General features: G+C 37.2%; 1 protein-coding gene across 4 annotated transcripts; it reads right to left on the bottom strand.

Moving 5' to 3' along the window:
- Positions 1-43070: 43070 nt before the first annotated feature.
- On the bottom strand, positions 43071-58080 carry LOC149828986 (linoleate 13S-lipoxygenase 2-1, chloroplastic-like). Of its 4 annotated transcripts, none has more exons than XM_090017836.1 (10): positions 57857-58080; positions 57382-57765; positions 54626-54894; positions 51584-51821; positions 49039-49359; positions 48847-48932; positions 47256-47366; positions 46397-46701; positions 44939-45205; positions 43071-43955 (listed from the first exon to the last, which is right to left on the bottom strand). In XM_090017836.1, exons 2-10 carry the CDS (start codon positions 57761-57763, stop codon positions 43196-43198), a joined length of 2739 nt encoding a protein of 912 aa, XP_089873962.1. In that variant the 5' UTR covers positions 57764-57765; positions 57857-58080; the 3' UTR covers positions 43071-43195. The 4 variants fall into 4 exon arrangements, with proteins under 4 accessions (XP_089873962.1, XP_089873964.1, XP_089873963.1 ...); XM_090017838.1 differs by having other exon boundaries at positions 57382-57771; positions 57915-58053; XM_090017837.1 differs by having other exon boundaries at positions 57382-57771; positions 57857-57952.
- Between the last annotated feature and the right edge of the window lie 14009 nt (positions 58081-72089).

Genomic DNA, 72089 nt, shown 5'->3' with positions numbered 1-72089 from the left:
TTCATATTCTATAGATCAAACCCAAAATAAGTATATGTATATATTATTTGCTATTTTTGACCGACTGAACCAAGTTGGTGTATTGGTTAGAGGTAGTTCCCTTCTTATGAGAGGTTGGAGATTCAAATCCTAACCCGACCCTCTCATACACGCATTTTTTTTCTTTTACCACTCACACATTCCTAGAGCCACTGACCCTAACCCGAACCTACCCAGGTCTGGGTTTAATCCAAATTGAACCTAAATGGTTCAGTTTCTGTTCTTTTCCCAGGTTTAGGCAAATTTGATCCAGATTCGTGAATGTTGGAGTTATGAAGGGTTGAAAGAAGAGGTACAATAATGTATGAATGTTGAATGATTGGATGAATGATTGAATAAATAAATGTATAAGTAAGTTTTGCATGATTAGGTTCATGAATGAATGGATGGATATATAAGCATTTTTTATATTCAATGAATGTATAAGTAGGATTATGAATGCATGTATGAATGTATAAGCAGTTCTTGTATTTAATGAATGTATACTCATTCATGAATGAAAGAATGAATGAATGTATGAGTAAGTTCATTATTGAATGTATGTATGAGCAAGTTCATGAATGAATGAATGAATGTATAAACACTTCTTTTATTTAATGAATATATAAGTAGGTTCATAAATGAATTGAATGAATGTATGAGTAGGTTCATTATTGAATGTATATACGAGCATGTTCATGAATGAATGAATGCATAGGCAATTCTTGTATTCAATGAATATATAAGCATGTTCATGAATGAATGTATGAGTATGTTCATTATTGAATATATATACGAGCATGTTCATGAATGAATGAATGCATAGGAAATTCTTGTATTCAATGAATATATAAGCATGCTCATGAATGAACGTATGAGTATGTTTATTATTGAATGTATATGCATGTTCATGAGTGAATGAATGAATGAATGAATGAAGGAATGAATGAATGAATGAATGAGTAGATTCATTATTGAATGCATGTATGAGCAGGTTCATGAATGAATATATAAGTAGTTCTTATACTCAATGAATATATAAGTAGGTTCATGAATAAATGTATGAGCAAGTTCATTATTTAATGTATGTATGAATGTATAAGCAATTTTTGTATTTAATGAATGTATAAGTTCATTTATTATGTATGAACAAATTGATAATGAGAAAATAAAATATGTATATATTAGAATTACTGGTGTATTTTTCTCACCAAAAAACATTCTTTACTGGAGCATTTTTTGTGCCACTAAACATAACTTTTTTGGTGCACTTTACTGACGTGAAATATGCATCAGAAAACAACACTTTTGTGGCAATAAATGAATAAAAAAAGTTATATTTACCAACGCAAAAAATGCACCACTAAAGTGGTTTTTACTGGCATGAAATATGTGTTAAGAAACAATACTTGGCATGAAATAAGCTCACACCCAATAAAGACAAGTTTATTGGTGCTACAAAGAGCATGCCAATAAAGGCTTTAATGACAAGACCTACTATGATGCACTTACTGACGTATTGATAGTGTTAGTAAGGCTTTTTACTGTTGCTAGTCTTGTCTTTGTTGATGTGAAAATCACGTTAGTAAAGGTAAAATTTCTTATAGTGCTATCTCAATCGAATCGAGATTAAAAACTACAAAAAAAAGTAACAACGAAGCCTGAAGACGCAACCACCCTTCTTCCCTCAATTCTCTCTTTTTCTCACCCTTTTTTTCTCTCTTTTTTCAATGCATCAAGAGAGACCCACATTTTCTTTTTCTTTTCCTTATTTTTTTCCCTTCACAATAGGAAAAGTAGGGAGACATGAGGTGGGAGGGGACTTGCTCTCCACATCTTTCCCATTGGGTCAAGGCCCTTTTGTGGCTAGCTTGCCTAACAATCTCCTTCTTTGGCCACACGAGGGGGACTCTGCCATGTTAGTGGATCATGCTCAAAACTAAATAGCTTAAGTAGTAGTCATCCTCACCATGCTCATGCACCTGTTGTGTTTCTCCTTTAGTAGGAATTTAGTTATCATATTTGAAGAATTCTTCTTAGTATGAATCTTTTCCAACTACAACAACTTATTTTCTAGAACATCTCGTATCCAATGATATCAAACATCAATATGTTTTGTTACAAAATGATAAGTTGAATTCTTTGCCAAGTGTATAACACTCTGGCTATCACTATGCATCACATAGGTTTTCTGATTGAGAATTTTGTCCTGTAGAAACTTCTTCATCCATAACATTTCTTTGTATGCTTCTGTCACCATAATGTGCGTAGCCTCTATTGTGGACAATGCAACACACTTTTGCAATATAGATTGCCATGACACAACTCTCCCTACAAAAGTAAAAGCATAACCAGAAACAAACTTCATGCAATCCACACATCCTGCCGTATTTGCGCCTATATATTCAACTATCTTTGGCTTCGAGTCTCCAAAACACAAGCAATAATTTGAAGTACCCTTGAGATACCTAAGGATCTAGTTCACTACAACCCAATGCTCTCTACCTTGATTAGACAAATACCTGCAAACCACACCGATTGCATGAGCCAAATCCAGCCATGTGCATACCATAGCATACATTAGCCTTCCTATTGATGAGGCATAGGTACTTGTTCCATGCTCTTTTGCTTATCTATAGTAGATGGACATTGCTCACTGTTTAGTTTGAAGTGACCTATAAGTGAGGTTCCAAGTCGCTTGGCATCTTTCATGTTGAATTTATCAAGCATATTTTCAACATATTTGTCTTGTGACAACCACAACTTCTGGGCCTTTCTGTCACGAGTGATTCTCATGCCCAATATTTGTTGTGCTACCCCCAAGTCCTTAATATCAAAGAACTTATGTCTTCTTTTAGACTGTCAATCATGTGAATATTCTGCCCAATAATCGACATATTATCTATATATAACAGAATAATAATAAAACTACCTTCAATTTTTTTTTTTTAATATAGACACAAAGATCTGTTGCTGATCTTTGGTATCCATGACCCATCATAAATGAATCAAACTTCTTGTACCACTATTGTAGGGCAAATTTCAATCTATACAAACTCTTCTTGAGTATGCAAACCAACCGCTTCTTCCATGTAGTTTTAAAACCTTTTGGTTGAGCCATGTAGATTTCTTCCTCCAAATCACCTTGAAGTAACACTGTCTTGACATCTAGCTGCTCCAACTCTAAATCAAGACTTGCAACCTATGTCACATAGGTGCGGGTGCAACACTTTAAAAAAACTTGGGTGTGGGGAGGATATATATATATATATATATATACATATATATTAACAGTTTTAAGTTAACACTACATGTATTTGTGTGCATTTATGTATATATATATATAATATAGATAAAAATGGACTTGATTAGAGTTAATTGAATCTACTTTTGGATAGAAATGGACCTCAATGTGGTGGACTTCACCTAATACAAAGGAAGTTGTGTCCAAGTATCGCACCCGCCTGAGTGCTGGTGCGATGCAGGTGCGGTGCCCTGTTAGAAGAGTCCGTGTGACATAGCTTGCAACCAAATCCAATATTACCTGAATTGATGACATTTTAACAACATGAGAAAAAATTCCATCAACATCAACACCTTTCTTGTGTGTGTAGCCTTTCACCACTAATTTGGCTTTGCACCTCACTCACCCTTGGCCTTCACTATTTAACTTTTAAATCCACCTGTTTGCCAATACCTTTTTACCTTTTGGTGACTCTACCAAGTCATAAGTATGATTCTTATGTAAAAAATACATCTCTTTCTAAATACCTTGCATGCACTTATTCTTATAAGTATTAACCTACACTTCTACAAAACTTTTTTATTTACCACTATCAATAAGCATAATATACTCATGAGAATGACATCTAGTAGAAAGAATATGACCTCTTTTACCTCTCCCATACTAATCCTCAGGTGGCTCCACACAAGGAGTATGCTCCCCCTCAAACTCATATCCATGATCAACCTAATCATCCATGAGAATGTCATCAGGTTGTTCCTCTTGTTCAATCCCTTCTTCCTAAGCATGTTCTTTAACTTCTTGTGCACTTTGTTGCATTGAGTGTTGCTTTGCTGAAGTCATAGAGATATCACTTGCAATTTTTGTAGGTTTTCAAGACTTCTCAAAGTCTTCAATTATCTCATCCTCTCTAAATACCACATCATGACTCTTGTGCTCAGTGTCTATCTTGGGATCCCAAAGCTTATAGCCAAACTCCTCGTTTACACAACCAATAAACACATGTGGCACTACTTTATCATCTAGTTCAGATCTCAACTTTTTAAGTACATGCATGAATGCCTTGCAACAAAAAACATGAAGATGATCATAGAACACATCCTTTCCTAACCAAACCTTCTGAGGAATATTTCCCTCTAAAAGCTCATAAGTAGACGAGTTAATCAAGTTCAATGTTGTTTGCATGTCTTCACCCCAAAAAGACTTTGACAACTTGGAACAAGCGAGCATATTCTCTCCACAATTGTCTTGTTCATCCTCTCTGCAACTCCATTATGTTGTGGAGTTTACGAAACAATCTTCTCATGTCAAATCCCTTGTTTCATGCAATACTTTTTCAATAACCAAGCCTAGTATTCACCACCATTGTCTGTATGCAACTATTTCAAACACTTTCCTATTTTACACACAATTGCATCATGAAAAGCTTTGAAAATACAGCTAAATTCACTCTTACTTTTTATTACATATCCCAACACTATCCTCGATGCATAATCTATGAAAGTAACAAAATAAGAAGCATCACCATTGGATTTCACATTAATAAGATCACATACATCAAAATAAACCTTTTCAATACTATTAGTGGCTCTTTAGAGCAATTCTTATGAAAAGAAGCCCTATGTTGTTTACCAACTAGACAATGATTACACGGGTTCAAATGCATACCTTTCACCTTGGAATAAAGATTTTTATTCACCAACAAATCCATTTCCTTCTCGCTCATGTGTCCCAACCGCCTATGCCACAATTCTAACAAAGTATCATCAACTATATGGTTCACCTCAGCCATGGTGATCTGTGTCTTAAATTCAGTGTGCTATATTTATTGCCTCTAGCAATCACAAGTGCTCCTTTTGCCAATTTTCAACCAGCCTGGCCAAAAGTAACACCATAACCATCTTCATCTAATCTCCTAGTTGAAATTAGATTCATCCTCTAATATGGTACATGTGTCACATCTTTGAAAATAAGCTGACACCCTATGCATTTCCATACTCACATCTCCTACCCTCACAATCTTTCTTGTTGCCCATATGCACAACACTATAATAACATGCCCTTGTAGGACATGAACAAGTCCCTACAAGGTATAATATGATAAGATGTACATGAGTCCAAGATCCATAGTGTGTCACCCTTTTCCACTGCGACACAATCTTCACCATTAGACAAAAGAACCACCACTTCTTCATTTGGCATAGGTACTGCAATTTTTGTCTTTTTTCTTCCATTCTTATTGTTCTTTAATTCTTTTTGCAATCAACTTTCTTGTGATCATGTAATACCATAATGGTAGCATTTACCAATAATCCAGGATTAGGATTTTGACCTTGATTTGAACTCTCCAAAGCCCTTTTCTCTATTCTTGGATCTTCCACGATCTTCAGCTGCTAAGATATGTGAGCTAGTGACACCCAATGACTTTCTCCTTGTTTCATCATTCAAGAGATTGTTGATCACATGCTTCATCGTAAGCACACTATCAGGAGCATAATTACTCAAGAAGATTACAAGCGTCTCCCAACTATCTGACAAAGAGCTGAGTAACAAGAAAGTCTGTAATTCATCATCAAGCACCATCTTTATTGATGACAATTGGTTCACGATGATTTGCAGTTGATTCAAATGCTCAACAACTGAACTCTCTTTTTTAAGTTTAAGATTCACTAATTGTCGAATCAAGAAGGCCTTATTCCCCGTCGTCTTTCTCTTATAGAGATTATATAACTTCTGCCACAATGATTTTATAGTTGTTTCTATCAACACATGATGAAATACACTATCATTTAACCACTACTTCTGATCTAACAGATTCCATTGGTCATATGTTTTATCTTTATGCTTCTCAATCCCCTTAATGGATGCATAAAGGTCTTAGGATAAAGAACATCTTCCATCTTTGCCTTCATGAACACCCAGCTATCTCCATTAAAATAGATCATCCGCCTTATTGTCAGATCTATTTTGCCTCACATGAAACAAAAACTGCAAACTCTTAGCTCTGATACTACTGTGTTGTAGGACACATTACTCGTTCACATGAATAAATCAAAATATGAATCTGACAACCACATAAAACAACAAACGATATAGAAGCAAACAAATACAAGAAAAACAAGAATTGCAAAAAAAAATGACACCAAAATTTACGTGAAAAATCCTCAAGATGAGAGAAAAACCACAGGGCAATTCGATCCACTATGCAATCAATAAATCAACAAGTATATTGACTTTTTCTTATAGAGTAATATGAGAAACGTGCCTATCTCAGTCAAGAATCAAAATCAAGATTAAAATTCACAAAGAAAAATATCAAGAAAGCTCTAAGACACAATCACCCTTCTCCCTTCTTTTCTCTCTCTCTACGTTCTCTCTTTTCTCTCTTTCTTTCTTTCACCCTTTTTTTCTTTTTGCCAATGCACGTAACATCAAGAGAGACCCACATTCTCTCTTTCTTTTCCTTCCTATTTTTTCTTAATAGGGAGAGTAGGGAGAAGGGAGGTGGGAGGGGACTTCCTCCCCCACCTCTTTTCTATTGGGTCAAGTCCCCTTATGGGGCCAGCTTACCCAACAAGATGGTTCCTTGGACGGTTCTGTCCAAGAAATCATGGACCTAGCTAATCCACAACTTTATTTTTTTTTCTAAATATGGGAAAGAGATGAAGAATCTTTTTTTTTTAATTTATTATAAGGAGTAACTACCTTGGGATTAGAGACTTAGTCATGTTGGGATTAGAGATGAGAGATGGAGAATTTCTCTGACGGGTTTTTCCGACCACCCCCGGAGGGGGAAGAGAAGCACAATGCTTCTCATAGCCTAGCGATCAATGTCCTCCCCAAGTCCATTGTTCATGGGTCAGCGTTGTGAAGGGCACCCCTCTTCATGAATCTTCACTGAAAGTTGTGGTAGTTTAAGTGGGTGATTCTATTTGATTGTAAATCTCCACAACCCGGCATGAGGAGATGTTACCCCCCTTCAATCGGGCGTTGTTAGCAAGGTACCCTCGACAACACCTTGAACACCAATATTCCTTTCAAACTCCTCGATCTTGATGGAAGTTTGTGAATCCAGTAAAGTTCATTTCCATCCAGAAGGGTCTTTTTCTTATCAGACTTCACAATGCTGAGGATATGTCAAGGGTTCTTTACGGAGGACCTTGAAAAGTTGTAGGAAAGACCCTGGTCTCCCATAAATAGGAGCAAGAGATGGAATTGAAATTGAAGGCTTCAAACTGAGTTCCACAACGGATATGATTGTCGGGGTATCCATGGAGTGTTGGACCCAAGAATGTTTTTGAATGAACTGTGTGGTTTCTTTAAGGACATCTTCTGGAAGTAGACATGTTTACACATACTATAAAGAGAGGAGCGCATGCATGGATATGTGTTGTTGTTCCACTTAATATTGTTCCAAAATTGAACATCCAAATAGTGATTTTGAATCGACAGAGCTTCATTCGGGAGATTGGGTATGAACAAAAGATTCACTATTACTCAAATTGTGTTTCGATGATCGATGTGTTGGAATTATAAGCTAGACTTTTCGTATTCCTCTCTCATTTTGGGAACTCGTTTTACATTAAGGCTTGTTGGAATTATAAGCTAGACTCTTCATATTCCTCCCTCATTTTGGGAACTCATTTTACATTAAGACTATCTATAGTTTTTCTATGCAAACTCTTTGGGTTCCTCTCCCATTTATTTCTTCTCCTTGAAAATGTAATAGCTTTTTAGTTTTTTTATGGTAGGAATTTACTATGTAATTAAATTCTGGTTGGGCTTGAATGCTATATATAGCAGCCATGTATCATCATTTTGATAAGTCATTGGAATGTTTTGAAGCCTTCTCCTTTTTTAGCACCATTTCTGCGTGTTTTTCATTCTAGAGAACAATCTTCTTTTCTAGTTTGCTGTTTTATTTCCAACATAATGGTATCAAAGCTAGGATGACTTCCAACAATATGGTGCAACCACAAGTTTCTTGCTTTGCTGAAAAAAAATATAACAAGTGGAGTATTCAAATGAAGGCGTTCTTTGGCTCTCAAAATCTATGGGACATTATTGAAAGTGGCTTCAATGTGATGGACAATGTAGAGGGCATCACTCCACGACAACAAACTGAGTTGAAGGAAAATCAGAAGAAGAACAATAAGACATTGTTCTATATTTATCAAGTTGTTGATGAAGGTATTTTTGAAAGGATATCTTCGACGGAATCGGCAAAGAAAGCATGAGATACTCTCTATACAACATATAAAGGAGAATACAAGGTAAAAATAATGAGACTCCAAACTCTTAGAAGTGAATTTGATTCTTTAAAAATGAAAAAATCTGAAACTATTGAAGCATTTTTCAATCGAGTCTTCTCTATTGTTAATCAAATGCGAGTAAATGGTGAAAAACTTGAAGATCAAAGAGTTGTTGAAAAAATATTAAGAAGCTTAACTCGCAAGTTTGAACATATTGTTGTTGCTATAGAAGAATCCAAAGACTTATCCACTTTGTCCATTGATAGTTTAATGGGATCACTTCAATCCCATAAACTTCGTATAAAGCAATTTGATTCTCTTTCAATCGAGCAAGCTTTTCAGACACAACTCTCTATTTGTGGTGGTGCTCGAGGACGAAGAGGAAGAGGAAGAGGAAGAGGAAGAGGATATGAAGGTGGTAGAAATCAAGAGACGAAAGAAGATGATTGTGATTCATCTTATTCTATGCGAGAAAGAGGTCGAGGTCGTGGTTGCTCCCTCTCACAAGTTCAATGTTTTCATTGTTAAAAGTATGGTCACACCATAAAGTTTTATAAAAAGAGATTGATAGAAGAAAACCAAAAGGAGGTAACTTTCATGCATGAGAAAAATGAAATTCTTGATGATGATATTCTCTTTCTTGCTTGTGATACCAAAGAGAAAACACATGATGAAGTATGATATATTGATAGTGGTTGTAGTAACCATATGACTGGAAACAAAAAATTATTTGTGGACTTAAATGAAATGGTCCAAACTGAAGTTAGAACATGTGATGATAATAGGCTTGCGGTTAAGGGATGCAGTGATATTCTTGTTGAAACTAGCCTTGGCGATAAGCATGTCACCGATGTCTTCTATGTTTCAGGCCTCAAACACAATCTTTTGAGTGCTGGGAAACTTATTCTAAAAGGATATGATCTTCACTTCAAAAGAGAAATATGTGAAATCAAGGATAAGAAGAATACTCTTATAGCCGAGGTGAAAGTGACTCAAAACAAAATGTTTCCATTTGTATTTCAAAGTGATGTTCTTTCTTGCTTCAATACTATTATTAAAGATCCATCATGGTTATGGTATCTTCGATATGTGCATTTGAATTTGCCATCACCTAGTGGCCATGACTGATTACACTAAACTCCCATTTGACAACATGTTAAACGCCAAAACTCTGACAAAAGCCTAATCCTACACAGAGTACTACCAATAAGGGTGTTAAGAAGAAAAACCTACAAGTGGTACTACCTAAGAAAATGGAGGAAAAGCGACTACCATTGATTTTTGCCCAAAATATGGTGAGAATCCCTAAGTGTACGCTATAATTCGCAAAATCCTCAAATCCATGGCTCCTACGATGGTCGATCCACAAAATCTCGACTCCGTTTGGCTCCAATCATAAGAAAGGAGAGGAAGAGTATGAAAATTGGCTCACACTATGGTGGTTTAGGCTGCTACAGTGAGGGTTGGGTTGTAGCGGAAAGAAGAACACAATGAGGAAGAATAAGAGAAGTGAATGAGAGAGAAAAAAAAAGAAAACAAAAGAGGGAGAAAGAAGAGAAGGTAGCATAAAGGGTGAGGGCATCAACTGAGAAGGGAGGAGGGAGGTCGGGGTATGGCGGCCTCACCCGAGTAGGGAGGAGGGAGGGCAGGGTTCGGTGATGTCACCTGAGCAGGGAGGCCGAAGAAAGAAAGAATGAGCGAGAAAAATTTTAGAAGGGTCTATCGAGCCCTAATTATAGACTCAATAATGGCAACATTTATGTCACCATTATTGAGTAATAGATAACAACAACATTTACATTGTCATTATAAAGTTGCTGCTATTGAGCATAATCCTTGTATATATACTTAACGACCACATATGTCGCTATTAATAACACATCTATAACGACGACATACACAATCACCATTATAGAGTAAAACCCTATAACAGTGATGTCGTAATGTCATCATTATTGATCGATAATGATGACATATAATGGCTGATAAATCTTGCCATCATAAGTATTTTCATGCAAGAATTAATGGCCACATATGTTGTTAAAGACAATCTATAACAGTGACATTTATTAATCATCGTTAGAGACATATCTATAATGATGACATTTATTAATCATCGTTATAGACATATCTCTAATGTCAATATATAAAGTCGTCGTTACAAATATATCTATAACAGTGATATATAAAGTCACCGTTATTGCGGCAATTCAATTCCAACAATAATAGAGGCAATGTTTTGTGTCGCCGTTAATGAGTCAGCCCTATTAACTGTATTCCTTGTAGTGCTAGATTTTAATTGGACCTTCATTTTTATCAGCAAACCCTGGCCCTATAGGATTTGGTGCCGGTCACGTCTGGGTCAAACCCAACCTATTAACACCACTACTTGTAGCATTCCATGTAATAAAACTTGTCAAATACATAAATATTAGGTAGAAACACATAAGGGTTTTGAAAGCCTTGAATATTAGATCCAAGGATCTGAAGTAGCATGACGCATGTTGGTGCACTAATATTTGAAGCTATTCAAATGAGGGATCTTAGTTCCCTCATATAAAGGGGATAATGGGCACATAAACGTATTTGAGAATAAACGATGATAAGGTGCAATGTGATTGCACACTTTTAGTGTGCTGCTGCAACTGATCACCCACCATTGTGAGGCCAACAACAAATGGTGGGTGATGTGGTGCAGCAGCACACCTACAGTGTGCAATCACATTGCACCTTATCTCAATTCATAATAGATAGGGAGGTCGATTCTCAAATCTGAGGTTCCCCTCAGATTTGAGATCTGAGGCATTATAGTTAAAAGTAGCATTTAGGTGGAAATGCTAGTACTTAAGAGGACTTATTTCCTCTTTATTTGTACAAACGCGCGAATGTGAGGAGGTTTGCGCAAATATGTTGTCAATCTCCTTGGTGATTTTAACTCATATTTGGAGGTTCGCAACATATATGTGCAAACATGATGTGGTTCTCACAAATCTGTTGTGAATCTCCTCAATGATTTTAACCATAGTCGAAGGTTGGCAACATATTTGTGTGAATGTGAGGTGGTTCACACAAATATGTTGTAAATATTCTCCATAGTTTGATTTTAACCATATTTAAAGGTTTGGTACATATTTGTGAAAACATGACAAAGTTTGCATAAATATGTTGTGAATCTTTTTAGTTTGATTTTAACCATATTTGAGGGTTTGCAACATATCGCACAAATATGTTGTGAATCTCCTCTGTTATTTTAACTATAGTCAGAGGTTCACAACATATCCCAATCATACTACGAATAATTTTACATATGCCATCCATAACAATCATAGGCTTAACATAAATTTTAAGCAATGATAACATGGATATGAACTTGGGCTACTCAAGCTAGCACATATGCACATCCAAACCAAAGATTCATAATCTAACAAGCTTTTAAACACATAATTCATTCTCAAACAAATAAATATTATTTTTAGCATAGCTTTTACTTAAAAGCCAAGATATCAACACAACTAAAAGCATGTAAAACCAAGAAACATGCCTAAATATCCATTCCCACATGAAAATCTGTTGCACATTCAGCTTATGAAAAGTTTATCTTAAAAACATGGGGTTTTCTTAAGAACATCAGTCTTGATTTCAAATAAAACACTTGAATACAATCATCAAGTTAAAATAGAATTTTAGCTCATGTATTGGGTATGAAACCATATTTTAAAACACACTTTGCCATAGGAATGAACTATTGATTTTGAACCCCAATAAACTATCATTCTTTTTTTTTTTGAGGTTTTGATTCTAAATCACAACAAAAAATGAGTTTGGGTTTTTATTTTAAACATAACGAGTAAGTCAATTTTGGGATATGAGTTACAACATGAGATTAGTTGGGTCCTACCAAGTCGGTTTTCAACTTCTTGACGATATTCCTTAAATTTATTTAATGCTTCAAACTTATAAGTTATAAGATATATGTAACTGTATCTAAAAAATTCATCAATAAACGATATAAAATATTGCATTCCTTTATGAGTTGAAGTCCTGAAGGGACCACAAATGTCATTGTGTATGATTTTGAATAATTCTGATGCTCTAATAACATTTTGTGAAAATAGTTTCCTTGTCATTTTTTCATAGATACAAGGTTCACATCTATGAAATGAAGATTCATTAAATTCATGTATTAATTTTAAATCAACATTTTTTTTATCTTTTTTAAGTTAATGTGTTAAAGTCTTTGATGCCAAACATTTATATCCACACAAAAGATAGTATCGATATAAGCAGAAAATGATGAAACTTTATTTATAGCAGAATCATTGATTTTGAACAGTTCATGGTTTTTATCAAAAATACCATCAAATAAAATGCGTCCATGTTTTTCCATAATGACTTTTACTGGATGAAATCTAACCTCAAAACCTTTGGCAATTAGGGTCGGGATAAACACTAAATTCTGCCTCACGGACAATATAAAGAGAACATTGGACAATAATACATTATTTCTAGAAGTTTCAATTCTATAGGTCCTGATACCTATAACATCAGAGTAAGTGTTGTTGCTTATGTACACCCGATGTTCACCAGGCTAGTACTTGACCATGTCCACCATTCTTTCCTTAGCCATTCCTATATGTCATGTTGCCCTAGAGTCTACCCACCAACCGGAAAGAGCTTGGTCCGCATAAGAGCGTTTTGATATCATGAATATTATATCTCGCATCTTCTTTTGATGGTTATTTCTGTTGTTCTTGCCAGTGTTGTTGTTTGACTGGCTCCTGTAATCTCTCTTGAAGTGTCCAAGTTTTCCACAGTTGAAGCACTTCACTTGTGAGGTGGCTGCTTGACGCTTGCAGAATGTTTTAATTCTCTTCTTATCAAATTTGCCATTACCTTTAAAATATTTTTTCTTAAATTATGGGTGTTTAAAAGGGCTATAGCCCCAAGAAGGAGCATCTTTAGCGAAGTATAATTCACTTTTTCTGTCTTGTTGCATATGTTGTTGCTCAATTTTCAGTAAAGCAGGAAGCTCCTCCAAGGTTAGGTTTTTGAAATTTAACCTAAGAGCTATTTGTATCATCTTTCAAGAGGATGGTCAACTATGCAGAATGATAAATATTTGCATCCGATCATGAATCACATTCTCAACTATTGCCAGATCCTTGACCATAAAAAGCATTTTGTTGACATGGTCAACAACATTATCATTTTCCTGCATGCGACATGAATTGTATTGTTCTAACAGAAGTTGTATGTGTGTTTCAGAAGTAGTATCATATTTCTTGAACATAGCTTCAAACATGGACTTAGCTGTAGGGTAATCTTCAAATACCCTAGTGAGATCATCATCCATATAAGTTAATATGATGGTTTTGGCCAACATGTTGTCCATTTTATATTTTGTATACGAGACTTTGACCTTGTCAGTAACTACAATACCAGGGTCTGTCATTTCAGTAGTGAGGGCATTCTCGATGCCCTCCAAAGTTAGAACAAGAGGAATCCTCCTCTTCTAAATGTGAAAGTTTGTACTGTTAAGTTTGTCAGTTTTGGCTAATTCAGTGGCACACACCCTACTTGTCATTTTTTTGTGTTTGATTATTTTAAGATAGCAAGATATGATAAGAGTAGATTCAACATTCAACAAGTAGATAATCTAAAGAACATTAGCCAAAAGTACATATATATGACTTTTATAATTTGAAATTTCATTAAAAACTACAAAAAATATATGCCAAAGCTAATATGTCAATCAATTACTTAATTTCAAAATAAATGAGGTAATCAACACTTTCTAAACTCTTTTCTGTAATTTTAGAAAGGTTTATAACAGAGAACTGCAATAAAAAATATTATTTACAAGTAAACTGTATTTTAAAAGAGAACATGGGGTTTTCTACAAAAACAGAAAACTGACCCTGTTTCAAAAAATATTTTTCGAGTGCAGGTTCTATTATAGAATTACCAAAAAAATGAGGACTTGTGATCATTGCAAAATTTTTCCTCTCATTCCCTCTTTTCCTTCTCTTTCCCTTTCTAACCTCTATTCCCTTTTTGAAGGGGAATAAAAGATAGAAAATAAGAGAGAATAAGAAAAGAAAGAAGAGAGAAGAAACTTTTTGCAAGGTCTCACTTGACCTTAATTTTGAAAATATTTTAAAATTACCTCCCTCCAATTTTGAAAGTTTACGAAAAAAATGGAGAGATGGGATTCGCTCGTCCGTACGAGATTTAACTGTTCCTAGCACCTTTACCAGGGGTAATCGAACCAAGGATCAAACTTATGCCTTTTACTTTGCCTAAATATTGTCTAAGAAATTATTCTAAGTCTAAAAATACAAAAAGAATTATGCTTGTGCAATGCAAATGCAGAGATGTATGCTTTTGAGAAGAATAATAATTTTTAAAATCTTTGGATTTATCCAAGTGATTTTTGAAATAAATTTGAAGATACTTGGAGAAATGATTCAAAGGGTTTGAAAAAATTAGATTTTGAATCTGACTTAGAACTTTGAACAATGGATCTGGAAGAAGAGATTTTGAAATTCTAAGTCTTGGAATAATCAGAGTTTGGAAAATAAATCTTGGATGAAGAGAAAAGGAGAATTGGAATTTTGAAGTAAGAATGAAATTTCAAAGTCACGATGAACTTTGAATTTGGATCGATTTTGAAAAGGGATCTTTGGTTTTGAGTTTTGAATTCACAACCTGAAATAGGAATTTTTGATTTGGAAATTGAATTTAGACTTGGAGAAATAGATTTAAAAGTTGTTTTGAAAAATAGAAATAGAAATTGGAATCTCAAAATTCAGATGAGATTTGAAGATGGAATTGAATTTGGAATTGGAAATCAAATTAGAAAATGGAACTGGATTTGAAAATATGAAATCCAATCTGGAATGGAATTTGAAAAATTTAGAATTGAAATCTAGAATCCTAGATGGATTTGGATTTTGCAATTTGGAATCCAAGATGAAATTGGATTTGAAAATCTGAATCCAAGGTGGAATTGGATTTGAAAATCTGGAATCCAAGATGAAATTGGATTTGAAATTCTGGAATCCTAGATGGAATTGGATCCAAAATTTGGAATCCAAGATGGAATTTGGAAAGTTTGGAATTGAAATCTGGAATCCTAGATGGATTTGGATTTTGCAATCTAGAATCCAAGATGGAATTGAATTTGAAATCTGAAATCCTAGTTAGAATTGGATCCGAAATCTGAAATCCAAGATGAAATTGGATTTTAAATCTGGAATGCAATATGAAATTGGATTTGAAAATCTAGAATCCAAGATGGAATTGGATTCGAAATCTGAAATCCAATATGGAATTGGATTTTTGAAATCCAGATAGAACTTGAAGATGAAATTAAATTTGAAAATCTGAATCCAAGATATAATTGGATTTGAGAAATCCAGGTAGAATTCGAAAATATGGAGTTGGATTTGAGAAATCCTGATTGAATTTGAAAGTGGATTTTAATTTAGAACTAATCTCATAACTTTGATTCTTAATTTCAAAGTGATTTTGAAGATTAAAAAACTCAGAAGATTTCAAAAGGAACTTGGGAATTTGAAGTGAAGAATAGAAAACTTGATTTTCGAAATCAGGAGATGAACTTCAAAGTTGAATTGAAACTTTGAAATTCGATTTAAATTGATCTTGAAGTTGGATTTTGAATCTTGGAAATGAATATGAAAATTCCAAAGTTTAAATTGAACTTTGAAATTGGGATATTGAATTTTGAATTTTTGAAAATAAGATGAAATAGAAAGATGAATTGGAATTTATAGATAAGAATTGAAAATTGATTTGAGAAATAAAGAAGATATTTGAAGAATTATCTCAAAATCACTTGGATTTTTGAAGAAAATTTGAAAATAATGATGCAATTCTATCCTAAATGATGAATGAATTAAAAAAGAATTAAAGATTGGATAATTAAAAGTATATTCTATTCTTTAAGTGAATTAAAATAAGATTGAAGATATAATACATTCCTGACTATGGTCATAAAATGTATTATAAGATAATCTATATTTAAATTTAGATGAAGAATAAAACACATTTTGGTGCCTTTATAGAGTTTGAAATGAAATTAACTCTCAATATATCCTGACTATGGCCATTGATATATATTTTGAGTTAATTTCAAGTTAAACTTTGATAAAGGAAGAAAAATTCAAAAAATATGATGATTTTTGAAAGAGATCCAGTGTGGATCCAATGTTATTCCATAAAAAATGAAAACCCTAAGTTTTGTTTGCATTTTGACTATGGCCATAAATATGAATCGTCAACTTAGGATTTAATCACCTTTTATTAGAATGGTGCACGTGTTATTCGTGTTTCCATTCGTGAATATTTGAAAAAAAGAGAAAAATGATATGAGACACATAATTTTGTAAAAATGCATGCTCATACATTCTATTCTAGTGCAGAAAATGTAAAATTCTCATTATAATCTAGCTATTACAACTTAGGATTGGAATTGAAATGATAAAACTCCTAACTTTAAGAAGGAAATTGATATTTTCTAAATTTTTTTGCAAAACAAAGTTAGCATGAGGCAAGAATAGAAGAATATGAAACTACTATGTTTAAAGATTCCACATATATGTAAACATACCTAGACTAATGAAAGATATCTATATGAAGACATAATGCATCATATGGCTAAGGCAGTGAATGCAAAGATGTATGGATGTTGGAGGGTGTATGTTGTTGGAAATGAAGGTAACAATGCAATGGGTAAAAGGTGGCAGCCGGTGGGGCTACAGCAGGTTCGAGAAGGGTTTTTTGTACAAAGGATATATATGGCAATGAGTGATTGCAGGAAGGTGGCAGGGGCGGCTGTGGAGGTTCTACGTGCTGGGATGCTGTGAAGTGAATACAATTGGTAGATGTTATGAAAGTAACAACCAATGTGTGGAAGGTGAAGCACAACAGCAGGTAGGTGGCATGATGGGTGGGCAACAACATATTATAGGTGCAAATGCTGTGTTATAACCGGTTACAGAGGATATGAAACAGAAATCGCTCAAGAATTGAAAACCATTATATAGGTTTGGCAGATATGTACAGGAACCAGTGTAATTCAAATTCATTAGCTAAGTACCAACTAATTCAACTAGAGGTCAACTAGAGGTGGATAAGATGTAATGATGTTATAGCAGAAAATATGCTGGAAGAGAAAATGGTGAGAGATGGTGAGTGCTGGGTGTAAACGAAGTGGGGGTAGTGTGAAATTAATTATTGAAATAGATGGCCTAGACATGCTACTAATAACATGTAAATGGTGTATAGATGCCAATGATGCTGCTACAAGGAAATACAACAAAACGCAAGCAAATACAGTGGATACTCCAATTATAAAATGCTATGATAAATGGGCTAAATGAACGTGCTGAAAGATACGTAGATGCAGCATGGTGTTGTGGCAAAGTGTACATGGTGAATAGTGATTTTTGCAGAAAAGTGTGAATCATTGTGGAGATATGATGCTACAGGAGGTGAATGGATGTGCTGGAAGTGTGAAAAAGGTAGTGCACTTGTGGTGACAGGTGCTGTGTGATGATTGTGAAGTGGGTGCAGGGAGTTAGAGATGAAATGGTGTGGTGAACATAGTGGATGTTGTAGATAAAGGATACTGAAGGTGAGTGTACTGTTAATAGAGTGTGCAGACATGTATAGTAGGTGAAATGCAGTGAGTATTTTGAATGAAAGTGCAGTGATAGGTGATCCCGCAGCAAGTGGCTACTGGTAGTGGTGGGTAGCTATAGGGAGACCACGAAAGTGTACCCGTAATGATAATAGCACGATTTCAAATCAGGCCACAGAAAATCTGCAGCTGGAACCCAAGAACACCAGGTTCCATGATATTCATCTTACTGAGGGAGTGTGGGCATTGCTTATGTTCTTTCTTTTAGCCAACATTCCCATCTCCACCATAAAGCATCCTTTTCTTTTCAACTAAAGCCATAAGGATTTTACAGTATGAGACACGACCTCAACATGAGGGACCAACTGTTTCAGATATTTTAACTTTGGATGAATCTTCAGGATTTTGAACACCAGATGTAGGTATAACATCGAGACACTTCAAGTGAGGTTGATCTATTGCAACATTTGTGAAGGATCCAAAATACCTATTTGCACTTTCCATCATATCATATTTAAGTAACATAAATACTAACACAATTAGAATATAGCAAGACTACTTCTTTTTCTCTCTCTCTCTTTTTTTTTAATCAGTAAATCTGAGAATGGATCTTTCTATTCAAATGAGAGAGGTTCATCAATACCTTGGAATGAATCACATTTACCAGAATGAAACACTTCTTTGGGTTTCGATGTCCTGAACCTTTCTTGAACACCTGCAGAAAACTTTCTAGTCTAGAGGTTGCAGGCTGGAATCAAAGATCAATCTGGTGCCGCAACTGTGCTTAACAGACGACTTCAGAGTGTCAGAAATGTGGGATGGATCATGACTCGTGTCTTTCAGGGAATAAGAAAATGGTATTCAGTAAGCACCACACGCTGGTCAAAGAAGCTTCTCTCCAATGCATTCCACAATCTGAAGCCTTTCCACTGATGACCATCATAATTATAGAAGGATGTGGTAAACAATACACCGTAAATTCCCTTTTGAACTCTTCGTGATCTGGAAAGCCATTCCTTCAACACTGAAATTCCTAAACCCTTCCCTTCCCCTACCATGGTGGGCAAAAAATGATGGGTTTAACGAGGTTTTTGGGCGATTTATAAGTGATGGGCAATGGCTACTGTATACTGATTATCGAACTTTTACCAGGAACCGAATCAAATTTAACTAGCATGAATTCAAACACATCATTTAGCAAATGTAACTTACATAGGTATTACTCAACGAATGCAAGTCACAGATCGCCACAATCTAATGGCTAAAACCTACTGTACCATAACATCCCTCAGCAATGCGAACCATTGTGAGATGAAGCTCCATCAACACAGGGGATTAATTATGCAAATGAAATGGGTGAAGAATATTTGTGCAATATAGCATATCATCACAACAACACAGGAAGTCAAGTCTGATGGATAATCACAAGATGAAAATAGAAAGCCCGAAAAAAAAACAAATGATGACAAAAACGCAGTCCCATTATCAAAGGAAATTTGATGTAAAATAAAATTGAAACAAGATGGAATGTAAATTGAATTTGCAAAAGCACAATGATCCAACTTATAATGGGGAAAGATGACAAAATAACTAAAAGAACACGAAATCGATTGAAGATTTCTGCCAAACGAACCTGATCTGATACTGAATCAAATCAGATATCATGAAGAAATCATTTCTAAATGCAAAACAACAGAACAAAAAAAAATTGAGATTGAATGGAAATAAACAGATAAAATTACATGGATGAAAGGAAATGACAGCATATCGCAACATAGAGCATAAACGTAAAATTACATAAAGTGTTAAAACGAATTGCAATGAATATCAGATCCAGCAACAGTAACGTCAATGAAAATCAAAATATCATAGCTAACAAGGGCAAGAAATCAAGCATCAAAATAGAAATCACATAGGAAATTCAAAATTTATAAGAAGATCAAAATGAAAGCAAAGTTTAGCAGAATAGTTGGACTGGGATTCAGATGAACCCTATCGGATTATTGAATCCGATAGTCTGAGCCCAACAAGAGTAAAATTGCGATATAATAAAACAGAAATGCAAAAGAGATGTTGGAACACTATTGTTCCGTTAATGTTGCATTGGGGGGGGGGGGGGGTCGATCCTGCTATATGCAGGTCAGTCCCACCCTCGATGCCTCTTGAAAACAGGAAAGAGAAAAATTAAAATGATGAGATAAACTTTCTACACGAAAATCAAAATAAAAGGGGAAGGAAACTCAAAAAGGGAATGCAGTAAAGCAACCAAAGAAATAAGCGATACGAAAAGAACAGGGAGGAGGAGATGAGACACCTACCGCCGGCTGTCGTGAGGTTGATCACCTTCAGGCGACTATAATTTTATTTGACTGGTTACTCTGAATTTCCAGCAATCGATCAAATTCAAACACCAAGCATTTATCAGAATAAAATAAATAAAAAGTGAGGGTTGATCTAGATGATCGATCATTGTTCTTTAAAAAAAATGTTGAAATCTGGTGAAATGCAAAAACTGAATTATGCTAAAAGGGAAAATAGATCTGATGATCTAAAACTCAGTTATGCTGAAACAACAGAAAATGCTCACTTGATTTCAATTCAGATTTAGTCGGAAAACAGGTTTCACAGCTACAGGATTTCCGATATCTCACTGTATATACATTGCGATGCTGAATAAAAAAAAGGAAAATCAAATGTAGGAATCATGGGACTCCGTTAATATTGCATATATATGAACCAAATTTGCTATATGCAAATCAGTATCATAGAGGATGCATTAGTGGGACAAAATAAGGAAAATCCAAAGAAAATCTATATAAAAAAAAGGAAAAGACAGAGAGAAGAGAGAGGGGAGACTCACCATGGCCTTGCAGGGAGTCTGAAGGATCTTCCCTTCTATCCTCTTCTTCAGCTTCTTTTTTGATACAAAAGAGGAAGAGAAGGAGGATTGGGAAACAGAGATGAGGAGGGATCATATGCAATGAGGAGGGGTGAAGGCGATCGAGAGAGGCACACATGAGGAGGTGAATGGTGGATGCTTTGGTCTCGACCCCTGCGGCTTCTTTTATAATGAGAAGCCATTAGGGGTCTAATCAAGTGGGTCCAAATATTTTTGAGAGTTTTTCAAAATGGTGGCTCCTTTGTGAAATTTTTCTAAAAGGGGCTTTTAATTTACGAAAAAAATGTTTAAAAGAGGGTCCTAAGCTGTATGTTTCTGAATTTTCTTTTCTTTTTCTATTTTTTTGTTTTTTTCTTTGTATTTTCTATTTTTTGTGTTTTTGAAATAAAAACTCTTAAAATTATGGGAAAATAAAGGGTTTTAGACTATTTTTGTAAAATTTTAAAAATATTTACAAAAGGAGTTTTCTGAGAATTTGGGGCTACTCTTTGGAAATCTCTTTAGAAAACGGGTTTGGATCCGGAGTTTTGAAGAAATATTCAAGTTTTAAACCTCGAATCGAGAAATACAAAATGGTAGATCCAAATGGATACCGAATGAACTGTCTGAACCATTCAAAAAATATGTTTGGATTTTTATAAATTCGATTTAAAAATTGGATAACGAGGCTCAGATTTGAATTCTAATACTTGATCTTGATCCGAAATTGAGTCAGATATAAAAAATGGATTAGGATTCTAGTGAATCTGAGAAATAACTGGAATTTAGATCGAAAGTAACTCAATTTATTCAGAAAATGGGGGTCAAGGGCAAAAGGGGATTTTTTTGTGATTTTTGAAAAATTTAGGGTGTTCACAGAATTGCTGCTGAAATTTAAGGATACAAAAGTAAAATTCAGCAAAAAGTAGTGGTACTACAGTAATTTTATAGCATAGGGACAAAAGAAGTAATTAATTTAAAAGTAGGGGTAAATAAGTAAATGAACGAAATAGGATATGATTGGAAATACTTGAAAAAGACCAAGGGCAACATGTAATTTCACCTATTTGGGGATACAATTGGTATTTTTAAAAAGTCCAGGGTTAATCTGGAACTTTTACCTATAAACATGTATAAATATCGACTTCTCAAAAAAATCGAAAGCTTCTGGACGAAGCTTCCATCTATTTTTTTTTCTCAGTCGGCAAAGAACACTGATCTATTCTTTTTCGTTCGTCAGAAAAATAGCTGAGGCGGACGGTGCTCTGCCTGTGTTCTTTTGCTTGTTTGCAGAAAGAAAGAAAAAAATGGATGCAGAGTCGGTCGAGGCTCTATCTATGTTCTTTTGCTTGTTTTCGCAGAAAAAAAATGGATGCAGAGCTGGTCTATGCCCTGCTTATGTTTGCCAAAAAAATCATAAAGCTCTGCTTCTATCTGGGTTTTTGTTTGTTTTATTTTTGTTATTGTTCTCCGTTGGTGAAAGAAAATAAAATGTCGATCTTGTTTGTGATGGAAGTTTTTCAAAAAAAATAGGCATGCTAGATCCGGCCTAGTCGTTGAAAAAAGACAAAAAAATGTGATAAAAACCACCAGTTATTTTGATTTTTCCTATGTTTTCTGCCTACGATCTTTCCCCTTTTTTGTTTTCTTTTGCTTTTTTAGATCTGTTGTTCGATCTTGCTGGGGTTAGGCAGACAACCACCAATTATTATTCAACGTTCCATTGGGGTTTGAACCTGCAATGTCCCACCACAGGGAGACGTACGATGACAAGGATCCAACGATTTTGCTAGGGTGGTTGCTGGGACCAAAAAAGAAAATGCAAAGGTTGGCGTCTAAAAGGGAATCAGAGGCCGACATCTGTGGAAGGACTTCTTTTTTTGATGAATAAAAAAAGGTATTTGTTTTGTCATTTTTATACTCTCCTTTACCAAAGAGGATGAGATGATGGGTTACTCAGATAGAGGCCGTCAGGTAAAAAAAAATTCTCTCCTTTTTTGTTTAAAAACTTGTGCCTCTTTGTGCGATAAACCATCTGGTTTGATCACCTAGCCGGATGGATCGCCGAAAGAAAAAAAATGGTGCCTTAAAACCTCACCAAAAAAAAAATATTTTTATTTTACTATCCCTATTTTTATTTGCTTTTCAGGTCGCCTGATACAAGGGGTTGCCTGTTACGGGCGATCCTCTAAGGTTTGGAAGAAAACAACATACCCTTAAAAACTATAAGGGTTCACTGATTACTGGCGGCCCAAAAAAAAATACTCCTCCCCTTTGAGGAGGACCTTTGCAACTAGGGACTTCTGGATACTATCACCAACAGACCTAAGACTGGGTTTGTGTCCACCTGTTACTGTTAAACAAAAGCATAGGTCATTGGAATCTGGCGGCCTCTTCTATTGAATCTAATAAAAATAAAAGATCGACCTCTTTTATTGTTGTGCTCTCTTGAACTGAGGTCGATTGAGGATGGGCCCTAGTGGTGACTGACGATGGAGTCGGCTATGTGGAGGAGACTCTGTATGCAGCAACCATGACTTTGATGCCATTGTAGAATAGAAAAAGGATCGAGGGATGGATACTGTAGGATAGATAAGGATTAAGGGATTGATTACGGCCTTCTTCAAGCGGGGTTTGCTCACGCCAATGTTCGATGATCAGTGAGTGAGCCCTCTCTCCTATTTATAAGAGAGTGTTAGCCGATAACCCAGTTTGGAATTGGTTATCTTTTTCAATTCTAATTAATTATAATAACAACAACTATGTGTCTATGTAAAGTAAACCCCAAACAGGAAGATAGTTTACACACCCTTATAGTGAATCATGATCCATTTGGAATAGAAATTCATGATATAGCACGAATGAAATATATATCCAAGTGGAACTGCGATAAAGGATGGGCTAGCTAGATAAGCTAGCTTCACATTACTTCATCGATACAGCTCCTCTTACGTACTGCAATCATATTATACTAACAACTTAAATGAAGGACTTCATTCTGGATAAGTCCCTCAATCTAGGCGGTTTCACCCGTTAGGGAGAGAGTGTGCCCACCTCTCTCTTCAATAGGTGAGACTTTCTGTGAAACATGGCCACAGAGATCTCATCAGACCAACAGACCATTCATAAAACTAACATACAATGAGACATCTGACCTAAAGACTCAAAACTTTGTTATATATTGAGTGTTGGGTCAAAGTCTAGCGACTTGATCTATTCAAGTCTAAAGTTCAATTGGCCAGGATTAGGTTTGGCATAGTTGGTAAAGGCAAAGGAGCTCAGGCCCAGGTACATAACCATCTTTTAAAACATAAACTTGATTTCAGTGACTCCAACCATTTTTTTTCCTTTTTCTGATTGGACATATGGGAAAACCCACCCCTATCGAGCAAACCCAGTTTGGCAATGGTGCAAAACCTGTGTATGGCTTAGCCCTGCCTTCACAGGCGATTGAGTTCGAACCCGGTTTGGCACCAGGTACAATCACTCCAACTTTGCTACCAGAAACCTTTTAGTTCATAAACTTGGCAACTTTTCCTTAACAAACACAAGATAAAAAGCAATAGATGATAATCACAAAAATGGCCAAATGTTGAGAGAGAGAGAGAGACTCTTCAACAGTCATGAAAGATCTGTTTTGCTTCTCAATGTGCCCTTTGGTGATGGCTGATTCACAAGGGCCATAGACTTTTGGATCAAATTTGCTGACAATAGGAAACTCCTGCAAATGTGAAGTTGAGAATTAGTCATCTTAAGAAGAGAAAACCATGTCAGATGTATGACTCCTAAGATCAAAACTACATGTACAAGTATGCTATTAGCAACTGTGTTTTGCTAGGGACAAAGTAAAAAACATTTTAAACAACAACTTATCGGCCATGAAAAAATCATATAAATGTAAATATCCTGATATAATCAGTGATATTTTTTATCTAAATGATAATGGCAGGATATTTAATTTCATTTAAGACATTGAATACTAAAATGTCAAAATTTTCACAATATTTTCAAATATCATTGTTATCGTCACGCTAGGTAGAGATTTAGATTCTTGAATTAGAATTCGACCTTTGCTCACAATTCAGAATGTTTGGATAACAATAGCATCTTAAATTTAGCTTTTATCATTTTATGAAATTTCTCAAATTTCAGGTTTTAGGCTAAAGAAAATTGTCTTTTTTTTCTCTTTTTTTGAATAAAAAAGCTAGGGGACAACCCCCTTAGGATTCAAATCATGATAGCACAAACTAAACATTCATTATATATATAAGCACAATTCAATAAAGAATATCTTGGTTTATTTTTTATGAACGGTTGCTTTACTTTGAAAATTTTTCAAAAAAAAAATCCTAGGTGAAGTGGCTAGACTTGATTCAACCAAATAATCTTGTTTGAGTTCAAAAGTCGCCTTTAGTATAAAAAATAGATCGTGGAAGAGCCACTTACCGGATAAGGCCATGGACAATCTGAACGACGCTTTGGTGGAGGCGGGTGGTCAGCATTCTCCTCATCCAATCGGCACCTACAATGAGCTCAGGCTAGAATATCGAAAGGTGAATAGTACCCTTGAACCCAAAGAGAGAAATGACACACGTACGTTACAGTCATCACACCACTACGAGTCTCCTATTTATAGGGAGATTTAGTGGAGGTCCCTAATGGGCATGAATGAACAGTTGTGAGACCTCATAAATGTCTTATAACTTTCGAAACCCAAAAGTCACACCCATGTATGTCCCTTGATGTGGTCATGCTAATATGAGTCACATTCAGTTTAGATCTGATGATCTAAAATCCAACATTCTTCCACTTGACCCAATGACATGAAAAAATACTCCATCGAGGTTCTATACTGTTATCTCGATTTAATTTTTATGTGGGTTCACATACTATCCTGTATCAACAGAATGAATGATACGAGTCATGGAGATGAACACCTCTTTATGATATGTCATTTCCATGTACTACATATTATTTATTTTCAATGTTTAGCATGTTAAGAATACTTTATGAATAGGTTAGTCTCTTACCCATTCTATTGGTCTTTTTAATATTTTTATTACGTTATTTTTTCTTCTCAACTGAGAAATACTTTATACAGAATCAACAATGCAAAAAGTCATAGAGAATCTAGTTAGTTTTATAAATATGATCATATATAACCATGATGTATTGTCATACATAAGAAGGAATCAAATAGACCCATCTCTATTACATGTTGGGAATATAATCCTAGTTCTATTCTTTTAGTGAGAGGATTTGTAGTCATTTTCTTCGTACTGATTGTACCAATACACACTAAATTATTTTCAATCCTTTAACAACAAAGTAAAGAACAACAACTTCATTATCACAAACGATCTTCAGTGGTCTCTCAATAGAGTTTACAATACTAAGACCCAAAATAAAGTTTCTTATCCATATGGCCTGAGATGAAATCTCATATAAATCAATAATTTTCTTTCTAATGGCTTTCAGAAATTCTTTCATTGTTCTACAATGAGTGATGACCCCTCTAATATTCTTAGCCACCCATGATTGCAAAAGCAACAAGCTAAGACTGTTTGAGCATTCTCACTTCTCATAGACAACCTTTTTAGCGCTCACACTTCTCATAGATAACCTTTTGATTGGTTGTTTTATTCTCTGTATGAGTAGGAGGTTAATCGTTCTATACAATATTGATATTAAAAAGGTAAACATGAAACACTTTATTATTCACCTTTTTTAAGGCAAGCATAGTGGAGTCATTATCATTCTACTTTGGTAAAAACGATAATACTCATAGTTGCTTTGCCTTCTCAATTCTTAAGGAATTGATTTCAATTGGTGCAACTAGTAGACCATGTAACCAGAGACAATTCAATATTGTACTTTTGAGTACAAACATGCTTCATGGGGTGTACACACCTACTATTACATCCTATGTGAATTCAGAACACAATGACCTACCTTTGGGCAGAATCATTGTTTCATAAAGTCACATACAATTGCAAAACCAAATTTCAATATCAACATGGTCCAAAGAACCCTCAATCAACATAACTCATATTACTTTGGTGATTACATGAGTGAATTGATCGAGATCTATTTTCACAAACATATTCATATTATAAAGCATGCCCATGCAATCATGATAATGCATGTATATTCGTGACAAACTATGTATAATAACATCAAAAATATAAATTCATTCTACATCTGTACAAATAAAATTTTGATGCAACATATCACATATGTCAAGAATTTTGACATAATTCATGCTTAAATATCATGGATAACATAAATATCATGTATCCATGATAAAATTACACATAAAAACATGACTAAAATGACAAAGACAAGCTGTTATAGGTAATACCGAGGATCCTAGTATTGGAATTGATCATAAAATACCCTGAACCGGTCTAAAATAGTCTTGATTTGATCAAGAAAACCCTGAACCGATCCTAAAAGAGTCGAACTGGTCTGAAACATGCACAAAAGCTTCTAAACCCATAAAACTGAATGAGAGAAGCCTATTCTTTCTCATATACAAGAAGACAAGGTATCTCGTGTAGGGACCGGTGAAAAACCTTTCAGAACCGATTAGAAAAGGCTTTGAACCGGTCTCAAAATCTACCGAATCGATCAGGAGTAAACAATGCATGGATCCTTTTTTGAACATTATCCAACCCAGTTCGAATCTAGAAACTCGGTCCAACCGGACCCCAAGTCGAATCCCATGACCCAAACCCGGTCAGGATTCATACCCATTCTAAAAATGAATATCGCGTCAGATCCAAATCCTAAACCGGATCGAGTTTAGGCCTGATCCACCTGGTCCCGACAATGGGTCAATGTTGGATTGAGTGGGTCCCTGACCCAATCCACCCGAAATCCACAAGCTGGGCTCGAGTCTGGATTTGGTCTACCCAGAACCCCTAACGGTTTTGGACTGGATCCTATGGGGTCCATTGAGACCCAGTCCATCCAAAAAATGGATAACGGATCTGGGTCTGGAACGGGTCCAGTCTGATCGGGTTTTCCCTGGAAAACCTGACATTTCACTTTAAGAAAAATGAAAGTGAAACGTTCGGTTCAGGGTTCTATTGCCCCTTACCAGCTTCCACCTTTGACCACCGCCACCGGCAGTTGGCTCCAAATGCCGCAGATGAATGGCCTCCCTCTGACGTCTAGCCACTGACAGAGGCTGGTGATGGAAGGGGGGTTCAAACCCCAAACCAAACTGTTTTCGGTTTCTTAGGGTACCGCTCCCCTCCCCTTCTTCATCCAACCACCGCCACCAACGACCAACCTTGTGCATCGTCAGAGACGGCCAGCCTTCGATGGCCAGCTGCCGGTGTTTTGAGGCATCCGCCGATGGCTGTAGTGGTGAAAAAATGGGTTCAGATGGGGCTGTCCCCATCTCAGCTGCCACCATCAGCGGCCGACCTCCACTGCCGACAACAAGGGCCAGCCTTCGGCGACTTGCTGCCAATGAGCACCACTTTGCTGGCTGTCACAATCAGCAAAGTGGCTGGCAGTGTCGATTGTGGCTGTACACAGCCACAATCGTCTACGGCTGCCATGGACGACAGTGCTTGGTCCGACCTCTCGAGTGCTGCAGCGGGTTCTCTTTATAGGTGGGGCTGCAAACGGGGTACCGCAAAACCCCGGCTGAACACCAACCTTCGCGAGGGGGGGCAGCGACAACCTCCAACCTGCAGGTGGTGGGTCGCCGATCAATGCCTCCTCCTTCGTCGTCAACATCCCAAAAATCTAAACAAAAGTTGCCAGCATTATGTTTTTGCCGAGCATCGCACGAACGCCGACGAACCCACAACCAAACATGTGCAACGAATACCCAGATAGTGAGCCCATAACCCAATGTTGACATAAAAAATGGATCATGGAAGAGTAACTTACCAAATGTGGCCATGGACTGATGGATGCCGCTGGTCAGCATTCTCTTCAGCCAATCAATGCCCACAATAAGCCCAGTGGCAGTAAGCAAGACCCTTGAACCCAAGAGAGAAATCACATAAGTATGGAGCATGAACATGAATGAACAGTTATGACCTCGTATCTGTCTTGTAACCTTCAAAACCCAAAAACCACACCTATGTATATCACTTGATCCGATCCAAAATCCAACACCCTTCAAAAGTGTGGAATATATAAGTAAAAAGGAAACACTAACAATGAAATAAATAAGATTTGTTGTTGGATGAGGATGTACTAGTCATGGGAAAAAGGTATAGGAACTATAGGAAAAACCTCATTTTTCTTGCAAAAAGCACGAGGAGAATAGGCAATTGTAACTAAGGGACTCCTATATAGGGTCATCTTATAAAGAATATATCTTGAAAATTGGGTGGGTGAACCTTAATGATACTCCTGTGTAGGGATGGCAGTGGATTGGGGGTGGGGGCGGGGTACAAGGTCTCCACCCCCACCCCATCTCAAAATCCAAACCTCCATCCCCGCACGGAGATGGATTTTAACCTCCACCCCCGCTCCCATCCCGGTTTCATATCTTCCAACCCTGGTCCAAGCGAGAGTGAGGCAGGGCGGGGCCCGTTTACCCTCGATCTACAGGCATCCCTTGAAGGATTGGGGATGGGGCGGGGCAAGGCGGGGGGCCGGGGGAAAGGTAAGTCCATCCCTGCCTCCATCCCCACACGGATAGATTTTAACCTTCATCCCCATTTCATGCCCTTCATCCCCTGTCCAAACGGGGCGAGGCCGGGCGCTGCCATCCCTACTCCTATGACATGTTTGATGGCGCTTAAAATTTCTCCGCCAAGGAGAAACTTTGGCTTTTTGTGGGTCCTATGCACATCTGCTATTAGTCTGTTTTTTTTTTAAGAAATAATAATTCATTAGTGTAGGAAGAATTTAAGCATTACATTGTTGCAACCTACAGGAAAAACAGAGCCACGGTACGTTCACTTCCATTCAGTTGTTTGGAAAGAACCGGATACAATTCAGCCGAAACGGAAGACCAGAGAATTCAGCTGCTGCTGCAGAAAACCGTATTCGATTTAGCTGGCTATCCTGGAACCAGACCATTCACCTGGAACAAACCTTGTTGCTGCATAGTATTACATATAGGACCCGAACAGGGTATATCAAGACCCAGCAAGCAGCAGAAAGCACGTTTACCCAACAAAAAATAGGAAAGAGAACAGTGGATTGAGAGCAGAAAAAACAGGTGGTGGAGGATGAGAACAACCTTGCAGACCTTAGAAAATAATCGCTCTATTACCCCCAATCCAGTCAATCGTCCACCTTGCCTCATCTCCTTGCTCTGCTAACACAAAGTGTGACAATTGATTGATAAGAAGCGATCACGGTTGAAAAACTAAATCTGATGGGTTAATTGATTGATAAGAAGCGATCACGGTTGAAAAACTAAATCTGATAGGTTTCTTAGCAGTACTCTGTCCCAAGTACCCTTTTGATGGCGACCAGACCTCCCTAACCTGTGAAATTTTTTCTCTTCACATTGTAAAGATTAGGAAAGGCGTCTTTAAGTCTTTCATCACCCCACCAACAATCCTGCCAAAATAGAGTGGTGCTCCCATCTCCTACAACCACTCAAACACCCTGACAAAAATCTACAAGAACTGTAACCCACCCCATCCAAATCCCTGAGCCCTTTCATTTGTGATTTTCAGACATGTTTGGAGGCCATCCAATGAGATCATATTTTTTTAGAGAAGATGAGTGAGATCCTGCCCTCCTTTTTGAAAATCATCCACAACCATCTTGCAAGGAGTGCCTTATTAAATTTTTATAGGTTGTGGAGGTGAAGGGGTTGAGAAATGGAAGACCAACTCACCAAAGAAATGAAGGTACCCTTATATTTAACCTCACCAGGTTTACGTGACTTGCCCTCGATAACAGACGTGTGCCACAAGTTTGGGTCTTCTCCCTAATATGCTTTAACGCAGCTCCCATGATACCGCCAAGTGCAAAGGCAGACCCAGGTACTTCACTGGGAGGGATCCGACTTCACATTCAAAGATGAAAGAGGCTAACCTTTGCATCTCACCAGTAGGATCATTCGATACCAATACCTGGATTTTACTCTTATTCATGCACAAGCCAGAGATTTTAGCAAAACATCTAAGAACTACCCACAAATAACATATTTTGCTCTGAAGTCTCTCCAAACACCAAAAGGTCATAAAAAAATAAGACATGAGAAATAGAGAATTCTTTATGATCTTACAACCATACAACCATGAAAGTTCCCCTGTGCCTCCTCAGAGGAAAGCATAACTAAAGAGCCTTTATCGCCATGATGAAAAGGATGTGTAAAAGTGGGTCACCTTGGCACATGACCCTCTTGGGCTTGAAGGAGTCGCCCTTGTTGCCATTGTAATTGAGGTTGCAGAAAGCAAGCCCTCAATCCAAGAATGCCATTTACCATCAAAACCCAAGTTTTGCATACAATATAAAAGAAAGCGCCAATCTAGAAAATCAAATGTCTTTTTCAAATCAATTTTCAAAATGAAAGATCCCTTACCCGAGGCTTTGATGGAGTGAATTGCTTCATGGGACACAATGCATGACTCACGTAACTTTCTGCCCAGGATGAAAATACTTTTCAAATCCGATATTAGTGGGTCAATAATGAGCTTGATCCTTAAAGCTAAGATCTTTGAGATGATTTTGAAGATTGTGCCTACCAATGAAATGGGTTTGTTGAATACTACAAGAAACATGTGGATTAACGACGACCTAAATTCGTCGCTAAACAGCTTAGTGACGGATCAACGACGAATATTTTTCATCGTAAATTTTTCGACGCTAAATCGCGACGGAATATATCTGTCGCCCATTCCGTCGCTAAGTAGCGACAGACTATATTTGTCACCAGTTCCGTAGCTAAGTTGAGACGGAATAACGAATGCCAACATCCATCGCAAGGCCGTCGTTACTATACAATGACTTTGGTTTGGCGACGGATTTATAGTCGTCACTAATCCGTCGCTACATTCAACGCTAATAGTGATTAGCGACGGATATATCCGTCGCAAACAAGGAAAAAATTTTAAAAAAAAAATATTTGAAAATTAAATATCGAAAACAAATTTCTCGTGATACAATTTATATTTCTTGTACAATTTATATTTCCTGTGAATAAAAAACAAAGTACACATCAAAATACATATAAAAAGAAACTAAAACAATTAATCAATCCACTTTGAAATTCGCAAGTTCTAATTATTTACAATTCAACATTTACATTTTTGAAACAAAAAGAAGGTAGAACAAATTCAACGCATGAATCTAATCATTGCCAAGATTTTATGCGTCCTCTTGTTCATTGTCTTGATCTGTCCCTTCAGCTCCACTACGTTGATTATCGCCAGCAACCTACACAAGAAAAGAAAGGTTTATATTGATAAACAAAATATATTGAAATAAATTATACTCTATATGTGATTCTATCATCCTTATATGTGTTCTAACAGTAAAAAAACTGTATATGTGATTCTATCATGCTATATGTGTTTTAAGGCAGTAAAAAAACCATATATGTGATTCTATCATGCTCATATGTATTCTTAAGGCAGTAAAAAAACTTATATGTGATTCAATCATGCTTATATGTACTCTAAGGCAGTAAAAAAATTGTATATGTGATTCTACCATGCTCATATGTGTTCTAAGGCAGTAAAAAAACTTTAATTCAATCATGCTCATATGTGTTCTAAGGCAGTAAAAAAACTGTATATGTGATTCTATCATGCACATATGTGTTCTTAAGGCAGTAAAAAAAACTTATATGTAATTCAATCATGCTCATATGTGCTCTAAGGCAGTCAAAAAAATTGTATATATGATTCTATCATGCTCATATGGGCTCTAAGGCAGGCAAAAAGCTATATATGTGATTATATCATGCTCATATGTGTTCTAAGGCAGTCAAAAAAACACTATATGTGATTTTACCATGATCATATGTGTTCTAAGGCAGTAAAAAAACTTTATACGTGATTCTATCATGCTCATATGTGTTCTTAAGGCAGTAAAAAAAACTTATATGTGATTCAATCATGCTCATATGTGCTCTAAGGCAGTCAAAAAAATGTATATGTGATTCTACCATGCTCATATGTGTTCTAAAGCAGCAAAAAAACTTTATATGTAATTCAATCATGCTCATATGTGTTCTAAGGCAGTAAAAAAACTATATATGTGATTCTATCATGCTCATATGTGTTCTTAAGGCAGTAAAAAAAACTTATATGTGATTCAATCATGTTCATATGTGCTCTAAGGCAGTCAAAAAAATTGTATATGTAATTTTATCATGCTCATATGTGCTCTAAGGCAGTAAAAAAACTTTATATGTGATTCTATCATGCTCATATGTGTTCTAAGGTAGACAAAAAACTATATATGTGATTATATCATGCTCATATGTGTTCTAAGGCAGTAAAAAAAACTCTATATGTGATTCTACCATGATCATATGTGTTCTAAGGCAGTAAAAAAACTTTATATGTGATTTTATCATTCTCATATATGTTCTAAGGCAGGCAAAAAACTGTATATGTGATTATATCATGCTCATATGTGTTGTAAGGCAGTCAAAAAAACTGTATATGTGATTCTATCATGCTCATATGTGCTCTAAGGCAGTAAAAAAACTTTATATATGATTCTATCATGCTCATATGTGTTCTAAGGTAGACAAAAAACTATATATGTGATTATATCATGCGCATATGTGTTCTAAGGCAGTCAAAAAAACTCTATATGTGATTCTACCATGCTCATATGTGCTCTAAGGCAGTCAAAAAACTGTATATGTGATTCTATCATGCTCATATGTGTTCTAAGACAGGCAAAAAACTGAATATGTGATTATATCATGCTCATGTGTGTTCTAAGGCAGTAAAAAAAATTGTATATGTGATTTTATCATGCTCATATGTGCTCTAAGGCGGTCAAAAAACTGTATATGTGATTCTATTATGCTCATATGTGTTCTAAGGCAAGCAATAAACTGAATATGTGATTATATCATGCTCATATGTGTTCTAAGGCAGTCAAAAAAACTATATATGTGATTCTATCATGCTCATATGTGCTCTAAGGCAGTCAAAAAACTGTACATGTGATTCTATCATGCTCATATGTGTTCTAAGACAGGCAAAAAACTGTATATGTGATTATATCATGCTCATATATGCTCTAAGGTAGTAAAAAAAACTGTATATGTGATTCTATCATGCTCATATGTGTTCTAAGGCAGTCAAAAAACTGTATATGTGATTTTATCATGCTCATATGTGCTCTAAAGCAGTCAAAAAAATGTATATGTGATTCTATCATGCTCATATGTGTTCTAAGGCAGGCAAAAAAATATATATGTGATTATACCATGCTCATATGTGTTCTAAGGCAGTTAAAAAACTTTATATGTGATTCAATCATGCTCATATGTATTCTAAAGGCAGTAAAAAACTGTTTTTGTGATTCTATCATGCTCATATGTGTTCATAGGCAGAAAAAAAACTGTATATGTGATTCTATCATGCTCATATGTGTTTTAAGTCAGTAAAAAAACTGTATATGTGATTCTATCGTGCTCATATGTGTTCAAAGGCAGTAAAAATATTATACTGAAATATTATATAAAAGGTCAGTATTGATAAACAAAATATACTGAAATAAATTATATTTAATGCACCTAAGTTAAAGCAATCAAAGTTATATAAAATCTAACGACATGTAATATATCACATGAAACTTTCATACCTGAGAGGCACCTGCAATCGAAGTTCCCATGTTTTGTAAAAAACTGTTGAACTCATCTCAGACAACGTCGGCAATTGTTTCATGGAAGTAGTCACGCATTGTGTCCTTAACGATCTGGCGTACATCATCACCGGAAAAAATAGGATGCTTGGAGCTGATGTTGACAGGAGAAGTCTGTGAGCTATGACTAAAGGAAACAACGACTGGTGAGATGTTCATATTACTCCCAAACCCGAACACACGACCCTTTTTGGGTTCACCTGCTGCAGTCACCCATGCTGCAGGATCAAATGATGGATGTTGAGTAGTGTCATCGTCATATCGCTCTACCATCTGTTGCTCATATGCCTCCTACAAAATAATGTTTACAGTATGCATTAATAATTAAGAATTATAAAGTTTATGATAACTTGTACATTACAATGATTATTAATACAATAAATACATATTGTTGTCGTTCTCACCTTCTCTGATATAAACTCTCCCGTGGTCTTACGTTTATGTGTTTCAACAAACACATCCTTGTATGGCATAATGCCTCATTTTTCTGTCTCCTGTGAAGTGAAATGATAAAAGATTTAGTTAAAAGGTTTGCAACAATACTTATAAAATTGACAATATATATATTGATGAGTTACCATTTTCTTCAGATGGCTCCCAAAAGTCTTAGATCCACCTGTGTGTAGATGGGCTTCGGGCATTTTTGCTCGATTTTGTGCAACCTTCGTTGAGCGGTTTCAAAATGCATCCCCTGCTCACTTGTCGCACATTCCCTCCCAATAATCTCTCTTGACAGTAATAGGGCCATGGCCCTTCCACTGTAGTGGATCATCTATTTCGCCAGATGCTTTTTTTGCTGCAGTCTTTATATTGTACATCATGTCTGCAAATCGATTGGCAACCACCTTTTGCCACACCTTCATTGCATCATTTTCCTCTATCGTAGTCTCGAAGCGATTCGAAGCCTATATATATTTTTAGAAAGTTAGTAGACATGACTATAACAAAAAATTAAATATGAAACACATTAACTATGACAAACAACTATATACCGTGAATGAGGACCACAATCTGTCTATCACTTCTTTTGGATACTCTTTTCATTGAGCGACCGGTCTTGGTAGATGTTGAAGTAGTGAATTCCTAATATCATGTACTACTTCTGTTGGCTCAAACCTCGTGTTGCACATGAATTAGTACACAGTAAATATCAATATACAATATTTATAATATATGCAATAAGTGAAAACGAAATACTTATGGTCGATTATCGATATACACTATTCGAATGAGTCTTCTTGTGCCACACTGAGAAGACTCTGCATCCTGTGTTGGCTCCTGACTTGTATGATCAACTAGTGTAGGTGGGTCATGTACATGCGAAACATCATCTGTAAAAAAATACGTTAAAAATTCTTAGAATGCACATTTCAACTAATCAAGCATCCAATTAGTTAAATGATATACCTATCAAAGGAGCCCATGAAAATGAAGGCTGAGCCTGGCTACTACTGGATAAACGACCACTGTAAGCTCCACGAACAATATTCTAACAAATAAAAAATGTCATGCAATACATTCAAATTGTTGTAATTCTATCCTAGATAATGAATGGATTAAAAAAATTTAAAATTGGATTTTGAAAAGCGTATTTTATTCTTTAAATGAATTGAAATAAGATTGAAGATATAATACATTTCCGACTATGGTCATAAAATATATTATATAATAATCGTATTTAAATTCAAGTGAAGAATAAAACATATTTTGATGACTTTATAGGGTTTAAAATGAAATTAACTCTCAATATATCCTGACTATGGCCATTGATATATGTTTTGAGTTAATTTTAAGTTAAACTCTGATAAAGGGAGAAAATATTTAGAAAATATGATGATTTTTGAAAAGAGATTCAGTGTGGATCTAGTGTTATTCCATAAAAGATGAAAATCCTAAGTTTTGTTCACACCTTGACTATGGCCATTGATGCAAATCGTCAACTTAGGATTTAATCACCTTTTATTAGAATGGTGCACATGCCATTCGTGTTTCCATTCATAAAATATTTGGAATAAAGAAGAAAAATGGTATGAAACAATCATTTCTAAAAAAATATACATGCTCATACATTCTAATCTAGGACTGAAATGTAAAGAATTCTCATTAGATCTAACTATTACATTATTGAAATTTTAGATTTAAAATGACAGAATCCTAATCTAGAAAGAAAACTTGATACATTATATCTTTCATGCAAAACAGGAAAAAGGAAAGCTAATGAACTATTTTGGAACTAGAATGTATGTTATATGTGCTCATGGAAACGTAAATATAATGTAATATGCAGGGGATCCAATGATATGAGGTAAAATGTCAAATGAGATGTTATGCAAAATGCGAAATGGGGGAGCACTATAGTGGCTATGCAGATGCATCATTATTGTGAAACTATGTAGTGCAGAGAAGATGAAGCCTAAATGTAATAGCTAATGGCACACTAATGTTGTATGCAAGAATGCAAGTGAATGGTGGTGACAAGATATTACTATGAAGAGATGACTATAGGTAGCCTATTAGTGCAAAGTGCTGAAAATATGAGTTGCTGGGGTATGATATTGTGAAGGTGAGATACAGTACAAAGATTTATATCATGTGCAGGTGGCATGGATGTTGGATACAGTAGCAGTGAGGGGTTGTTGCAATTACAACAAAGAAGTGTATGGGTGAAGGCTAGTAATGCTATTTAGAGTGCTTCCAGTCAGCACATCACAATGGTCCTAACCGACTCATTGATCATATATGACACATCAACTTTAACAACAGTTAGGTTGTAACTTACCTTTATCGGCGGCAACTTAATAGGCAACAACTCAATTGCCTATGCTGGTAAATTGTCTTTACAGCAGCAGGACATATCTCCAGCAACTGCAATTCGATTTGCAGAAATTGATGGCATACAACATGTTGACAGATTTCTTTTAAAAGGCAACAACATAGGGGTTCTTATATCATCAATCATGGACTTAACATAGCCAGTCAGTGGAGCTGGATGGTAAATGCAATGTACGAGATGTTGCAAATGACCTACTATTGCTATATACAAAAGGGTAAGTGTGTCCAGAGTTGCTGATGTGTAGCAAGTGGGAAAGTGAGTGTGGGTATGGATGTAAAGGTATGATGCCAAAGATTAGCAAAAGTGATGCTCAGTCAATCAGGATAAATTAAAAACTATAGCCAAGACATCCAATCTTAGCTCAACAAATCCTAATTTTACCGCAAATTAGAAACATGAACAAAGCATTCAATTCTCATGGCACCTATCTTTCTAGTCTGTTGAGGTAGTAAGTGGGCCACCAGAAAAGGCAATATGATGTCGGCTTTCTTTGTTCTGGTTTACACCAGAATCAGTTTAGTGTAGGGAAGGGAATCTAAAAGGGTATGGATCCATTACCCGACCAATACATGAGGCATTTTGGCTGAAGCTTATAATGATGAGGGTGTTTGATTAATAAGACATTAGGCTTCATATGTTAACATCCACGGAGAAATAGGTGAATGGCATCAAATCAGCCACATGGCTCTATCGCATGCAAGATGATGAAATGAAACTACTGCAAGAAAGCAAAATATTATGTAGGTATTGCTAAACTAAACATCATGCATTGCATACAGAGAATGTAATGAAACATGAGCATAGAAAATTAATGAGCTTACCTGGAAATCAGAACACTAGATGCAATGATGCAATGCGTATGTAATAAAAATGAAAGATGCATATGAGAGAGGGGGAATGATGCGACGAAGTACGAATCTGAATGAAAATACAGGTATATAAACCATAACAGTCAGTACACTGAAACAGGGACGTGACTAAAAGAAGAAATAAAGGGGCAAAATGTAATGCAGAGACAATACTAACAGAAAATGAAAATGAATAGGCATAGGAATACGATGCAATATCTAGATGCAGAAGGCTAAATCATATAATTGTGCGATCATGGCTGAAGATATCCAAATGGAAATAACATGGCTGGTGATACTAATGCCAACAAAATGGAAATGAGCAGAATGAGGCGATTGAAGTGAACATCATACAACGACAAACGAGAACTCAGAAAATAAGAAAGAAGAGTGCTAAACGAGATGCTACATTTGGCTTACCATTGCAGAGAAGCGTACATAATTGTAAAAAAAAGAAAAAGAACAGATACTGAGCATCAAACCGCAGAGAATAAAACAACGAGGCAAGGGGGTCGCCCCCCTGCCGAAAAAAATAAAACGCGACAGGGGGTCACCCCCTGCCGAAAAAAACAAACGAGGCAGGGGGTCGACCCCTTGCCCGAATAAAACAACGAGGCAGGGGGTCGCCCCCCTTGCCGAAAAAAAAAAGTGGCAGGGGGGCGACCCCCTGCCGGAAAAGCAAGGGGGCGACCCCCTTTCTGAATAAAACAACGAGGTAAAGGGTCGCCCCCTGTCAGAACAAACAAAACGCGGTAGGGGGTCGCCCCCCCTACCGGAAAAAACAAGCGAGGCAGGGGAGGCAACCCCCTGCCGGAATAAACAAAACGCGGTAGGGGGTCGCCCCCCCTATCGGAAAAAACAAACGAGGCAAGGGAGGCGACCCCCTGCCGGAAAAAATAAAAGGGGCAGGCGCCCCCCCTGCCAGAAAAAAAAAAGAGGGATTTACCTAGGAGACAGTGGGTGGCGGGCGGGGAGCGACGGGCGGCGAGCGGCAGGCGGCGGGCCGGGAAGTGCGTCGGGCGGCGGAGGAGTGCGTCGGGCGGGCGGGAGAGACAAAATAGGAAAGAGAAAAAAAGGATCTGATTAGGGATTTTCGAAAAAATTAGCGACGGATTTGGTGACGACCTAATTCCGTCGCAACACCATCGTAAATTTACATGACCAGTTAGTGACGGAAGATTTTAGTCGCTAACGTTGTCGCTACGTAGCGACGGAAAAACTTCCGTCGGCAAATCCGTGGCTAACTGTCACGTGTGTTGCGACTTAGCGACAGATTAGTTTCTCTCGCTAATCCGCCGCAACGTTGCGACGGAAAAAATCCGTCGCTAATTGACAATTTTCTTATAGTGGAACCTACCTGCTTGAGAGTCTTTAGGGATGAGAATAAGCATCAATTTACCTCTATGGCTTGAGGCACTTTGGCATTAGAGTGAAATTCAACTATTAAGTGAAAAAGATTCCCTTAATAAAATCCCAAGATTCTTAAAATAATTAATTGAAAAACTGTAACACTCGGGGTTTTACCATTCGGCAAGCTCCAAACCGCATTCTTTATTTCCTCCATCATGAAGGACCCAGTGCTGCCTTTACTAGCATTATCATTCAATGATTTGAAAGCCATGGCTGACATATCATATATTATCTCCATACATTGTCCGAAACGCATTCTTTATTTCCTCCATCATGAAGGACCCAGTGCTGCCTTTACTAGCATCATCATCCAATGATTTGAAAATCATGGCTGACATATCATATATTGTCTCCATACATTGTCCAAAACGATTTTTGTAGTAGTAACATTGGGTAGGATGTGCAAACCTTGAAATGGTCTTTCGTCAATCACCATCAATGTAATAGTGTTGATTCTTCTTCTTGTGAATGTACACATATGAAAGTATCGAGTGTTGAGCTCCTCCGATTGTGGCCAATGTGCCTTAGCTCATTTTCTCCATCTAATGCACTCACACTTCCTCCATTCACTAATATTCTCGATTAATTGTTGACGCTCCCTTTTCAACTCCTTGGCCCTCTCGACACACGAAACATTCTCTTCTTGTTGTTGAAGCACTCGTAATTTGGACTCCCACTCCTCGATATCTTTGAACTTTGCTGAACATTTGTGTTTGTTCTATTTGATCAACATTCTTCTAACAAAAGTAAACTGCAGGTGAGAATCAAACAAAGTAAACTGTCGAAAGTGCTGCTGAAACCTACTTTGTGCTCTACTTCCAAACTCTCGCTTCGTCAAGCTCTTGTAGAAATTAAAACGATGACTATTCATCTACACTATATGCTCATTGTCTACTCTCCACATTTCACAGCTCTAGTAGTGGCAAATCACTACTACATTCTTCCATTCTGATTTTCCCTTTCACAATTAAGTAGATAGTCAGTCCCACTCCCCTAATGCCATTCTTTGTTCCCTAAGGGTTTGAGCTATTCATGTAGATGTGAGATAGAGAGAAGGTGGAACTAGAACATGAGAGGGAAGGGAGAGGCATTCATGTTCTTTCTATTAAAGATTTGGGTTCATTGCATTATTTTCTTGGGATTGAAGTAGCTAAAACTCGTGAGGGTATTATTTTGTCTCAGAGAAAATACATTTATGACTTATTAGCAGAAATATGTATGGTTAAATTCAAATATTTTGTCACGCCTGCTGCACCTAATGTGATATTGTCAAAAGTTGAAGTAGCACAGTTAGAAAATGTCACTTTTTATTAAAGTGTTGTGTTTTACAATATGCCACATTTACAAAGCCTACCAATCTCTGCATCAACCAATGATTGAGCATTGGGCTCATGTAAAAAGGATATTAAGATATATAAAAGGAATGATTAACTTTTTAATGAAAGTTTCAAGGTTAAATTTTAAGTTGTTTGCCTACTTAGATGTTGACTAAGCAGGGTGTTCAGATAATCAAAGGTCCACATGTGGCTTACTTTCCTAGGCATAAATTTGTTGCCTTGAAACACAAGTAAATAACACAATGTAGCAAGTATAAGCCCCTTGCAAGGGCATTGACAGAGTTGGTATGGATTAAATAACTATTTTAGGAATTGGTTCTATTGGTTCAAACTCCAATGTTATGGTATGATAATTTGGGAGCTAGGTATCTTGCTTCAAATCCCGTTTTCCATGCCTAAATGAAGCATATTAAAATAAACTTTCACTTTGTTCAGGACAAAGTTGTTGAAAATAATATTAAAGAACAGTTCATACTCGTGAGGGTATTATCTTGGTCTGAGGTTTTGCAAGCCTGGAGACAAGCTTAATATCACCACAATAGAGATTGGCTTCAGGGGCATGTTAAGATGGAAGATTTGAATCCAACCTCAGGAGATATCTCATGGAACATTGAAGAAACATCTGGATCAAATGAAGGTGGCAACAATTTTCTATTGTGTAGGAACTATGATAATCTAGGCTATACAAAACTATTAAATAGTGGAAGCCTGTCTTTGGCGAAATAGAAGAGAGAGAGGAAAAAACATGGACGTAACTACATAAAAATTATCTTGCATTGTGAGTGCCTTCTTGTGTAGAATCTTGTTCATTAGTGGAATAGTCTTCTTCCTGTTTCGAGGATATCTCTCTTCTTCTCGTATTATGGAAGATGTTCAACTATTGGTTTGTGAAGAAATTCTTTGTTGATGTAACTATAAAGTAAACTCTCTCATTTCTTCCTATGAACACCACGCAGTTCTGCTTCAACATTGAATTCCTTTGGGTGTTGTCAACTTTCTTTAATTACAAGATTTCTCTATCACTCCATCGAGAAACTTTAGAGGAACTTTTGTTTCGTGCAGCTAACCCAGTAGAAAGATTGACTACTCAAAAAACTCACACAGAGAGCGAGAGAGATTTCACATCGGCAAATGCAGGTAAGCTTTAGAACTAACTAAACTAACCAGTGGTTCAATAGTAAAAGGTCGGGCTTAACGAAAAAGGCCCGTGTTCATGCAGCAAGATTGAGACATGCCAATTACTCTTTCTATCCTAAAGCTGGAAAAAAAAAATCAAATTCCATCTTGAATATAACGCATCGACTGTCAAAAGGGTATATACATGTCAAACTTCCTTAGATACTCTCTCTCTCTCTCTCTCAATAAAAGCGTTCTATATATATCTTCCAGCTAAATGGTGCACCTCTTGATTCTCACTTTAAAAAATCACATCTAACAGTTCTTTTCGGCAAATATAATTGTACAAATGTGATCTCCATTGTTGAAAACCTATAAATAAAATCTTTTCGATGTATAGATAGGATCCCCTAATGATCTAAAAAGTTTCATCCATGAGTTAGTCTGTTAGTTTTTTACCAGAAGGTCAACTGTACAATCAAATTTGTCGTAAAACACTTTAAAATATAATTTTCGTAGGTGAAAATGAAGGGGTAGACCATTTGGTGGGAGTATATATATATATATATATATATATATATATATATATATATATATATATATATATATATATCCACGATAATGTACGTAAGGATGCTGATAATTAGATTCAAATATTCCATTAATTATTGAACCAAACCTAATTAGATTTTGCATATTCTGATTTGGATTTGGATGGACAAAAACTACATGAAGATTTCCTTGTGCTATCCCTTCATGTTTGCTCCCATTTCAGATGGAAATACTAGATGGGATTCCGTGCCCTGTCACACCAGGTTGAGAGAAGGGCTTGAGGAGCTCGTATGGGACTACCCCTGCCCCTGTCCTGTTCTTAAACTCAAGATTAGTGTTCCTCCCATCTATGATGCCCTCAATCTCCTTCAACCTGCCATTGAACCTCTCAAATGCTGCATTGATCACCGGGTCCGAACTCCAAGCTGGCTCCACCTCCGAACCCAGATACTCCTCGTCCACCGAATGCGTCGACAACACATCAAGGATTGACATCACAAGTGTTGCTTGCAGTTGTGATGGGAAAGTGGCTAACAATGCAGATTCTGGCTTCTTGATGAAGTCATGGAAGTGGTCCTCGGACTCATCCTCTGTTGGAAGGATGGATCGGGCTATTGTGGCCCGGTTCGGGAAGTACCCAGCATACGGGTACTGGCCAAAGTTGACAGCTGCATGGTGGGCTGAAACTACCCAGATGATTGTGGTTAGCACATGTGTCAGGCTTTCCCTTGAATCCAAGACTGGCCACCATGGTTCATCCTTCTTATCTTCATGCCCCTTGTTTCGGACCTCGGACCACCATGACTGGAGCTCAGGGTCCGAAACCACGCTTTCAGAATCAGCATAGAAGTGTGTGACATAGTCGTGGACCCACTGCTTTATCGTTGACCAGATGAGGAGGCCATCATTTGCGAAAGGGTAGTCATCGATCACAAGCCTTAGGCCATTCTCCGCCGTTGGATCCTCTACGGCCATGCCCCTACAAGATCGGAAATCATGAAGTTACAAAGATTGCCAATGAAACTCTTGTTTTTTTTTATAGTCTAGCTGGGGTTAGGCAGACCCCTACCAGTTATACAACTATACCATTGAGTTTTGAACCTTCAACGTCCCAACACAAGGTGACGTGCACTAGCTGCTCCAACCAGACAAAAGGAGCCCCCGTTGGTACCAATGAAACTCTTGTTGATGTTTACATAATTGATACTTGGTTATCACAGTAAAGGAATATGTAAACTAGTATGAACTGAGATTTTCATAGGGTTTTTTTGCAAATCTAACCCTGCATATGCATTTCATTTGCTTGAAATCGACTATTAATGGATCATCATAATCAGGTCAAGAAATGTGATTTTGTCAGCTTGAGTATTTACAAAAATTATGAGCCAGAGAGTTTCAAGCCTCAAAAGATCCTTCTTATACATTGTAATCGGATGATCTAAGAGTGTTTCTATAAAACCAAGCATCTAGAACGCATCAGTGAAATTAAAAAAAAAAAAAAACTAAGAAAACCTCGGTGCATACTGGTTTACATATTCCAGTTACCCTATATATACAATTGTTTGTTAAAGTCTTCTTCATCCTTCATGTAACTAAGATGTATCTCTAATTTACAAGTGGCATGACCTTAAAAATCAGGCTTGTTTTTTAGGTGCCACTTTGTGAAACTCTAAAGAACTATTAAGTGCGCTTTCTTGAGAGGTCTATCAATGTCTACCATGGCATTTAGATGAAAACATTGATCGACTATCCCAAGCCTTACTTGGTTCAGCATTTGGTCAAATCAGGCTCCTCAAACTTGGTTCTGTTTTTACAAGAGTATCCGGAGGCTTGCTTGGCTAGGCCAAGCTTATGTTGAACCAGAACCCAAATGGTTGACACCTACTTGTTTAAATGTTTCTTCTTCAAAGATTATAGTTGTGAGCTGCATTGAACTCAATGAAGTGGCCAAGCTGGGCTTACCTCTGGATGAGGTCTGCAGGCAGCGCCTCATGGTCGAATCTCCACAACTTGTCGTAGGCGACCGAGCTGATCTCGATCGAGTACTTCATGGGAGCAAAGCATCTCTCAATGATGCCACCAGCATTGATCAAGGACTGTCTCGCGAGCGCGTTGATCTCCATTGTGTAGCGGAAGTGTGGGAGCAGCAGCCTGTAGATGGGGTGCATGGCACTCAGCTGCCTGTTGGCAGCTATTATGTAAGGCTCACCACAGCAATGTGTTCTTAGCCTGCATATATGGCACGGACCAAAAGCAGAAATGTTCATGACCAGTGATGTAAAATTAATCAATCAACATAAAGGCTTAAAAGATGTGGGACATGGATCTCTTCAGTTTGGCATGCGCGGATATGGATACGGATCGGTGTATAATTAAGACCAATAATAGAATAGTCCTTAGATCCTTCCAGAGGTATCCGTATCCAATCCATTTTTGTTTAGCATTTGTGTGCATTTAAGTTTGTGCAGAATCTTTTGCAAAGATTTGACAATTGTCCCTATGATATAGATTTATGTCCTCATCCAGTTGGGCAATCAAATATAAGGTGCAAGTGAGAAATGTTTGGGCCAGAAAAATGGCCTAATCAAGCTTGTCTTGTTTGGCCCTAAGGGGAGTTGGTGTAGTGGGGTGGGGCCTTGGCTGTTAGACAGGCAATCAAGGTTCGATTCTCATGGGCGTTGCCCTTCTGTGCAAGCCAACACATAGCATAGGCCCTGAGGGCAGGGGTCCTAACCTCGGAGTTTTATGCTGCCGGCACTCTAAATATAAGGCAAAGAACTAAGTCTCCTGTATCTATGAAGAACTACACAAACTTGACTGTGCCCATCTTGGGAAGCAGTAAGTATGGAGAGATCAGGTGATATTGCAGATACCGGACCAATTGTTATATGCAATCCCCACTGCATATCTCTCATGGGAACTGCTAGACTGGAGACCACACATCTCCATCAAGTGAAATGTGTGGTGGAGACTGAATATAACTGAAGAATGGGTTATATATACAATATGATCTGACTTAAACCACAGTGGCCAGAGCCATATCTAAGGATATGAGATAATATTATAGACCTGATTACAGAAACCATTGGATCTGAACCTGGTCAATGGAGTCCACTTTGAATTCAGTGAAGCACGAGTTTGATCCACTTCTGAACCCCTATATATCTGACTCATTTTTTCATTACAACTGTGGCACAAGTTAAGAGTTTAGATGGATCCAACCTATAGATGCTAAAATGTTCCGGCCCGATTTGGAACTGATTGATACATCAGTCTAGGCCTGTCAGGACATGGATCCAGTAACAGGGACCATGGTGGTCATCCAGTTGGACCAATTAGAGCTTAGTTCAACCCGAACCCAGCCTAGTTGAAGTCTTGATCAAGAGTGGCATGCTTGGATACACATGGTTAGTTTCTTACCAGTGGCTTACTAGCTGGTGAATGCCTGAGTCATGGGCTAGCACATGTGCCTTGGCAAGCCTCCATAGCCATACATTAGTGGCATCATAGCAACTGGGCGAGAACACTTGCTTCCATTGCGGTTTGGTCGAGGAAGGCGGGCGCGTGAGCTCGATAGCAACCGGGAACAATGTTCCCACATCTGTGAGGAAGAACAGGGTCCGGGACCCATACAATGTTGTGTTGGGGAGCTCTCTCACCTTGTTCACGTAGGGCAGCAACAAATCATGGTAGTCAAGTATGAACAGCCTCTTCTTCTCTACGGCCTTCTCTCAGATGCCAACCATGCATGAAAGCACACTCATATTTCATCAGATCAAGAAAGACTAAGACTTGACTCATGACTATGAACTTATTTTGCCTGGACTTGACTCATGGAGACCAATTTATTTTGCCTAGACTGACTCATGACTATCAACCTACTTTGGTTAAGTGTCTTTAAAGTCTACATTGGATCAAGTCTGTACTTGCACATGGACCATTAAATCAAACAGACGTAGAAACATAGATCAGATCTAAGACTCAAAAACCATATTAATTATATATTCGGAGTTGGATCAAGGACTGGAGACTTGATCTATTGGAGCCTTAGGTTATAAGGTTGAATTAGTGAACTATGTAGAGCCAAGACAGTCCTGGCTGAGTCTTCAACATGGTTGATTTTGGACTAGGACCAAGTTAACAACTTGAGAGCAGACTAGCCTCTGTTCTATCCCAGTTGTGCCTAAACCCGTCATTGCTAAATACCAAGGATGGGATGCCCTAGCATACATGGTCCAGGAAAGCAAGATTGGTCGTTAGAGAGAGAGAGAGAGAGGACCTCTTCAACAGTCATGAAAGCTCCGATTTCTTTATCAATGTGTTCTTTGGTGATGGCTGATTCAGGAGGGCCATAGATGTTGGGATCAAGTTTGCTGACAATAGGAAACTCCTGCAGATATCAAGTTGAGAATTAGCCATATTAGGAATTGAAAACCATATTACATGAATGAGCAAAAAAGGCTAAGCTCGTGCGCCATAAGAACAAACGTAAAAGAATGCTATTAGGGTGTGTTTGCAGGGCTTCGAGATTCTGGAACACCTTGAATGATTTTTACAGAAGTTGCATTTTCTTTGGAAATTTTCCAAGAAATTGTAGGTGATGATTGTTAGAATTAATCTCCTAAAAGTGGGGTGAAGTGACTAGACTAGCTTCAACCAAAGAAAATTTTGTTGAGCCCAAATAAAATTTTGTAAGAATGTGAATATAAAAGGAGCAAGGAAATATTAAGAAACAAAGAAAACAAAAATGTTGGATGAAGATAATGTGGTCATGAAAAGAAGTAGCTTTTGGCCTATTGCAATTAGGGGTGGCAATTTCTGACACGACCCGCCAACCCACCTCTTAGGCGGGTTCGGGTTGGGCTTAAGCCAACCCGTTTAATAAACGGGTCGACCCGTGTAACCCGTTTATTAAACAGGTCGGTTCTGGTTGGGGGTATGCCAACCCGCCAACCCGGCTGACCCGTTTAATAAACGGGTTAGGCGGGTGGGTCAACCTGCCAACCCGACCCGCCAACCCGTCTGCCCGACCCGTCAACCCGCCAGCCCGACCCGTCAACCCGACCCACCAACCTGCCTACCTGCCAACCCAATCCGTCAACCCGACCCGCGAACCTGAAAACCCGTTTACCCGACCCAACCCATTTATTAAATGGGTTGGCTGGTCATGTCGGGTTACCCGTTTATTAAACGGGTCGGGTTCGTGTTTGCCACAGCCGACCCGTTTAATAAATGGGTCGGGTTCGGGTTGAGGTATGCTGACACGCCAACCCGCCAACCCGACCCGATTGCCACCCCTAATTGCAATGGTCTCCTTTCTCCTTGCAAAATGCATCAGTTTAGATTAGACACTTGTAAATAAGCATAGGGAGATATGTCCAGCTTGTAAAGACAATAGGACTCTTGCGAATCGACCTGAATAGACTGATTCGTATCGTATCGTATGCCCAAAATCGACAGGGCTGATTCTTCAAAAATGATTAAAAATAGTTAAAATTATCTTTTAATATTTTACTGACACGTGTCATCCCTTGGTTGAAAACTGGCAGATTCATATCAATTCAGTTCAGAATCAGAATCGGCCGACTCCCAGAATCATTTTGAAAATCGATTCAAGGCCGATACAGATACTGACAACATTGCTTGACATGATTAGAATCTGGGTCCAAGGTGAACTTATGGCAGAAGATTAGCTCCCCTCACATCAAGGCAACGTTCTTGTTAGTTCTGCTTAGAGAGATGAGAAGCAAAATAGCCTTCTCAATTAACAAAAAAAGAAAACAATTCAGAAAAGAAAAAGGAAAGAAAGCTAAAGAGAGTACTCATAATGCCAATATAATTAAGGACCAATATTTCAAAATAAGCAGCACCTTGAGCAATTCAATGTTAAATGGGTTGAGCCCTGCCAGTGTCTGGCGAGCAAACTCTTCATCTCTAAACCAAGAAAATTTGTCCCCTGAAACAAACATGACCCCCTTTCTGCATGAGTCCCAACATATATGGAGATTATGCAAGAGATGCAAGAAAGTAAAAAAAAACTACAAGTTAAAAAAGAAACATACTCTCTAGAATTTCTGGTATTTCAAAGAGCAACAGCTCTTGCTCCGTCTCATCAACAGCCTTCAGTAGCCTTGGCAAGATGGACTTTTGGTTAGATGGATTCTTCAACTTAAGCCCTTCTTGGAAGAGGGTATCAATGGCAGTGAAGAAAGGGAACCCTGATTCATCCTTGTGCAGAAGAGCGAGCAAATTTGGCACCAAACCGTGGAGGACAGACTTGAGAGTCTTCACTGAGAAGGTGGCCCCCTTGACCTCTGAGAAAGCCTCATCTCTTGGGACATATGGTGACTCTAGAGCACTAAGTCTGCTTTCTGACAATGGGTCTGGATCATGAATAGGATTAGCATCAATGTTGAAACATTAGTTCTTGTAAATTGTGATTGATATACAAAATAGCAATGTTGTCAGTATCGGTATCGGTGATCCTGAATCATTTGGCCAACCCGATTTAGGTGAATCGGCCCGTACCGATTCTCATGTGAATCGTTCTGAATCGGTTAAAAAATAATTAAAAAGTAATTTCATGTCAATCAGACACGTGTTAAAACTATCAAAATAATATTTAAAAATTAATTTTAAGTATTTTTACATTTATTAAAAAATAGCCAATTCAGGTTAATTAGTATCATATCGATTTTTCGCCGATACTATAAGTATCGGCCGATACAGACAACATTGCAAAATAGCACCACAATTGTTTCCATTATCAAATAAAGGGCAATTTGCAAAAAAGGCTACCTAACTTGTCAGCTATTTTATACAAAGCTGCCCAACATTTGGATTATTACCTACATCAACAAATATCAGTGATACTCGATACATTCTCAATAAACACAATACTTATTAAAATATTGTCTTTTTCCAAAGTATCATGTTTTTTAACATGATATTAAGGTGGAAAAAAATTAATATGTTTTTACATCGTTATGCTCCATACTTATATGTTAGGAATGAGTTCATTATGACCCTCCACTAGAACCCTGAAAAAAAAATCATAGGTGCAGGTGTTCTCTAATTAATCTATATATTATTGTATATTTACTAAGAAATATGCTTTGGATCGAATTGATTTAATTAAAAGAGTTGAATATTTTATTATCAAGTTTTAATGGGAAATAAGCCATACATCTTTTTATCTCTTTAAGAAACAAATGAGTATGAAAAATTATTAATCTCATACAAGTTTTCTACTAACTGAAGGAAATAATTTAAAAGTACAACTTTTGCAAGGTCGCACTGCAAATGGGTTCTAATGAACACATTCCTCTTTTCTCTCTCTTTATCTGTCTCTTCATATATATATATATATATATAGGCTAGTAATGAAGGTAAATTTTTTGTAGATCAAATGTTACGGATGTGATCTATTTAGTAGGAAAGTTGTTTTGAATCATGTGATTATGACAAGTAATTAGGTTTTTAAAAGGGTCCAAAAATCAATGACCCACAACATGCCAAAATTTTACAACTCAAAAGATCACATTTTTACATCTATAAAGCATGATCCAAGGGTTTGTCCTTAGCAAACAAACCGTGCTGAACACATATATGTGGTTCGATTGAGTCCATACAACTTTCACCTATGATTTCTAGCTCATTAGTTTCATAAGTTCATTAGTAGTCAATATATATATATATACATACATTGGTTCCTCCTATCGTCCCATAATGTGTGGATGGTGCTGATTTTCAGTATCTCAAGCCTTATTTTGCAAATTGGACCCCACACAAGCGTTTGTGTTAAGCATGATCCATTTGCTATGAATCACTTTTTGGATTGTATTTTTTTAATAAAGAGATAAATAAGAAGACTCAATTAAGACCCGGGTTCAACCCGATTTATGAAATTTTATACCAGACCCGAGCCCGACCCGAGTTCCGATTAAGACCCACAAATTTTCAATGTAAAAATGATAAAAAAATATTATTTTACCTGGTATGTTCCAGGTTTGGGTATGGTTTCTCTTATAGTGAACCCGATTAGACTTGGGTCTAGACCCGATATTATACCCAAAAATCGGGTTCAAGTCTGGTTCCATCTGGGTCAGAACCAAACCCAACCCGTTGACACCCCTAGTCGCCATGGCAATAGGGATCAAACACCAAATAGACCAATGGCTTGGGGATCTGAAAAGGATGGTTGAAGGACCAGTGGAGATGGGACAAGGGAGGACTCCCTATGATGTAAGTATTCCAAGGATCGGCAGTTTTCGGTTTCCTCCTGCTACACAGCACTGTCCTCCTAAGGTCAAATGGTTCCCGGATGGGAATCTCATGACTTAAAATTTCACTGATTGTATTGTGCTAATTATTTCTACTTAGTAATAATACTTTTGATTTCCCTTCAAAAAAGAAAAATTACAAAAAAAAAAAAATCAAGAGCTATAAAATCTTGCTCAGATAGATGCTGTAATCGAATGATCCAATGGCAGATTCTTACTGATCAAACCATGTAGATCACATTTGTAAGGTAAGATTTCAAGAAAAGAACAATAAAAAAAATAATGAATTTCTTGACAAATTAAAACTGCCTGCAAATATAAGTACCTTTTTTTGATGGAGGTCTGCCGGTCCTGCAGCGCCTAGGGTATGGGTGTTCCTTGCCGCCTAGAACTGGCCTCTTCAAGTCATCACTCTCATCTGGACTGCCCAAGTCATTGTATGTGTCATAGTCATAGATCCTCTCAAAGGTCTTTCTCTCGCCTTTACCATTTCCACGAAGTGTTATCAGCTCCTTCGCCCTTATATTCCGAAGGCCTTCAGGTGTCGTTGATGGCAAGTAACTCTGTTTTTGCATATATCATTTTCATTTTAGGCATTACACTATACAATTTATAACTTTTTAGAGAAATTCAGAAAAGAAAAAGAAAGCAGATTATAGAGAATTCTGGTGGTACATCTTGGTATTAAACTAAAATGCAAGAAGTGCTTGGAAATGTGGTTCTGTACTGTGGTTTTTACTAATGCTTGCTCCTAGTGACTGAAGATGTAATCTCTGTGTGTGTGTGTGTGTGTGTGTGAGAGAGAGAGAGAGAGAGATCCTTTTTTTTTTATGACAAGGAACCCTTGCCGAAGAGAGGAAAACCCTCCGGTAGGGCTCCATCACCATCCTTCCTTACGTGACTCACCTCTGAAAGTTACAGACACACCTGTGCGAGCTATGTTTTTTGATAAGACAACAAACATAATTTTGTTCATTTTCATCAGCAGGTTAGTATGGCAAATAAAGATGATCAACAAACAAGATGCAAGGATTGAATTCGAACAACTGTAATGATATTTGCAAGAATATTTCTTATGTTGGGATAGCCAACAAATAATTACTGAAACAAATTCTTATGTTCATTCTTCACTATGAGATGCTAGAATTGAGAAGCTATTATCTAATTTAATTGGCATGGTAGCAAAAATCAACCTATGGGCCGAGACCTGCCCACCATGGTTCAGAACAGCTTGATCAACTTCTAGCAGAGAGAAACAATAGAAAAGATCAAAAAGAAGATGAACAATTTCTTAAAAAACACAGAGAGAGAGAGACCAGGGTCGACCAAGGTATATTATTGTGACAAATATCACTCTTTTTTCGAAAAATTATGAAAAAATAAGATAAATGGTCAAAACATTTTAAACAGCAATTTCGGGTTATAATTGCAAAATATCATGAGATTTTTCTTACAATGCAAATATCACGTTTCTATCCTGATATTTATGTTCTGAATAGTGATTTTTTGTCAAGAAAAAATTATGTGATTTTATTTGTATGTATTTTTTTTATATTTTCTTTATGAAAATCTAAATTTTTTATTATTGCCAATATTTACAAATAAAAACATGATAAATATAAAAAATGTTCAATATCACATGTTATTTTGTCAACCGATATTTACTGTTTAAAACCTGTTTTGTCACTATGGGGTACATATACATCGATGAAATGGTTAGCAGCTAGATCTGCTAGTCATAGGCCCTGGGGACAGAAAGTCCTAGCCTCGGAGTTTTATGCTGCCGGCACAATGACCGTAGGTATGGTAGGCTGAGCCAGCTCGACCAGGTCTTCTTGTCACTGGGATTTTTTATTTTTACATTGAAAATGTGGGTCTTAATCAGAACTCGGGTCAGGCCCGGGTCCTATATAAAATTTTATAAACTATACCCAGATTCATGTATTAAACGGATCTTCAGGTCTGTACCCGAGTCTTAATCGGGTCTTCTTATTTCTCCATCTCCGGGCGGGGCGGGGCGGGTCCCTGTTTCCCTCCAGTCCACTGCCATCCCTAATGTTTGGTAGGGGTCTGCTTGTTTGCTGACTCTGCTCTACCAAAAAATATTATTAAAAGATCCGCTTGTCTGGTAAGAGTAGCTAGTGCTAGTCACCTCAAAACCTAATGGTATTATTGTATAACTGGTAGGGGTCTGCCTAACCCCAGCTCACAAGATGATGGTCATTGGTAACTGTTATTTCCCACTTTTTTTTCTTAAAAATGCAATAAAATTGTGAGATATTCAATTTAAGTGATATATTGAATATCTCGCGTTTTTTATTGTTAATATCTTGTTTAATGATTTTCTTGCATTTTTTATGAGAAATTCAAAATATCATCGAGATTTGTGATTATGGGTGCTATGTCACAAAGACACGAGGACATGTGATGTGTGTTCAACTCGCAAGTTTGAAAATCTTTTGGAGAATAGGACACGGGCGCACACATGTTTTTAGTTTTTAATTAATAAAAAAACTAATTTTTTGATACTTCAATGTTAAAATATATATTTTTATTAAAATATAACTTTAAAATATTAAAAATAATATAAAAATATTGTATATATGTGTCTATAGACGCGTGTCTGCGCTATCCGCTCATGTCAGCAAGGACACGCCTATGTGTGTGGAATCTACATGTACTTTGCAAAAGAAAAGCCAACTACTGTTGATTGAAAATAAATATGAAGGAAGAAAATTTTCAAATCTTTATGGTTTTTAATAACTCGAGCTTAAGAGGACACACCAAAAATGTTGTATCGGTATCGGCCCTGAATCGTTGGTCTCCGATTCAGCTGCATCTGATACCGATACTTAGATGAATCGTTCTGTATCGGCTCATAAGTAATAAAAACTATTACGTGTCAATCATAACATGACATTAAAATAATAAAAAAATATTTTTTGGTATTTTTTACATTTATTAAAAATTAGCTGAATCGGCCCTGAATAGTATCGAAGTTCTGCCGACATACCGATAACAAAGACATTTTTATTTTTAATTCCGATAGGCACTGATACTGATAACAAAGACTCATTTTAATTTTTATTAATAAAAGCTATTTTTATATTTTAATAAATACACTGAATTTTATTAAAGTATTATTAAAATATTAAAATAAAAATAATGAAAAAAAAAACTCATACATGTCAAATGCCATAGTGTGTAACTTTTACCCAATGACACACGATATAAATGGCGTATGAGTCATGACAGTAACACATAAGCTACCACCATACATAGGTACTTACTGCAATAATAAATGAATGTATATGTGCAAGCAGGACAATTAATAAAGAAGAAATGTGCTTGGAGGAAGCATATTTACCTTGTCTGTGAAGAAGACCCTCTTTTCAGGGTTATCCTTTTGGGCATGGACCCAGGAGTTGCACGTTATATGTATGTCTCCATTGAGGAACCCACTGAGCACTATCTCTTTGAAATGCATCTCCTTGTGGTGGGCATTTGTGACCAAAACCGCACCCACCTCACCAAAATCTGCATCCACCTGAAACTTTGCTTCATATTTTTGTATGCACTCTTCTTTTTGGCCAAGTTTGGCCCATGCACTTATGGTTTTTTTCTCCTGCCCAGTGCCTGATATGTACATCAAAGAAACCTCACCTTTAGCACCAAAACATCAAGTAATGCCCTGTACAATTTCCTTCCAATAAACACCAAGTAATCGCAAAAATAGTTTAGCCATTAGCATGCAAACAAGAAAACTCTGATAATGAATGCGACCGCGATGACGGCAAGACCCAAAAAGCCGTGGTAATGGTGATCTTGGCCCCTAAACTCGCATCTTATCATCACATCACCTCTGGATCTCGTTTGTTTTGATCAAATCTGACCTCATAGATGTGATCTGCATGGTTCATTTAGTAAAGATTGGTGTGCAAATTGACTGGACCAATCTATGTGCACTCGAATCTTTCGGGATTCATAAATCTATGGCTGTAAAAACACTGAAATTTATGATTTAAAAGCTCATGTTTTATCAAAAAACATGATTCATGGGCTTTTATCAAACAAGCCATATTGAATTTGTTAGGTCAGATTTGATCAACACAACTTGCAACAGCGAGGTTTTAAGGTTGGTATGAGGATAAGGTATAAGATTAGAGATGACTGGATCCCAATCACCTTGATGTACAAGTTCCAAAAAGCATGATTCATGGGCTACCGTTAGTTGAATGGCTTCTGGATAAGGGACTTTGTGTTAGGAAAGTTTTAAAATTGGTGATTTCTTTCCACCAAAAGTGCTTTAAAAGGTTTAGTCTCAAATCTAAGAGAAATCAATTTTTCTAGTGGTTTAAATAGAGGCTTTGTTCTCTATTCTTTACTTTGGTAAGCCTTGTGTCATTGGGTGGCTTGCGGACGTTGCTGCACATCGTGCAACAACGGACGCGTCGTTCATGTGTGCGTGTGTGCGCAAGGGCGATTAAGGTGCAATATGGCGTTTTGATGGTGCACTTTGCACGCTCGCAGCGGTGCAAGGTGCATATGAGGCGCAAATGTCTGTTTTGATTTTTCGGTTTTGAGATATCTGGCTGTTTGAAAGGTTTTAATAGCATTTATATTGAGTTTAAGGCGTTTAATGACTGTTGGACGGTTTTGAAGGCCTTTGATTGATAGTCAAAGGTGGGTGACCGTCCATATACCTTTTCGTCATATTTTCAAACTGTCAGATTTATGGCCATTAATCTCATTTATCGCAAAACGTTTTGGCCTCTCTAAAAGTCTATAAATATCTTCTATTTTCGTCTTTTGAAAATATCAGAATTTCTAACTCTCCAGTTTTCTCCTTTCTATCTTCTCGGTTTAGCTTGCAGAATTCATGTGTGGGAGAGGTCATCTGTTCTTGCGAAGCAGTGACTCTCTTGAGGTTCAAGCCTAGTTGTATCCTGGAAACTCAATCGTAACAAAACCCTTTTTCGCATCTTCGGAATTTCTGGAGTAGGGTGATTGAAGTTCTAAAGATAGCGATCTTAAGAATGTGCCTTTAAGCTTGAAATCTCTTTTCTGAAATCCATTTTTCACAAGGTTGTACTAACACTTTAGGACCATGTTTTCCTGATTGGCCTCCACATTTTTTATTGATAATCCCAAGGAAAACCTCCTCCCTCTCCTCACCGCCCGCACATTGGATGGCCTTCGCTCCGATTGGTAAAATGTTTGAGGTCATCCCTCTCACAAGAGAGTACACCCAACTTCAACCTTGTGGCAAAAGATGCCACCCCTGGGTTTAGAACTTGTGACGTCCGGTGAACTTAATTGGTGACATTCACAAGTCCTTGTGAGGAGTCTCGTGTAACCAAGAAATCAGCATATTTCAGTGAGCCTCGCTGTTTACACTGTTGGTGACTAAGGCTATGGATAGAGATGGCAGTGGACCGTCTCAAAATCCAAACCTTCATCCCCGCACCAGGATGGATTTTAACCTCCACCGCCCACCTCTATCCTCATTTCAAGTCCTCCATGCCATGTCCAAACGGGGGCGAGACCCCGTTTCCTCTCTGTCAATGGTCATTCTTTGAACGATTGGGGACGGGACGGGGTGGGATTAGGACGGGGATGGGGTGGGGCGGGGGAAAGCGTAAGTCATTCCCGCATGGGGATAGATTTTAACCTTCATCCCCGCATCCATCCTCGTTTCATGCCTTTCATCCCCTGTCCAAACGGGGGAGAGGCTGGGCAGGGGCCGTTATCCCCCGGTCTATGGACCGTGGTGATTTCCAAACACAAAAAAAAAATGCTGATAGCTTGTTATTAAGGTCGCGTTTATGTGTCGCGTTTTGTGGGGCCCACAATGATAACACACTGAAAACTTCAGTTTCTGTGGAAAACCCTCGACCGGCGTGCCATTTTACATGCCGGAAGCGGGTTTTCCACGAAACGGTTCACGTGGAGAGGTTAGATTCCATTTCTGTGGCAGCGGAATCCACGGCACCCCATTCCCTGACAGGCAAACACCCCTTAAAAGTGAAAATAGAAAAGGTCTCTCTCTCTCTCTCTCTCTCTCTCTCTCTCTCTCTGTGTGTGTGTGCGTGCGCGGTTCTGTATGTTGAGCTAAGCACTCACCAGGGTTCAGTTCGGTGCTAACAAGCTCAATTTGGATGGACTTGCCAAGCAAATCGCCTATGTCATCGAGGGCACCATTGGGAAGAAGGTTGGAGATAAGCCCCTCCACACTCAGTTGCACAGATATGGTGGCCGTCACAGCAGTAGTGGTCTTCAGGCCGGCAGCAGCTTTTAGGGATTCAGATAAACTTGAGAGAACCACCAATCGGCCGGCCGGGGTGGATTCTTTACTCTCTCTATGGCGACGATGAAATTTCGTCGAAGCCGGAATCGGCATGGCCGGGAAGGAAGGTGATCTCCCATTTGGTGCAACGGAGAAACGTGGAGCAGACAACAGGAGAGGTGCTTGGTGGATGGCATGGACTTGTGGTCTGCTCAACATTTCTGCAACTTAAAAACATGAAATATGTGTCATTTTGGCATGCTGCTGTGAGAGAAAGAGAGAGAGAGAGAGAGAGAGATGATTATAATTCACCTTCTCCACGAAAGTGATCACCCCTATGACTTGAAAGTGTTTGAGAGAAAGAGAGTACCTCAAACTCTAAAGTGGATTAATGGAAGGACTAAGAAAATACGACTGTAAGAGGCACATAAGGGGCATCATATATATAGGAGATTTTCAATTGAGCTTTGATGATGACGAACCCTCCCGGAGAATTGCGTCACTTAATCGGTCTGACCCTTGCATGGTCAACACTCAAGTCCTTATGAAGCCCAACAGTTAAAAGGCACCGGACCTGAGAAGAAGGGGTCAGCACCTTTTTCCTAAGCCAACTGTCATCCGGGCGAAGTGAGCCTTGTAGTTAAGGTGACACTACAAGGTTTACAGGGCTCAATAAACATCTTTTGAGTAGAGTGCAAGGGGTTGGTGATGGGCAGGTCGGTGCCACAATAATGCCTTGGGAGGGAAGCCCAAAAAAGACCTCCATGATGATACTCCGTGGATATTGAAAAAATAACTGTTGGTGAAGATTTTCAATCACCTAATCTCAACCCGTTGGTGAAATCGAGTAGTGAAAATGTTTAGCATCTTCTGCAAAATTACCACTGCCCTTTCACTAACAGATCCCATAATGACATATAATCGAATAAATCCAACACAGTCCTAGCCATCCAACCGTTGTATACAATTAGTCTAGCCTTTTTTTAATTAAAGCACACGTTATATATATATATATATATATATATATATATATATATATATATATATATATATATATAGAGAGAGAGAGAGAGAGAGAGAGAGAGTGGTAACTGCTCACACGTTAGGTGCAAAATCAACATGCTAAATCTGACCGTATAGATGTCATCTATGTACTTGATTTTATAGGGATCAGCTCTTGAAGCGTTCTATTCGACACATCGATGGGTTTTTATAAGGTTAAAAAATCAACGGTGTAAAATCTTTGTAACTTTTTGAGGCCTCAAATATCAATTTTTTTCATCAGAACAGATGATCCAGGTGTGGATTCCTTGTAAATGGACCATGCCCGACACATTTATGCGGTTAGAACTGGAAAAAAAACACTAGAAGGGCATAAAACCCCATTTATCACCTATCATTTTGCACTTAACCCGTTACGGGTTACTAATTTTCTCTCTGTATATATATATATATATATATATATATATATATATATATATATATATATATATATATATATATATATATATATATATATATATATATATATATATAGAGAGAGAGAGAGAGAGAGAGAGAGTAATGGGTAGGTGTGAAATTATAGGTATTAAATGATACGTGCTAAATGAATTTTTCAAGGTTTTTTTTGCTTTGTTATTAAATTCTGATCATACTGATGTGATTTATCTACTTGATTTTATAGGGATCAGCTTTTGAAGTGTTTGATTCTCACACATGAGTGGTTTTTTATAAGGTTCCAAAAATGACCGGTCGAAAATCTTTATAAATTTTTGAGGCTCCAAATATCATTTTTTTCATCAAAAACACATAGTCCAAGTGTCGATTCCCAACACACACACATATATATATATATATATATATATATATATATATATATATATATATATATATATATATATATATATATATATGTGTGTGTGTGTGTGTGTGTGTGTGTCAGGGATAGGCGCTTAATCAATATATGCTGGATGAAAACGCATTATTGTTGAGCGTCGACCACCGCGCACACAATGGACGCTCAGCATTTTTTCTTCACAAAAATGCTGAAAAACCATACAAAAATGCATTTTAGGTCTTTATGGTGGTTAAAAATGACACTAAAAACAAATTGAAAAAAACATGCACATCCTTTTTTTTGGGGGGGGGGGGGGGTAGCAGCACTTCGGAAGCCCCACTAAAGACCAAAAACGTGTTTTTTGTGCATTTTTGATAGTTTTTTCATGTTTTTTTGTGTTGACCATCCATCATGTGTGCGTTTGGATCCAGCACCAATGGATAAAACACATCACTTTTTGTGTGTGTGTGTGTATATATATATATATATATATATATATATATATATATATATATATATATATATATATATATATAAAAGCTTGCACTTACAAAATTGGCAAATATTAACTGGGTGCCAACCACCCTTACACAATTAAAAACAGAAAAAAAAGGTTGATTGCCAGCCTGAGGTGTGGTTAGGTCACTTGTTAGGACCATCCCAAAATCATATATATATACTTCGCTTTTGGGCACAATATCAAGATTGTTCTCAATAAAAAATATGACAAAATCTGGGCAATTGGTTTTTTTCTTTAACGGCTTTCCCTTTCGTCACTTAAAAACTTAGCTGCATTAGTCAAGACTAATTTTCTATATCCTGAAAAAACCAGGCGCCAAGTCTCGCCTGAAAATGATTTCAACCAAGGCACCTAATTTTTCAGGCCAAAAAAGGCAAAAGTGCCGACAAAAGAAGTAAATTGACTGGATGTGTTGTATATTTCTAGTTTGTCGCTATGTCATTATTCGAAAATTATAATATCTTCATTTTTTATGTCTTTTGCACATCTGACCCTTCGCATGTGATTCCCACGTTTGGTAAAGTAGAAAATGACCTCTGAATCATGTTTTCAATGAGGCATATTAGATATTTTAGAGGTTGAAACATCAGTTCAATCAAAAATGTTATCTAGGGTCCACTCCTGCTATTTTGACCATGGTAAAAAATATCTATCTATAAGCTCCAAACAAGGGGTTTATTACCCACGAGTAGGGATGCAGGACCGGGGCCCCGGACAAGGTCTCCACCCCTGCCCCGTTTCAAAATCCCGCCCTCCATCGCCCCCCGACAGGTCTTGATTTTAACTTTCATCCCCGCGTCCATCCTTGTTTCATGTCCTCCATGCCCGGTCTAAAGGGAACGAGGCAGGGAGAGGCTCTGTTTTCCCTCGGTCCACTACCATCCCTAAAGAAGGATCAGAGATGGGGAGAGACAGGGTAAGGCCGGGGTTGTAGATGTGGAGAGGGTGGGGTGGGGAAAAGTGTAAGTCCATCTCCAGTCCAAATGGGCAAGGCGGGGTGGGGTCCCATTTTCTCCCTATATGTAGAGGGTTAATATATGGTCAGGGTAGCCATGATGTTCAAATGAGTTTTTTCTTCATTCTTTTCATTTTTTGGTTGTTTTTCATTGAACTGACCTTACAAATGTGATAGATAGTTTGGTCAGTGATAATTGGCTTTTGGATCATTGACTACAACAAGTTTGATGTTATGAGCCTTAAAAAATCAATGGTATATAATGTGCAATATTTTCTCAGTTCATAGAATCATGTTTTTTCATAGAGAAAACAGGACACTAACCTGGTCTCTACCATTTGGATAATGTTGAATTCATCTATGAGATCCGATTAGGTCGACACGGCCTGCATTCACATGACTAAATATTAAACTATACTAGACGAACAGTCCATCCTCACGAACGGGGTTACTGAAAGAAAGCCCAACAATCTTCATATACGCGAAAAGAGTAAAACAAAATGTGTGGTCTTCACTGGATCTAAGAGGGTCCAAACCTGTATGCAAACCAGTGTTGCTGCTGGATCTGAACCTATCTAACATGTTGACACCCAAATACATTGGTTAACTAAGCACAAATATATGATTAACTATCTAACACAGATATGGGTCAGATCCAGTTTTATATATTGGTTTAAGTTTAGACCTCTATCCAATTCTCACTGAATTTTGTTAGAAAATGAGACCTTGTAATATGGGTTCACCAAGAAAAAGTTAAACCTATTTTTATTTTTATTTTATGAAAAATGGATCAGGTTAACCCAAAAATATACTTATCCTGGATCTAACACATTTGGCCAAATCTTAGGCAAAATTAAAATATGGGTAGATACAAAAATATGTCAAACTCTAATCCGTTTCAACCAATTATAAGTTCTTACAACTTATAACCTTTAAGAAAAAATGGTATATGCTTTTGTAGAAGGGTAATCACATCTTTTTAATGAATAAGGGTAAAACAGGTATTTTAAAACAGTTTAAATCGTTTCCAAAAGATGACACAAGGTTGACTTAAGGGCCTTTTTTACCATTGTTATAAAAAAGTAGGTCTATGTCACAAATTTCAGGATAAGTGGTAACTATCATGAAATTTCAGGTAAAAGGTAGGATTGCATTAGAAAAATTACTAATAAATAAAGAGGTGCTTCTTTCTTTCAGTTTTCACAGCAACGACAGCCCGTTTTTTGGTCTTCTTAAAAGTCAAAGTAAAAGAGTGTCAACGGGTTGGGTTTGGTTGGGACCGAGGTTTGACCTGACTTAGATCAGATTTTTGGGTATGGTATTGGATCTCATCTCGGGTCTAATTGGGTCTACTATAAGAAAACTCATACCAGGACCCGATAAAAACTAGATGATCCAGACTCAGACCATACCCAGTAAAATAATATTTTTTATCATTTTTACATTGAAAATTTATGGGTCTTAATCAGAACTCGGGTCGGGCCCGAGTGTAACGCTTCAAAATTTGTAACTTGTAAAATTTAGAAAAAATTTAAAATTTTTATAGTTAATTCTTGTTTAAACTTAAAATGATAGTACAACAGAATATTCATTCAAAAAGATCAATTGAGCGAACCCTGGGGAGGTTACGAGCAAAGATTGAGTCCTCAAATGTCTTGGATTTAGGTCTGTAATTCTACACAATCATTTGACCTCATAATGACTCAAATCAAAGATTTAGATTAAAATAGTTTTATACAAAAGTCTATATACAAAACACCCAAATGTGCTCAGAAACAAATAAATAGAAAAAATAAATTATTGACATCTCCACATCATCACACCAGTACCTGTAGCAGTTGTCTACTCATCACCTAAATCTCATAAAAAGTGTTAGACTCATAAAAGCCTAGTAGGTACAATAATGTCACATAATTATACAAAACTAATACATGTATGATGAATAGTAAATATAATAAAATATGTATTAATTACATAAATAGTATTGTAACACATGCAACTGAATGATCCATGAATTTATATAAACACATCATTTTTATTCTGATTAGTTGAGACTATTCAGAGGTTTATTATTTCATGTAAGTTAATACCTCGAATTACTAGTTAAATCTTCTCCAAAGGAGACAGTATAGTTACTGAAAGAGAATTTTGCAGAGGTCAAGACAAATAAGGATGCATCTTAACTTTTGCAAAAGTTGTAGGATCCACTGCCTAGGACAATAATTAGTAGCTTTGTCTCCTAACTCCAATAAGTGGGAACATCGAGTCATTGCTGCACATGAAGTATAATTGTTAAAAACTTGTTCATCGGATCTCAACCCAACTCAAGTAGTTTTAAGTTGGGTTAGGGTTGGGGTTGGATCCTTATGAATCCAACCTAAAGGAGATAGGTTTAAATTAGGTTGAATCCAAATGGACTCGATCGCTATAATTATTTAAATGAGACCCACTTTGAGTCTCATTTGGATCTTAGATCCAAACCTAGATATTCACACACACACACACATATTAGTTTATTTAGAAATTGCTTCGTTAACTGGATCAAATTCCAAACTCAATGTACTTAATACATTGGATCCCTTCTGAATCTAACTTGTTTTGGGATTAGATCTACCTAATGGATCTAAATACCAAATCCTAGGGTTTTAGTAACTTGGATCTCTTCATGGATCCAAATTGAACATTCGTTATCTTGGATAAGGTTCAATTGAACAGATCCAAATTCTAATCATATCAATTTAAGAATTTGGATATCTCTCTGGATCCAAACTCAATTAAACTATGGGATCATTTGGATTCCAAGAGTTACGATTGCATAGTTTTGAATTGGATTTCATGGGGGTCTATCCTCGTGGATCCCCCATCGAGTTCCAAAATTGAAAAGTCTTAAAACTTCATAGGTCTTAATTAATTGTCAAATAACCTGATAAAAACCATAAATATCACTGATAATTAATTTTCAGTTAACTATACAAAGAAATATTAGGATAACTCCATATTATTTCCAAAACTTATCTAGAAAATTTGTGAATTTTATATTGGGTCTAGTATAAAATTTCAAAAACTATACATGGGTATGGGTCTATGTATCAATTGAACATTCTGGTCTGGACCCGGGTTTTAGTCAGTTCTTCTTATAATTTGTCACCATACCGAGACCTTGAGACCTTATGGGGTTTGGTTCGGGTCGGACCCCTAATTGAAACTATCAAAAATTTAGACAGGGAAATGAATTTAGTCATTTTGTGAAAAGTTGCTTGATGGGGCCAACAGGGGCTCCGCTTATTTGATAGGAGCAGCTAGTGCGCGTCATCTTGTGTGCGTGTAGGAGGCAACCTCTTGGGTTTTCTTGAAACATCCTCAAATGTGCCTAGAAGAGTACTCATGTTTGAAGGAATCTCACAAACCAAAATAGGCTCTTCTCTTGGCATAACCGGATGTGCTACACATAAGAAAGCCATGTGAGTGGCACGATATATTTTTGATAGCTTCTTAGCTATTTAAGATCTCTCCATCTTGTGTTGTCTTGGCTCTTAAGACCATGGGTTTGCCCACCTTGTCGAAAGACTCTCTCTCTCTCTCTCTCTCTCTCTCTCTCTCTATATATATATATATATATATATATATATATATATATATATATATATATATATATATATGATGTATAAATATTTTTTTATTTATTTAAAAAAAAAATTGATTGTTTTTTTCATTAAACTAACCTTAGAGATGTGATTTACATGTTTTACTTAGTGAAAATTAGTTGTTGAATCATCACTTATAAGACGTTAAAAAATGATGGCCTACAACGTGTGATACTTTCCGGGGTCATAAAATCATGATGTTTCATAAAAAAAACATGATTCAAAAACTGCTTCCTACTATTTTGAACCTTCTGAATTCATACATATGGTCGGATTAGATCAAAACAATTTGTGCATGAGAGATCCAATACGTAGTGACACTGTTACCCCCTGCCTACAATTGCTCCGCTGATCTGGTAGGGGCTGCTTGTGAAATGTCACAAAGTTGACGGAACATCACAAGGTCTAAACCTGATGGCGTCCCTTGCCGTAAGGTTGAAGCTGGGTGTACACCGTGGTGGAGGTGACCTCAAGGGCTTTAAGAATGAGAGGCGGTCGATGATAATCTAAAAGAAAAAGTATAAACCCTACTACGGTGGAGGAGGTGCCTGTCAGTACGGTTTGCACGTGTTCCAAATTTCCTAGCACAAACTTCAAGCCGTCCATGTGCATCACGTGTTCCAAATTTCCTACCACAAACTTCAAGCCGTCCATCTGCATCACGTGTTGCCTGGTTGTCGTCGGTGCGTGACAACTACATTCTCATCTTTCCATGTACAAAAGGATGAGGTGAAAGATTGACATGAGGAGGCCATTTTTTCTCCAAATAATATCAAAAATTGGTAACATCTGCTTTTATATATATATATATATATATATATATATATATATATATATATATATATAACTGTACACGTTAGGTTCCATTTTTCGTTCTAAATCATAGGTTTTAAGTGTTTTATGATAAATCTGAACTGTTAGATGTGTTTAGCATGCGCAATTTAGTGGGAATCGATTCTTGGATCTGGTTTTTTGTCTAAAAAATATATTTTTCTGAGTCAAAAAAATTGGTACCTTCATATCCATTGATTTTGGATCACTGAAAAAACCTGTATACAAATCAGATTTTTGCGATCCAAAAGCCCATTCCCACTAAAAAACCTATAAATCACTTCTAGGGTGTTAGATGTGAGAAAAAATACATAAAACTATGATTTTTTAAAGCCCCAACGAAACTTAACCAAAAGGAAGAATTAATGAACGCATTACTTATATATATATATATATAATGATAGGGAACTCTGACCGACAATAGGGTCACTTATAATTAGGGGTGGCAATAGTGTCGGGTTGGCGGGTCGACCCGACGGGTTGACGGGTCAGCATACCTCAACCCGAACCCGACCCGTTTATTAAACGGGTCGGCTGTGGCAAACACGAACCCAACTCATTTAATAAACGAGTAACCCGACACGACCCGCCAACCCATTTAATAAATGGGTTGGGTCGGGTAAACGGGTTCTCAGGTTCGCGGGGCAGGTTGACGGGTCGGGTTGATGGGTTGGCCGGTTGACGGGTTGGCGGATTGGCAGTCGGGTTGGCGGGTTGATCCACCCGCCTAACCCGTTTATTAAACGGGTGAGCCGGGTTGGCGGGTTGGCATAACCCCAACCCGAACCCGACCTGTTTAATAAACGGGTTACGCGGGTCAACCCGTTAAACGGGTTGGCTTAAGTCCAACCCGAACCCGCCTAAGAGGCGGGTTGGCTGGTCGTGTCAGAAATTGCCACCCCTACTTATAATGGACCCAAATCCCTGCATATTTTAAACGTGAGTAGAATCTCATAAGTACACGATGTATTTGCGTATACTTTTTTTAACAAAAAGATATTCTTTAGTGGCATGAAAGTTTAGTGCTTTCTCCTGGTCCACAACAACCGACTTTGAATCGCAAAAATTGCCTGATACACACAATAAAAAATTGGTCACTTAAAAGATATTCACCTTGTGTTGGGACATTGCAAGTTCAAATCCCAATGGTATCATTGTATATCTGGTAGGGATCTGCCTAACCCTAGCTTGCCTTTCACAAAAAAAAAATGATCTGCACCAAACAGACCTTGTAGGTCATAAAAGTGTGTAGCTATGAAATATTGTATCACAATAAGTCATTAATACTTTAAGTATCTTTTATCATATGGGAAATCTGGAAGGTTATAAACCTGTTTATTTTTTATGGAGCTCAACCGAATATTATATCTGATGTTCATAGTAGAAGACAAAGGAGGCTAATTATTCCATGCTTCTATCAGCCAAACTCATCTTTTGTCCAAGTTAGTCCCATCCCCATCAAAGACAGCTACAAATGTTTGAAAGTAATAGAAATAAAGCCAAGCACATGTAGTTGGGATAAGGCTCAATGACAATGGTGATGTTTGTTCGTGCTCCATGCCTCTTTTGGGGACGTTCCTTGCTTCTTGGCCGAACCTAAACATTTTGGTAAGACATGAATCCTTTGCTAGGAACCTCCTTTTCAACTCTAACTCACCAGCAAGAAACAGCAGGTGTTTCTTTGTGTGGATATGCTGGCTGCTTATGGCATGGTGGTCAGTTTGGAAGGAGAGAAATTCAAGGCTTTTCTAGGGTAGGGCGCGTCCGGCATCCTCGCTAATATAACACTCGAACATGCGGTGTCTTTTTTTTTTACTAAGAAATGTCACATTCCTTTTGAAAGCAACCCTTGTTTGTTCTTAAGAAAACCACAAGCGAGTCAGACTGTGATCTTTGGCTCAATCATGGAGGTGTCTTTTTTTTTACTAAGAAGGAAAACTCTCTGCAAGGTAAAACTCAGGGTTGAGGATGCAAACACTCGACATCACGTGCCGCTCTCTCTTTTTGAATAATACATGTACTCCAAGTCAGGCTTTGTCTTTGGACCACTCCCTGCAAGGTAAAACTCCTGGTCGAGGACAAAATACTCGAACATCACGTACCATACCCTATCTTTTTGAATAAAGGCTTTGTCTTTGGATCACTCCTTGCAAGGTATCCCATGTGGTAAGCGAGGTCCTGTGCTAAGCTGAAGGCCCAAGTTCGAATCCCTCTGCCAGGGTAAGGCTTAAGACATATCTGGTAGGAGTCTGCCTAACCCAAACTTGCCTTAAAAAAAAAAGCTCAATAATTCTCCCAACTATGATAATCATAGAGATGTCAATTGTGTGAGAAGGGGGCGCCACTTGGTTTTTGTGAAACACATTACACCCAATCCCTAGGGCTGTTTTTAAGTAGTGATGGCAGTGGACCGGGGGAAAGCGGGGCCCCGCCCCGTTTGGACCGGGGATGGAGGCGGGGACAAAGGTTAAAATCCATCCCCGTCCAGGGGTGGAGGCGGGGATGGACGTGCACTTTTCCCAATCCCGCCTCATCCCCGTTGGAACCGGGAATGGAGGATATGAAACGGGGATGAAGGCGGGGATGGAGGATAAAATCCATTCCCCGCCGGGGATGGAGGAGGGTGTGGAGGATAAAATCTTGAGGCGGGGCCCCGCTCCACTACCATCCCTATTTTTAAGTGGTCGGGGCAAGGCTCAATGTTTGCTCCAGTTGTAATTCAAGCAGGGCACGTGTCCAGGGTGGGGAGTGGTTCGGATTTTGGATGAGAAACTATACTGAGAGTTGGTCCGATTCGAATCCAGAACAGCAAAAAAATATAAAATCTCCATCCCATATCGAAACTGTTTGCAACACTACACGTGGCACACAATATGGACGTGAGTCAAACACACGATACACATGTAACACAATTTACAGGCATATATACATATGCTATCACGTTGTCAAAAGCCGATTTTACAGCCCATAATATAACATCCAGTAAAAAACAATGTTGTCAATATCCTATCGGCTATCAAATTGTTTGTGATCGATACTGATTCTCAAGTGAATCGTTCTCGGCTAGAAAATAAATAAAAATATTCTCTGTCAAGTGTTAAAACTATTAAAATAATATTAAAATTTCATTTTAAGTATTTTTTTATTATTAAATTAACAAATTCAGGTTAGTATATAGATTTGCACCAATATTGACAACATTGGTAAAAAGTCCTGTATGCATGTCTTATAATAATAAGCATATATTAAAACCCCAAAAAATTAATTAATAAAAAAAAATCTTGAATCAATAAGATTTTTATGTGAATATTTTTATTTTGAAAGATTCATAAGTGTAGGCTCATCATAATTATTCATTATTTATTTAATAAAAAAGTTAGTATTATACGTTAGATCTTGGATCCAATGAAAATTGTAAGACCCGCAAAATTTTTGAGAAAAATTTAATACATGATGGAATTTCAAAAGATATTTATGTGGAACTATGTATACGTATACGTAGGTACATGTATATACATATGTGTGCATACTCATATGTATAAATATATATACATCGCAATAAATATTTTATTCCTAAGTTTTATTTAATTGCATAAAGAATTACTTGAATTGTTCTACTAAGAATTTTAAATGCCTAAGTTCAAGGTATTCTAAGAAATTCTGACAAAAATGTGGGTTTTAAAAAAAAAAGAGGTTTTTATCATCATTTAGAAAGGTTATTTCCAAAGACCAAAGTGTGATTTCAAAAGAAAAAGGAATTTTTGGAAATGAGCCGAATTGGAATTTTACAAAAAATAAATAAATAAATCTAAAAGAAGCTTTTAAAAAATTTGAGACGTTGGCATAGGGTCAACGTCACCCTAAGGGGCATGGGCGCACCCTAGAGTGCAACCCATGTCATCTTGAGTAGACTAAAGAAAAAAATGTGTTTTTAAAACTTGAAAATCACCCAAGGGAGGGGCGGTGACATTTTTGAAAGACTTTAAAAAAAAAATAGTGTTATAAGCCTATTGGGCTTATGGAAAGCAAGAATAAGGTATTACAAGTATGTCACCTCCTAGAAGGGTCTCTCTCTCTCTCTATCTTCCATCCGTAGGCATTCATTCTCCTTCCTCAATGTTCTAGAGTAGGGGTGGGTGCCGACCGGGACTCCCCTCTACCCTTTAAACAAAAAAAGAATCATCGCAATCCGAATGTAACGCCCCAAAATCCCAACTTGAAAAATCCTTTAGATTTTCAGGGTATTTTTTTTTTGAAATACATTACGCAAGGCGAAAAAACATAAGGAAGAAACAAGTGAAAATTCTGGGCAGGTTATAGAGTGAACAACAAGATAAAATATTTTATTAGTATTGTTTACAAAATGATACAACATTTCTCTTTACAAAAGACAACTGCCAAGATCTTCAATGTTCTAGAGTGTGGGTTCAGCCCTCCGCCGCACATCAAGCTCCATCGCACCACAAGAAGTCACCACCTGTATCCCCATAAAATGGGGTCAGTACTCTTGCGAGTTGGTGAGAAATCAACCATGACAATCCATTTGCACAAATCATAGCATTTATAACATGATATGCATCTAATAACATAATTAACCAGAGCAACAACACAAGAAAATATATCATGATAGAACAGATAAAATATCGCAAACAATGCATATGTGCAAGTGGGCATATATGTGCATCGTGTTGAGACAGTTAACATAATTGATGTGATTAAATAAGTGTAATTGCAACAAGTAAAGAAGCAGTAAAAGAACAATGCTAGGTAATAAACGACAACGTCATGCATCAACATACTTAGGCGGGTACATGAATCATTTAAGCAAGTGAGCAAGGAAGGCGCAACTTTTGCGTCATGATCAAAATAAGCAGTGTGATCGTGATCAAGCGACTAACATTAGCATTCAACAATGAATATTTCATTAATTATCTAACCAAAGAAAGACCCCTCTAGAATTTTATCGCATGAGAACACCAAAATCTGACCTACATCCAAGGAGATACAATTGATTTATTAGAGGTGTTTCTAACAACTCTGGATTTGGCAAAGATCCAATGCATGTGAAAACTATATTTTGATAGAGATTTTAGAGGATTTTATGAACCAAATCAGGCCAAACTGTTAACTATAAAGTTAGAGTCTATGTTTGAGCTTTCCATAATGTCTAAGAACACCGAAATTTGACATGTATCCAAGGAGATATAGTCGATTTATTAGAGGTGTCTCTGATAACTCTGAATTCAGGAAAGATCCAATACATGCAAAAACTATATTTTGACAGAGATTTTAGAGGATCGTTCAAACCAAATCAGGCCAAACCTTTAACTACAAAGTTAGAGGTCTAAGTCTGAGCTTTTCATAATGCCTATGAATATTGAAATCCGACCTGTATCCAAGGAGATACAGTCGATTTATCAGAGGTATCTCTGACAACTCTGGATTTGAGAAAGATCTAATGCATGCAAAAACTATATTTTGACAGAGATTTTAGAGGATTCTATGGATCGAATCAGGCCAAACCTTTAATTATAAAGTTATAGGTTTGAGTCTGAGCTTTTCAAAATATCTAAAAGTACTAAAATCCAGTCTGTATCCAAGGAGATATAGTAACCTTATCAGAGGTATATTTGATAACTCTGGATTCGGGAAAGATCCAATGCATGCAAACACTATATTTTGACAGAGATTTTAGAGGATCCTACAGACCAAATCAGGCTAAACCTTTAACTACAAAGTTAGAGGTTTGAGTCTGAGCTTTCCAGAATGTCCAAGAACACTGAAATCAGACCTGTATCCAAGAAGATACAATCGGTTTATCAGAGGTGTCTCTAACAACTCTAGATTCGAGAAAGATCTAATGCATGCAAAAACTATATTTTTTTTGAAACATGTGTGTGTGTTCATGTGATGCATCTCACATAGGTGCTATGAATTGAATGTAAAGAACAACATACAAATCTAATCTACATGCAACTCACACACATGCATTTGTGAAATTCGGTTTCATGAAGGAAGAAGATACACTCACATATATTTCTTTGAAACGAAAACAAAGAATTTGCAAATGAAAGATAAAAGAAAACTCACCCTCGATGCTACCAGAATAATGGAGGGATCTCTTCTTGCTTGGGCGTGTAGGGTGGAGTCCCACGTGGTACCCAACCCTACACACTAGCAAGAGGGAGAGAAGGAAGGGAGAAACACAGTCGGTTATGGTGGGAGCCCCACGATTTTGGGAGAGAGAGAGGGGAGAGAGGAGGGAGAGAGAGACAGAAGATGAGAGAATGCCTTTCTCTCTCTTCTCAAAAGATATAAATATACTAGGGTTTTAAGTGAATGACTGAGATTAAAAGTTAGAAATGAATGGATAGGATGTATGTCACACCCTTCTAGGCGATGACATACTTGCAATATTTTAGTTCTACTTTTTCTACGCTCAATAGGCTTCTTTCATTTGAATTTCTTTGGAAACCTTTCAAAAATGCCACTCTCTAAAGCCCTACACGCCCTTTAGGGTTTGAAAAAGTTTCAAAAATGCCCCACACTCCCCCTAGAGTGAAAATACCCTATGTATTTTATTTTATTCGAAATAAACCTAAGTTTTAGATAACATCACTCTAAATCACCAAAAAACCCAAATTTCGATAATTCTCTCGTCTTAATTTACTCAAAATGAGTTGAGTTTAGGCAATTACACTTTCGGTAAATCAAAACTAATGCCCCTATGCATTCTTAATAAGACTTACGTGTTTGAC

Source organism: Nuphar pumila, chromosome 9, assembly GCF_984573655.1.
Source record: "Nuphar pumila chromosome 9, dmNupPumi1.hap1.1, whole genome shotgun sequence".
Lineage (NCBI taxonomy): Eukaryota > Viridiplantae > Streptophyta > Magnoliopsida > Nymphaeales > Nymphaeaceae > Nuphar > Nuphar pumila.
The sequence above is the reverse complement of the archived record's forward strand: the minus strand, read 5'-3'. Positions and strand labels throughout refer to the sequence as shown.

Excerpts from the sequence above, each read along its gene's own strand:
- LOC149828986 (XM_090017836.1), bottom strand. The coding sequence starts at position 57,763 with ATGTTGAGCAGACCACAAGTCCATGCCATCCACCAAGCACCTCTCCTG. Across the intron at positions 51,822-54,625 it reads GGGTCTTCTTCACAGACAAG|AGTTACTTGCCATCAACGAC; the intron begins GTAAATATGCTT and ends ATGCAAAAACAG. Across the intron at positions 48,933-49,038 it reads AATACCAGAAATTCTAGAGA|GGGACAAATTTTCTTGGTTT; the intron begins GTATGTTTCTTT and ends TGTTTGTTTCAG.